Raw genomic sequence first — 72,089 nt, 5'->3', positions numbered from 1 at the left:
GGGAAAATCAACAGGTCTCCAAGGGCCCTTCGACACAATCTTTATTCACCATTGGCAAAAAAACAGCCTCTGCTGAAGTCTCCAACAAAACACATACGCTTAGCCCTTAAGCCCACGGTCTACAGTGCCTCAGACTGCTAGCTACTGCAATTAATGCCAACAGGAACAAAATACACCAATAAAATGCACTACTGTCTCTGGTTTTTCTGCCCTGACACATTCAGGGGAGAACCCCCGAGTCATTATTTTTGATGCAGGCTAGAGGGTTTTCTCTCTACACTGCCTAATACTGATTGTCAACCTACTTCACCTTAGCTCTGCTCAGACTATTACTTGTGCCAGGCACAGACTTTGATGTGTGTCTGTGGTATAGTAACAGCATAGCTAAGGAGACGGGAAATTGGAAATGGTAGCATATGGTAGCTTCCATATGTTAGCTCATTTGAAATGACTGTTTGAATACACAAGTAAACGGTACCTCAGTGCTTGCTTGAAAGGGAGAGGAATAGTGGTAGAGAAAGAGATGTGCTTCATCCCTGATTGCTGACAAACTTTCACAACTCGCATGCAATCTGGCTCCCGCCAGCCTGGGAATACTTCAACCTCTCTGTGATTCAGGAGGAATTATATATCCGCTGAAATAAATTCACACTTATCGTTCCTAAAAAAAATACAACGACTAGGTTTGCCCTGTTTGCCCGGGGTTGATTACATGCTGGTGGTTGATTCACTGACTTTCCCACAGAGGCCCGGCATTAATGAAATAAATGCCTTCTGACACTCATGGATTTTAAGGACACACACAGACTCTATTTTTGACAAGGGTGTTCCAGAATGACGCAAACACACACACAAACAAACACATGCACACACACACACACACACACACACACACACACACACACACACACACACACACACACACACACACACACACACACACACACACACACACACACACACACACACACACACACACACACACACACACACACGCACGCACAATGACAGAATGACAGGCGTGTGTGTAAACCCCATCTCAAACAATCTCGAGGCTTGCCTTCCCTTGTCCCAGCACCCTTGTGCCTCAGTGGACTGAAGGAGCGCTCTGGGAGACATGACACCTGTTCATCCTCCACTGCCTGAGGGCGTCCCTCAACATCCCCTCGTCAGCCTCTCACTCTCTCTCCACTCCACACCACTCACCACACAACTGCTTATTTCACCTGCTGTTTACTTAGTGTTTTGTCATGACGTTCCCACTTTTCCCTATGGATTAATTTGTGTTGGCCATTGTGTCTCAGTGTCATCTGTGGAACCATCTCGGAGAGCACATTGAAGTGCCTTTATTATGACAAGGGTTGGATTCATAGAAGGTGGTGTGTGTGTGTGTGTGTCCTGTGTCGCCTCCATATATGCACGTGTGTGTTCCAGTGTGTCGTGTGTGCCATTAAAAACCTGACAAAGGTGTTAATTATTATTATTATTGTTTTAAGTGCGTTAAAGTTTGATAGGCCAGAAGTTACCCTTGGCTGTCTGTCTGTAGGTATAGAGGGGTATTCTTCCACCCCCGCTGTGCGAACAAGGAGAAGGAGAAGTGCACACATTGATTCAGATGAAACATTTAATTACCCATGCAGTGGACCATCACTCAGGAAGTTAAGAGAGCCTTTCATGAACATCCCACAAATGGAGGTGTGGAGCTGGAATTCAATAGTTTCATTAATTCTGCTGACGCGACGGAGAGAAGCATCATAGCATTTAGAACCGAAACGGTTTGATGAAATGAATCCTCTCAGTGTTGTAAAGACAGCCATATAGACGAGAATGATGAAAAAAAAAGAGATGAACTTTATTGTAATTGTCGCTCAGGATATTCCATGCATGACTTTAACGTATTCTAGCAGGGCGTGTTGAAAACTGGTGCTTTGGGGGAAGACGTGCTGCTGGGATGAAAAGGTAGCCGTCGCAGTGCCGCGTTCATGCAGTGATTTATTTGGTGAGAGTTTGCCCCTGCCTAAATCAAAGGCAAAAACAGGGCTGGTGGTTTAAAGCTTTCCATTACATCACTATCAGATGAGAGGATGACACAAAATACATGATTTAAAGCTAAACTAAAATCAGATAAAGTACATGTTTAAAAAGCAAGTGTTGCCTGTCATGTTTGATCTTGCTCAAGTGTCAAAGAAAAATATGAGTAAATGTTGGAGAAATAAGCAAAAAGATGAATAAGCATTTTGCACAACATATCATTCTGTTGTTTGTTACTGTACACATCAAGGTAACTGAGGCATTTCCTGATGCAGAAAAAGCTAATATTTAGTGCATGGGTTTCAAAGTGAAAACATTGCTAAACATTACAAGGCAGCCCAAAACACCTGAGGATAAATCAACTTTTTTATCCATTCAAAAGGCACCGCAAGCAGAGAATAATTACCCACAATGCCCCTGTCAGAGGAGGTGCAGTTTGATACCAATGTCTGTCAAAAGATCACACACACACACACACACACACACACACACACACAAGCACACACACACACACACACACACACACACACACACACACACACAAACAGACTCAGCACACACATAAACAAAGCGAGCTCTGCAGTATTGAACACCTCACCGTAAACATGCAGTGTCACGCCGCAGTGGCTCCCGCGGGAGTCGATCTCTCTGACTCCATGTCTTTTACAGCAGTTAGGTCTCAGCGGAGAGGCCCAAAGTAAACTGTTTGGCCTCACTCTCAAACACGCGCCAGGCAACCTTTAAATTGATTGCTTTCAGCAAGTTCTGAGGAGTAAGCAGCTCTTGAGACTGGAAGACAGGAAGAAAAAAAACCATAAAGGCATGGCTTTTTAGATTTTCTTCCCCACAATACCGGAGCTAAAAATGCACTATTGCGTACAAAGGAAGTGCACAGTGTGCAAGATGTTGTTTAGGGCTTACTGTGGTTTCTCCTTTCCTGATGTTAAGGAAAGCGGTTGAGTCACTCTGCAACTGCAACAGAATGCCGTGAATTAGCATCCCTCTGAGTGACCTGTGTTTTGAAATGTGTGGTTTTGGCTTTTTTTTTTTCTAACTTTTACATTTTTCATATTCATATGAAAGCTAGAATGTAAACATAGCATTTACACTCAATCAGCACCCTGCTCTGCTTCCAACATTCACCCACACTCACACACACACACACACACATACACACACACACACACACACATAAACAGCATGTGCAGCAGAGGCCAGTGATGGAGTCTATGACTTGAGTCCCCTGTTCCAGCACATTTGGCGCTAATGGTTTTGGATGGCACATTTAGGGACAGCGCTGGCACAGTTTTCACTTATGCCTTTGTAACTATCGCAGCAAACAGAAAATCAAATTGCATCCCCGAGATCATCTGTTGCGCACAGGTTAATATATTGCCGGTAGATTATGATTCATTTGTCAGTTATTACGGTGTATCCCATCTGGTGTGGCAGGTGCCTGTGTGTCACACTCTTTTTGTGCAATAAGGTGATTATTTGAGATGTCGAAATGCCAAATTAATGCATGACCCACGCCAACGTTGGAATCCTGTAAAAAAGATGAACAATTCATTGATCACGTTTTCTTCCATTTAACTGCCTCCCCATATCTTTCACTCGCTGAAATGGACGGAGATGATTTTTGCATGATGAAATGTCTTTCAGATGAGACTTCAGATTTCTTTCAGGAAAAGAACAGCAAAGGGGAGCAGGATATTGCAGGCCCCAACACGAGCAATTATCATACGCTGTATAGCAAAGGCAAGTGTCAACATTTATATTAAAGATGAAAGCATATTAACGAGAGATGTTTCCTATAACTGGCGTTCTGATCCTGACCTCTGAGACCTAATGAAGATGGGGAACATGAGACAAGTGTTTGATCTCGCGCTTCACATGAACAGCCGTTGCTTAACTAAAACATCTCTTGCTCATCAAAGACAACTTTTACATACATTTCCCCCACTTCAAGGATGCACCATTATCGCTATGATATATCCGATGGTTCTATCATGAAGTTGCTCTTTTTCTATCTCTCTCTGTGTGTCTATCTAACACACACACACACACACACACACACACACACACACACACACACACACACACACACACACACACACACACACACACACACACACACACACACACACACAGAGTGTTAAGTATAGTATTAAGTACAGAGGGGTTAAAAATGGTTTCATTATTTTACTGTTATTATTTCATCTTGAGCAGAGAAGATGGAGAGACCAGCTCTACTAAACATTATAAGGCAATTCAAATGAGAACGGACATGTGCATTTATTAAAGTGACTTACGAGTGGGTGCATACATTCTGCTGCGTATGTACTACAATCTTTTGGAGATCAAAGTAATCAGGAAGGACATGGGGAAACATTTCTAGATCTTCCATATCCCATATTGGATTTCCAATACAGTGTTTTTTCACTGGAGATGATAAGTCTTCAGCTATGTTTCATAATAAGGTATGAATATCACATATCAGGCTTCATTTCAAATTTGCTGTGAAACTATCACAAAAATGTCATATTTCACACACTGTCAATACTGTTGGGATTTGCACACTACATCGGTTTGTTAAACACAATATTAACCTTACCTCGAGTTATAACAATGTGACAAGCAAGTCTATCAAAGTATAGCCATATCGAATAATCAGAATTTGATTCTCTAAATGACTTGAATGAACTTCATGACCTCATGAACAACACACCTGTCTATCGTAGGTATAGTGCAGCCGTACATTTAATTTGCCACATGAGCTCCAATACAAATCAACAGTTCTGAAAACAGAAACAGATACACAATAAACAATAAATGTAGCTGCATTGCTGATGCTTGCCTTTAGCTTGCTGTTTCTGCAAGGACAGTATTACCCTGGATGTGGCACTCCCCCCCCCAAAAAAAAAGCCCAGCTCTGCATTAAACATGCAGTAGGTGAGGCCATGTTCGGTTGTCAAATTGTCAGCACTGATGGCAACTCTGCAGAGGCTCTTGCCGCGTGGCTGTCTCTGTAGCTTAAACTAATGCAGTATCACCGTGACAGCGCCGGGGTGCCCGTCCCCCTGCCCAAAAAACACCACAGGTACCATGAACTTAAGCATTAACATTTCATGCGGCTATTTTCAGAGGACCCCAACTCTGTTTTTGTTTCTGTGTTTGTGTTGAAGAAGCATTGTTTAGATTGCAGTTACCTTGGAGTCTTCTGCTCAGACTGTAAAGATGTTTTGGATTTATGACTAAAAGGTTATGGGATGGGTAGCTTTTTGAACTCCTGAATTGCTCAAATGGTAGAACAATGAGTTTCTAATAAAAAAGGTGGAGTGTAGTTTTACTATGCGTATACATAGCACAGGGATCAGTTTTGCGAGAACTACAAAAAGGTCTGTTGTGTTGCCTGTGGTCAGATGAATTTTTCAAAACTCCTCACAACAGGCTGGGTTGTTGACTTGTATGACAAGGACACATTGGCCATCACAAATATCTCAATGAATCTTTACACAACTGTTCGGTGCAAACTGAGCTTGAACATTTAGAACTGAGCATTATTGAGCATGATCACCTTCAAATGAGTGAATTAAAATACCTGATATAAAAGAGTGGGATGCGTTAATGTGATTCTGACACTTTTGTATGGGAGAGCAAACGCAATCTTATATCCACAAGTGGCAGTTAGCTGAGCATAATGGTATATGGCTTTGCATGTTATAGGTTTATGACAATGACATGTTCACATGCATTAGGACTTCTGTTCTTCGTGAAGCTTCAAATTGCCATTAAACACTTGATTCTGCCCAGCAGAGAGGGTTGTACTATAAACTGTCACAGGATAGATGGAAAGGTCCAGTGGCATTAATATTGCTCATTAGACGTCTCATTAGATGTCTTGTTTGGCCCCTCATTTCAAATGTTGCTCACACTACTTTGATTTGTTCAGGTAGATAATTTCTATTAGCAATGATAATGTTCACAAACTAACATTGCCACGAAACATTTAATCTGAGTGGGTAAATGTATGTTTAATGTTGTGACATCTTGGAAAAGACTTTCATTCTTTCGTCCTAAAACAGAGGGATTCATTGCCCTTGAGCATTTATTGCCAATATATATTGTTGTGCTCTTACAAGGTGCCTCTACGATTGGCTTGAACCACATTTAGATTTTAGTGAAGAATATGCTTTTGGTCCTCATACAAACCTTAGTGAAGAATATGCTTTTGGTCCTCATACAAACCTTAGTGAAGAATATGCTTTTGGTCCTCATGCAAACCTTACTGAAGAGTTTTTTGTCTCTGGCTTCCCTTGTTTTCCAATATAATGTTCAAGGACACCATTTCTAAGCCTCAGGGCAGCGCATTTGGGATATGATGCTGTTGTACAACCCGTAAGGTTATAGTTTATTACTATTACAATGCTTGCAAAGCAAACCACTCTACTATTTCTTATTCTTATTAACCTGTGTACAAATTTCTGCTAATTATTCAGCTTGAACCACTTAATGTAGAAACCTCGTTTAAACGTTCTCGTGTAGGTCTTGTAAATTACACTTGTTGTTGTTATTGTTACTGTTGTTTTCATTTTTCTACACGTAACACTTTTTAAGACATCTAAGGAAAACTAGAATAGCATTTCCTGAAGGAAATGCCAGTGCATGCAAAGTAAACAAAAATAAAAGACTCAAAATCAATAGAAAGTAAAAGATTAAAACAGACAAAAGAGAAGGCCAGAAGGAGAGAGAGAGGTGTATAAAGACTGATAGATTGAGACATAGAGAGAGTCTTCTTCACCTGTCTAAATGTTCTAATCTTTTCCTTTATATTTATTTCAAATTTTCAATACTTTGCTTTACACGCACTGGTATTTCCTTCAGGAAATGCAAATGTGGTTATTTTTAGTTTTCATGTTTCTTCTAGTAGTTAGCAAATGGCCTTTGATGTATCCTGCCTTGTAGTATCATTGCATCACCAAACATGCAGTGCAAGTTTCCCCTGGCAACACTCAACTATACCTCTATCTACCCTATACATGTTTGGTGCGCCACAGTCCCCCACTGTAGCTGTAGCTGTAACTATGCATTTGTTTTTGAACCTGCTAGAGGTTCCGTACTGTATATTTGAGCAGGTCCCTGTGTCCATGAAAGCTCATCAGTCTAACCAGTAGTTTGAGATGGACAACAACAAAAACGTGTTTATCGTGTGACATTATGGCGGTGGGTAAGGAGATTTAATCAGCGCCAGAACTGTATGGAAACAGAATACCATCACCACAGAAAATTGTAAAGTGGGAGGTTGCTAAGCAACATGCAGATTCTTGAGATAAGCGCATGCAAAAAAAAATCAACAGAGAGAGAGAGCATGCCTGTGTTTACCACCCCGTCCACCCACACCGCCACCCCACCCCCCACCCACACCAAAAAGAAGGAGGGAAACTGTTCTGATGTAGAGTCCAGCCTCCGACGCTAAGATTATACCACTTCTTCAGAGAGGGGGATGTGATGAGGGGGATGTGATCTCTTATGCAATTTCATTGGGATCCCTCAGCTTTGTTATGAAGAAAGATGGGCGGTTCCAGCAAGTTCTGTGGCTCTTGAGAGGCATAAAAATGATGTTGAAATGAAATTGCATTGGCAGTCACAGTTCATCCTCTTAGCGTGTGACATAATGAGGGGAGGGGCAGGGTGTTGGCGAGTGGGCAAGGCACTGACTGGTTGTCTACTATTCTGGTTACAGTTATGAAAACTGCTCAATGTCTGAGCCTGAGGCAACAATATGGGTTTAATTCCTTTTCTTTTTAATACCTCACATTCATATGTTGTATGAAAACAGACGCTGTACACAAAGCTACCACAGAAGACGTGGATTACATTATCAGTCTGTGAGCTCCACGGGGACTGAACTTCATGCCCTTGACACTGCTGGCACCGTTTCAGCTACACTGGTTGAGCTACAGGAACTCCATGTCCTCCTCCTGGGACGAGCTGAAGTGAACGTAGGCTGCATGGCACTCCACTTCCCTCTGCCTTGCTCCGTGCAGGGGCCGACGCCGAGGTGGAAGGAGGGCTGGACGGCAGCCAGAGGAGGAGGCTCGTCTCAAAAGATGAAATATAGAAAGTAAGATAAGCATTCTGGTTAACTGGGGTCACGAGGGAGGGAGTCAATCCTCCATCACTTGCGGCCAGTGGCAGTGGCGACGCTGGCAGAAAGAGGAGGCTTCTTTGCCTGCGTCATCATGAGTCCCTGAGCGCAGACACACGGCCTATGCATTTGGCTGCAGATCTCTTTCGATCCTTTTCTCTTTCCCTTTTTCTTCTGTCTGTCTTTCTGGCTGAGCAACCCTGACTTCAGATATGACCCTTGAGACAAGGCCTGGAACACGCAGTAGGCTTTTCATTTATTCATCTGTGTCTTTTTGGTGTGTCTTGTGCAAGTGAGTTGAGTGGACACATGGTATCGACCTGGTCTGAAAGCCAACCATGTCACGTTTACAGAAAAGTACTGCAGTTTCAGACTCTGATTGCAGGGTATATGGACATTTTTGCTTCAAAACCAAAACCAAAACCACACACACATACAGAGATATACAAAGCATACTGGAGTGTGCAAAGGGGGTTGTGTGTTTCCGGAATGTTGCGTGTGATGTGATTCTCCCCATAATGCCTTCCGTCTGTGTGCTTAATGTTCCCTTTTCGAATGTACTTGTGTTTTCTAGCTTGTGCCTTTTTGAGTCTGTGCGCTATGCTTCTGGATTGTATACGATTCTCTGTTGTTAGCATATTTGCCCACCTCTGCCTCGTATGTTGTGTCCGCATAGAAGACTGTCTGTCTTCCCTGCCTTCTGTATTCGGTCCGTGAAAGGTTGCTTTCTGTATGTGGTTCATCAATAAACGGCAAGACGCCAAAGAGAAGCCTTCTTCCTGCTCCATCAGTACAATACCATTTCTTGTGCGGGGCTTCAACTGCATTTGAAACCGCTTCCTTTCAAAAACGAAGTGATGTAACACTCGTGGAATAGCTAGCCTGGTAGGCAGTTCAAGGTCTGGTACACTGCAGGTACAGTGCACAATGCCTAAAATATGTCAAGAATGAGATGAAAGGAATACATTAGGGCCGCTATGACAAACAGAAATCCCGAGAGTCTCCATCTAATTAGTTTTACATCATCTATGCATAAAGCTTCCCTGTTATTTTTGTGCTGTTTTGTCCTGCGGTGGTAATAGTAGGGTGACATGGACCAGAGTAACAGGCCAGAGTTCGTGAATCCAGTGTACTAAGGCCAAGTGTCATTCGAAGAGTCGTGCAAATTTAAAACGCTCATCACAGCTGAAAAATAATATAGGGGGGAAAAAGCCATCAAAGGATCAAAACATGGATAAATGGTGACAGCAGTATCAGCTACAACATCAGCTGCATAAAACTCACCTTTAACTCAACCAGCCCTCTCAAAGGCCTCTCCTCGGCTTTGATGCTTCTGACTTAGGCTCCACTGGTCTGTCTCCTCCCAGACAGCGCTGACTATTTTAGAGATTCAACAACACAGCCATCATGTGGCATGGCACTGTCGTCATATCTGTGTGGAGAGGTCTCATCGGAGTGTGGGTAAAACTCAACGAGTCAAAGTGCTGATGGTTGTCATCAGAGAGCCTTGTTTACATGTTACATGTACGTGTGTGTCTGTGCGTGTGTGTGTACTTGTGTGTATGCATATGGCTACGGCTGCATACTTTTTAAGAATTAATTATTCATACGCACAACAAACAATGCCTGCCCCTAAGGCAAGCACATTCAAAGCTGTAGGGTATTGTTTTTTTTTTTCTTTTGGAAAAGCAGATTTTTTTTAAATCAGCGTTTCCACTCTTATTAACAGCCCATTGTGGAGGAAAAAAAACTTGAAGAGCTGCCACAACAAAATGATCAGAGAATTAACTAAATTAGATATAGCTCTACTTAGAAAGTAAAAGGCACTCTTGGCAATGAAAGGCATATTAAAGCACCTTCATCATTGAGGAAAGCAAACACTGATGCATTTGTGCAGAGCTTCAGCTATTTGTAAGGTGCACTTAATGGCTTCCTGGGCGCTTTGTACTTTCGGGACATCCACTTGGCTTTCCATAACTACTAGATGGTTTAGAAACAAATCACACAGAACAAAACCAAAACAAATGGACATCAAGTCCTCACCATTAATATGCATTGCTTTGGCCAGCTCTGACACAGCTGACTTCTTCAAGCTAATCGTTTTGTGCAACATGCTCACAAAGCATTGATTATATTATATTGATTATGATTAAACAATACATTCAATATTTATATGGGGTTAGGAAAGCTGGAACAATTGACCCAAAACATGATTAATCAACAAGCCAAGCACCATGAAAAAACCCCACATACTTTAATATATCACATTATATATAATATATCAAATCGAACTTTATAATTGGCACTTTGAAAGACCCTGCAGAGGTGTTTTAGCAGATTGTAAAGTGTGCAGCAATTGGCCTCTAGGTTTTATTGCAGATACCTGGAAGTAGGGCAAGCAATACTGTTGTTTGTTTTGATTTGAAAATTGATGAGATGTTTGATAAAAAAAACAACTTTGATAACAAATTCTCATTGTTCTTCCATCGTAAGACTTAAAGTACTAGGTTGCCACTTGTTTCACCACAATTTTTAAACAGAGACTTAGTCATCTATTTGAAATGTATGTTTATGAAACAGTCTGCTTGGCCTGCCTTCCATAACAGGCAATGTCTCTGTTGCCAATAGTACTATGCCATGTTCTCAAGTTATTATCTATAGAAATCAAACATTCTGAGCGATGCCATGGAAATATTCTTAAAGAATGACAGAACAAATGCAATGACTAGGGTCGGTTGGCATTTAACAGCTCATTTAACAGTTGGAGGTCTTAAATAGAACAATGTGTCTTGTCACATTCTGTTATACAGTCAATGGAAATTTAAAATGGGTAGTCCAATCAGCTTGTAAGTAGTCTCGGCACAGTTCAGTGCATGTAGCACCTGTATACTACCGTATTTTCAAGAGTGGGTCTATTTCCCACTGCTGGGAAATTTAGTTTTTGTTCTTGTTGTCAATATGCCTTTAAAGCTCTGCAAGTATTTGTCCTAGAATCATATAAAGAACACCCCCAGAAACCTTTAATCTTCTACATATATGCCACTTGTGCATAAATGTTTTTAGTTAGAGGAAATATACAAAAACATCAAGGCATGTCAGACTACCTAAAAAAGTCTAACTGGCCTTGGTCCCCTATTACAGTATTTTATGTGATTTTATAATTTTATAAAAGAAACCTGTGTATTGACCACACCCCTGTATTAACTGCAGTTTATTCAACGTTACCTCATGCTATGTAGTTGTGGTGCGAGTGCTACTAGCCATTTAAAAGTTCTATGAAGTAGTGATGGGCATTTCAAGCAAAACTACCACACTTACAGCCCCTTCCCACACACACACACACACACACACACACACGTTGATCCCATGGTGCCCTAGTACCAGAAACGATAATCTTCTGACACGCTTGCAGTGGGAATCACAACCATTGAATTAACGTGTTTGAGGAGAGTAAGGGGGGGGGACTTTTCCCCTCTAAGCCCTTAAGCCATTGACGTCACATTATTTCTCTCAGGATTGTTTAATGTTTATGTGAAGCTATTTAACATCACCCGCAAGTGGTCGTGATCACTTTGAACCCACTACTGCCTTTTATTGCTGAGCTGATTCTGAGAAATTAAACTTTGCAGCAAACATATTTCCTGGTTGCTATGGTTGTCTATTTTGCTATGCTGGCTAACTAGCAAGCTTGCTAAGGAAACTTAATAATTCCATTTGTATGAAATGAAAGCTACCTATTTAGCTGATGTTGTAGTCTCTTCAATTTAAAATTATAATAGGAAAATCTACAAACCCTCGGGGTGCCTGTGCAGCTTCATATTAGCCTGTTTATACTCACATGTATCAACATGAATTCATCTCACGCTAGCAGCTACCAAATGTTAAGATGGTTCCCAAAGCTAGAGAAAGCTAGGTAAAAATCTACAATAGGTAAAAACCGACTTTGTGTAAAATAAAGTTCATATTGGACATATTAAATCAGTGGTAGAGTTAGTTAGGATAGTTCATAGCCAGGTTAACTGGCATGAGACCTCTCACACCTTTCGTGGAGGTTCACACTCCATAGCATCCTGTTAAATAGTCTGATGGGAATACACAACACCTGTTACTTTATCGTTATGGAAGACTGAAGGTGACTGAGTGTGAATGAAAATGTATTATCTATCCGACGTTGTTTTTACCTGATACATTAATGGGATTCATATGTGAAAGGGAGGGAGGGAGAGGGAGAGACCCATTCACACTTTACCTTAAGTTACTGTGCGTGTTACTAAAATAAAATGCATTCCCATGTTTAGGACACACCCGAGTATAAACCGCAGGGTTGCCGAAATTGTGCAAAAACAACGTATAAACCGTGGTTAATAGTCTGCAAATTACAGTACTGATGTAACACACTGACAGAAAGAGTTAATAAAAACATTTTCACTACATTCATGTCCTTTCATGTACAGTACATCTCCTGTGAATCGTCTCTTTACCTGGTATACAGTAATGTAATGCATATCTTTCTCCATCTCTGCTCTTGAAGGCCTCTTTATCACTGTGTTTATCATCAAGTTCCAAATGGTGTGGAGATAAGTGGGGCTCTCGCCAGGCAGTTCTCTAAACAGCCTTACAGCTGCAGTCTCACAGTGGTCTCAGCAGCCATCATATCATGGAAAGGGCAATAGATCACTGAAGTGGAAGGGTTATTTTGATGCATCTTCCCCAGTCTGTGTATTATGGCAATTATGGCATCACATCCCTGCTTTGCAATTCAAATGCCACCTTTACCTTGCTTGATTTTTCCATTTGTTTGAACAGTGGATCCTTGTACCCAACGCCATCTGGAGAAGCACAAAAATTTGCCCCAGGACTGAACTCCAGTCATTGAATTTGTTGAGGCACAGGACCCCACCGGCATTTACATTTGTTTCCATATGTCATCCACGGCTATTACCATCTGTATTATGAAGCAGAGATGACACTTGGACAAAATCTGGTGAATCACTTTAAAAAATGCGGCGTGTCAAGGTTGGGGAGAAGATTTATTCAAAGGCAGTGGCTCCGGAGAAATGAAATGAGCCCCCCGAGTCGAGTTTGATGTATGCAAACATAAGAGGAATCTCATCTAACCTTTTTCTTTGGAGCATGCAAGGGTGAGAGGCAACAGAGACTCGGGGAGAGGAGGAATCGAGGAAAGAGTGAGAAAGGAGTGATAGAGCGGACAAAGATATGAGGTAATCAAGCGTGAACGTAATTGGCGGAAAAAAAAAATTACAGCATGCAATCGGGGATTGCAAAGTAGCCTCGCCGGCTGAACGGCGAGGCATGGCAATCATCATTTGGCCTGAATAAGCGTGCCATGCTTTACGTTCCTCTCCTTTTGCTTTGGGCAGAACAGATCAATCACAATATAGTGAATGGATGCCCTCACTGAGCATACCGGGCATGTCGTGTATCGGAATCAACCCAATATGGCTGGAGACACTTGCATCCAGCACATGCTAAAGTACGTGGGGAAGTTGGCCGTGTTAGCTCTGTGAAGCTGCCGCCGCTCATATCTACCCAGGGCCAGATCAGCAAGGGTGCATAAGGGTGCACTGCACCCCTAAACTAAGACTGAGCACCCTCAATTAAAACGAATGTTGGACAATGGCATGTAGTGCACATACAAGTGTGCCTCCTCACAAATTTCTCATGCCCACATTTTTGTGTTTTTGTTCTGGATCGTGCCCTGTACCTGTCTTGCAGTCCACAAGGCATCTCACACATAGCACCTACAGGTGTAGAACACAGGAGGTGGGGCAAGTAAGGGTAGGCAAGATTCTGCATGCACCAATTAGTGGACAATATTAGTAGTAGTCAGTAGTCGACTACACAGGTGAAATATGACTACTCAAGCCCTAGGTGTGATGAGCACGTGGCGGGTGCAGCGAGTACGCTGAGAGAGACAGAGAAAGAGAGAGAGAGAGAGAGAGAGAGATAGTGAGAGAGAGAGAGTGTTGTGAAAACTTGGTCGGATCAGTGAGCGCTTTGCTGCAAGGATTGTCACCAGCGAAAACAAGACACAGTGGAGAGCATTTCATTAGCCACCGGCTTGAATGCAATCAATAACCTGCCTTTCCAATTACTCAGCGCCAAAGCTACAGGAAATTCCTCCTGTATTTAAACACTTTTGTATTGACCACTCTACTAGTCCCACAGAAAGTACACGCTGAGGACCAGCCTTCAGCCAACATTTGAATAGCTACTTGGTGGGGGGGCGCTGCAACCGTGTGCAGAATTGATGGCACACCTAGTGTAGTTGTCAATTTGTGGAATCATTTGTTGTGCTTTTTATAAAAAATAACATTCTTTGATATGAGTCTCTGCTTCTGAGATTGCCTTCTGAGATTGTTTCTCCCAGATTCGGCTGTGGACCAGTTGTATAATTAGAGCCACATACAGCGCTTTGTGAGTGAGTGAGTGTGAGTGTGAGTGTGTGAGTGTGTGAGTGTGTGAGTGTGTGAGTGTGTGAGTGTGTGTGTGTGTGTGTGTGTGAGTGAGTGTGAGTGTGAGTGTGTGAGTGTGTGTGAGTGTGTGAGTGTGTGTGTGTGTGAGAGTGTGTGTGTGTGAGAGTGTGTGAGTGTGTGTGTGTGTGAGAGAGTGTGTGAGTGTGTGTGTGTGTGTGTGTGTGTGAGTGAGTGAGTGTGTGTGTGTGTGTGTGTGCGCATTGGCATGTTTGAGTAATGGCATGATGGAGCAGTCTGTCATTTATAAGACTTTACCTGAACACACACCTGAAAACATATGGAAACACACACAGGCGAACACAGACATAGCCAGAGCGCAAAAGAGAGGTAGAGCGAGAGAAAGAAAGAGTGAGAGAGAGATGAAAGAAATGTTTGAATAAATAGAAGCATGTTATTTTCAGACGGCAAGTCAAAGATCGGCCTTATTTACAGGATCTTTCTGGGGAGAGGAGCGATAATGCAGCTTTACAGGTCCTCTGTGTGGACAGAGACAGAGTGGAGTGGGCAATCTCTCTTATCTCCACCACCCTAATCCAGTTGTGTGTGTGTGTGTGTGTGTGTGTATATGAAAGAGGGAGTGTGTTGCAACTGTGCTCTGTGTATGTGTGAGGGAATGCTTGGTGGTGGTGACAGGGTGGGTGTGCTGGAATTCTGCTGATTGTGTGTGTGCGTGTGCGTGTGTGTGTTATAAATAGCTCTGTTGTGGCCCGTGAGAAACGGGGTGGCGTTCTCTCTCAGGCCCACTCCTGCACTATTGAATAAATGTCATAATGCCCCCATGATGTCTTCCTATGCGGGGAGTCAGTGTTCGGCCTTCTGCTTTAGCTGTGTAATGAAATATGTCTGCGGTGATGTATGGCTGAGGGAGAAGCCCAAATCGAAAATTGAATCACACTAACTTAATTTGTGGTCAAGGCAATCAAATTACTTGTTTTGGCTAGAGTATTTCAGCGGCGCTGGCGATGAATTCATCTTCGTGGCAAACCTGTCAAGGTGGAAGCCGAGGGGGGAACAAACAGGCAGGGGGGGAGGGGACGGGAGAGGGCTGGGGCTGGGGAAGGATGGTTAGACAGAGGGAGGGGAGGGGGGTGAGGTGGTGGTTGGGGCGGGATGTGTGTGTGTGTGTGTGTGTGTGTGTGTGATGCCAATCCTAGAAAATTCACTGCCTTCATTGTGGCCTGGAGATGTGGTATGATCTGGGGGCTGTGGTTTGGGAGGGAGGGGTTGGGGGTGGTTAATGAGCGTCAATCAGAGTTAAATTAAGAAATGAATGCATCAGCTTGTAGCTGTTGTGGTGTAAACTGTGCTTGTGAGATTAAAACTGACAGTGCCTGGCATGCACACCCTGCTGGTAAATGAAAGGCAGTGGGAAGAGGAGCCATGACATCTTTTCCCTTGAGAAAGGCCTTCACACACACTCAGTTTGCTAAGGTGTCCTCCATTTCATCCAAATCACTTCTGACAAAGCAACATTTTTGCTTGCCAGTGCAGCCATTGTCCAAGCTGGATTTCAAATCTCAGAACCTCTCCATCAATCCGAGCAAAAACAGAGAAGATTGTGAGACTACATGGAATGTTGTTCATCGCTTCTTTAACTGACGAAGGGCTCCATGTCAAGCAGGCATTTTTAGGCCTTGAGGTTTGAATAGGAGTTCTTCAAAGCTGAATCACTGCTTTGAGTTGACGGCCAAAGAAAGCTCAAATAGCTGTGAAAGGAATCCCTCAACAGGGCATTACAAATAGAACCTTTAGAGGGGCTTTTGTGGACAAAGGCGCTCCACGGGTCGAAACGGCACCCCCCCCATAGAATGCACGGTCACTCCATCATGTGGCGTGGCACCTCTGGAATGACATTTTGATCACAGGAAATCAAAAGGCTTTTAATCTGACCGCTCCCCATTATTAGTCCCCCCCACCCCGCCCTGTTTCGCGATTTGCCCACTTTCTTGTTGGGCAGATAAATCATGGCAGGACACTAGCATGGGAGAGCCCAGGCAACAGCTGTATCAGCAAGATTACACCCCGGAATCATTATCTGCTTCACACTGAAATTCTGTATTTATACGGCCCCGCAATATTACTTTACTCATGTTCATTCAGCGGCACTAAATTAAAAGGAGAAAACCCCAAAACGTTGGCCTTGAAAAAGTTAAACAAGAGAAACAGCAAAAAAAAGGGGGACTGGATAAAGGCCGTGTACATTCCAGTTTTTCAATTTGGTCTGATTTCTTGCCGCACGCTGAATCCAATAAAGTGTGTGCTGTGTCAGTGGGAGCTTAAAGCTGTGGCAAGCAAACCTGAAAATACTGAAAAGAAAAATAGAGAGGGTGATAGAGAGAAAGGGTGACAGAGAGAGAGAGAGAGAGAGAGAGTAAGGAAGCGAGAGAGAGAGAGAGAGAGAGCGCAGGGGGAGAGGAGATGCTCTCCATTTATTTGCAATCTTCTCATCCCCTCTTGACGCATCTGCAGCATGTGGAAGGAAAATCAATCAGTATGACAGCCCCGCTCACCTTCCATATACTCTGCCTTACTTATGAGTGGCATATCATTTGTCTGCTGACACTTGACGGTGGCCACACACACACACACACACACACACACACACACACACACACACACACACACACACACCAGTGGTCTGGTATACTTCCTCCACCAACTCTTCCCTTCCTTCTATCCCCCCCCAACTCCATCCCTCTCGGCTTGCAGGTTAGTAAACCACAACCACCAAAATCTCCCTGCCAGAGAACAGTTTTGAGGACATTTGGCATAGTGACAGTGAAAGTGCACACACTGATGAGAACAGAGGGTTTAGATTTGTTTTCTCTCTCCTAAAGATTGTGCTAATTCGTATTGTTTTCGAATACCAATATTCTGACTCTTGACAGATATATCTGAAACTCTTGAGCATGTTCTGCAAAGCGCTCTCTAGCAGAGACGTGTTTGGATCTCCTCCAACAATCCCACACTACTTTGGCACTTTAACATCTTCATATAAAATCAAGTGCTGTTTCAACGGAGCCACTGAACCAGCCGGAGACTGCGTGGGAGAACGAGGCTCGTATTAACCAAAAGGAACACTGTAACTGTCCTTGTGAATTTTGTAGTCGAACAAAGAGATTCTAAGTGGAATGTTAGCAGTAAAAAAACCTTCAAACTATACGTCGCACTGAGGCTTGAGTAAAAGTGAAGTGTGTCATACCTTGCAGAAACGGCTGAGCGAGCAAGCAGCGCTTCTACCGAGTGAGGCAATTTCACAATACAAACATGCCACCCATATCATATCACGGCACGCAGTCAGAGGGTGCTGGCAGCATAAAGCACACCATGTCTTCAGTCAATACTAATAGCACTAATAACAACAGGTAAACTGACTGACAGACTTAGAACATGTAATGCTCCTTAACAACAACATCAATGCACACTACTGTTAACGGTGAAGTCTACATTCTCCACAGCTGTAAAAAATGTCGTTTTTGTTATGGATTTGCCCCCTCCCCAAAACATTTTGATATTGAAGGCGGCTCTGTGCCACAAGCATAAAGGATGTTTCAAATATTTAGCCTAGCAACCCATTTACATCTGTGACATCATGACATCATCTCTTTTGTTTGTTGAACCACTCAACGCAGGCTAATGGCATATCTCTCGCATGCTCTCGGGCTGGTTGTTACACGAGTGAAACAAAGCACGTTTTTTCTGCAGGTTCTCAGTTTCTGCAGCCAACATTTACCTATGGTTCATTAACTCAGGGGTTAATGTTGACTTCAGTAGAAAACCCCAGATAATGGACCCTTTCATATAGCGTGTTGATGGAAGAAGGAAACCAAGGGAGGGAGAGTGCAGTGCTCTATATTCATGACTAGAGTGGATACATACCTTACCAAATCCAGCTCATGCTGGGTTAGCTGTTATGCTGATAAGGGCTTTAACGTTTGCTTTTCGCTTGCACTTTCCCAACTTTTGTCACAACTCTGAAGTTATGCCTGCATTAATACCTCCGGTTTGTTTTGTGCAAGTGTCAGGTGGGACTGACAAGCGATATATTAAATTATTTCGTGAGCACCTCAGCAACAGTGTCACGTTGTTAGTGGTGCAAAAATAAGCCTCTTTTTTCAGCTTGACTGATGCCTGGCAGAAACCTATAAACGGCAGCGAAGCAAAAACAGCAGATAGCATCATTAGATTAGAGTCAGCCCAGTTCTCTTGTCAATCACACCTAATAATTGCTCCAATAAAGCAACCTGTCTTAATAATCTTGGTCTGCTATATCGAAAACACGCTTATCTACCAGACCTATGAAAAAAAAAAAGCTTTGGGTGCTTTAACTCAAAATAGCTGCAGGGAAAAAAAGGCCAGTTCAAAAGAGGTAAGAAAAAAAGGCAGTGAAGGAAAGAAAAAAATGTCCACCTATGTGAGGTAGAAAAGCATTGGCTCTTTCTGTATGCATTATTCAGCCTGCCAGCCCCCCCCCCCCCCCCCCGATAAGTTTGGAGCTTAAACACTTTTGCTGTTTTTAATTCAATCCGCTTTCTTTCCGACTCCATACACACACACATGTCCCTGAGGCCAACCTGTTCATAGAGGTGGAGAATTTCAACACTAAAGGTAAATAACACAAGGGCAAGCAGCTACCTACACCGTGTGCACTTCTAGATGTGCAGCTCCTCTCTCTACAGCTGCTGCTGCTCCTGCTGCTTATAGCCTCAGGCCCCAGGTGAAGGTCAATTGATGACAGTAAAGCTTTTAGCAGCCATCCCATCATCTGCCACCTCTGAGACAATACAGAGGGCACGCCAGAGACAGCGGGATGTCCTGAGAGAAGAAAAAAAAACAAGAGGATAAATCTTTTGCTGGCTGCCGAGAGAGAAAGAGGAAAAAGACAGAGCTCTTCTCTGAGAAATCCTCTTAAGAGCATTCAGTGGAAAAGAAGACGGACGGACAGTGCAAAGTCTTGTTGTTCTTTCAAGTCATCTTTTTTTTCTATTCCTCTAGTTCTTTTTCGCCTTCTCTTGCCAAGAGCCCTGGCCATGGGATCCTACTTGGTTTGAGGCTTTGGCCACACAAACACGTTTTCATTTTAAAACAGCGTTTTAAAACAAAAAAAACCTCTCCGTCCAGACCAATGTTTTACCCCTATATCAGAAATAAGCTCTGTCCATACCAACACACCTGAAGACAGAAGAACCCTTCCAGAACAGGGTCGCATGATAGGAGTGTGACGACCCTGGGAAGGATGCGTCGTGACTAATAAGACCCAGTCAGGAAGCGAATGCGGGTGTCTGCGTCATAGTTTCCAAAAGTCTCCGTTTCTGCCTGTCCACACTAAAACGCAACACTGGGGACAGCAGCTTTCCCAAAAGTCTGTTTTAGGGGCTAAAAATCTCTGAAGTAGTATGGACGCCAAGTGCCAAGGTATCAAAAGTGATGTGTTTTAAAAATAAAACGTATTAGTGTGGATGCAGCCTGAGAGAACACTTACCTTTCTTCCTACCACCCTTCCCCCTGTGTCATCCGAGTGGACTGTTGTGTTCACTCAAGACTTGGAGGCAGAGACTATTTGTTCTTCTCCTTCGACACGTCTTTGCATGTAAATGCTTTGAAAGTGCTCTCTGCTGAAAGCAACAATCAATATGTTTTTCTTTTTTTAAAAGTGGTTGCAGTGTTAAAAAGGAGATTTAATAAAAGGGCATTTCGTCTGTGTGTGATGTGTGTCTTGCTGTGTAGCTGTAAGTGGGATGACAGCAGTGTCCCTGCTCAGGGAATTGTCAAATTCAGGGGGCACTTTGAGGCAACAATTAGACAAATCATAGTCTACCACCTGCAGATAGGACTGTCTCTGTGTGTGTCTGTGTGTGTGTGTGTGTGTGTGCGCGCGCGCGTATGTGTCTGTGTGTGTGCATGTGTTTTTATGAAGAGCAAATGTAGCCAGAGGATATGTTCATGAAAGAGCCAGGGCTGTGGAAATATTTTTAGTTTCTGCGGATGGTCACATTTTTTCTCCTCTTTAATGAGGTGAATTCACTCATTACACATTTGGGCTTCTGACAGCTTCTTGGGGGCATTTCAAAAACAATCCCACACCAGCAGAAACGCTGCCGATTTAAACACAACAAGAACACACAAAAGAAAAAAACATATCAGACAACACATATTTCAAACAACATATCTTGTGTCAAGCCGATACAACATTTCACCTTGTAATATTTAGAGATCATTTTGTTTTAACGACGAAACAGGATCCCCTTGTGTTTTAACCATTTGTAGTAAGAGTATTAAGTAAAATTGTACACAGATTGATTTCATGAAATTTTTATTTCAGATTAGTGGTCTCCCCCCCCGTCTCCTGCCAATTGAACTCCATCGCCATATACTGCCGCACCGAACTCACTGCAGAGGTACACGCGCAATATGTCATTACTAACGCCTTGTTTGTCATGAGCCGTGCACACTGAACTACCCAATAACGCCCATCAACAGACACGACAAGCTCGGGGGCTGTGGCAGCAGGTCGTTCACCCGGCCGATTGCTTAACGAGTTCTAATTACTGACGACATTTCCACAGGGCCGCTGGGCGGTCAGCAGGCTGCACACATCAGTTAGGGTTGTGACCGTGCCTGTCTAAGTCTAATGTGACGGCCAGCTTCTCCGCCACACCTCTCACACGGGCAGGATTCTTCCCCGAGCGCTTGAACAGACACCCCAGCCGTATGAATGCAGCGTGTGGTAAAATGGCATCTCCTCGTGAGCTTTCCTGATGCAGTGCTCGAGGGGAGTTGTGAGGACAAGTGGGAGGTGCGGTTATTAAGATGTAGCTGGCCAAAGATAGTGCTGTTTGGAGATGCATTAAATCCTCCTGTGGGTTGTTGCCTCCCAATCAGAGACACTCCCCCCCCCCCCCCCCCCCCCCCCCCCCCCCCCCCCCCTACTGAAAAGAAATAGGCAGACAGATGCGCCACATTAAGAGTCTCAATTGTTTAATATAAACCAACAGTTAAATATACAGCAGATAACTGTAATCTTTCTTTTAAGGCTAAAACCAGCATTTACTACAGAAGCGTTGATTAAGCAGAAGAACCCATAGCAATGACTGGAGCATTTTGGCATATTTAACAGAACAGACAAAAACAAAAAAAAAAAAAAATATACAAAAGAAAGCGAACAGACAGAGAGGAAGCGAGCACACAGAACCAAAAGAGCGCGAACAACTAAGGAGACAAGCTCAAGGAGGTCCAATGATGAGTGTGCAATGAATGAAATTTCACGAGTTTCATCTGCATTTCAAGGTCTCGTGCAATCTCTCCGGAGAGCGGCAGCACCATTAGGAACGCAGCGTCTCTCACACAGAAACACACACACACACACACACACACACACACACACACACACACACACACACACACACACACACACACACACACACACACACACACACACACACACACACACACACACACACACACACACACACACACACACACACACACACACACACACACACACACACAACGCCAGAATGAAACTTGCACGCCAATGAATAATGCAGAGCTCAAAGCACCCGGCCAACTGGCAGCAGGGCAGAAGGCAGAAGTTGGACTTTAAAAATTCAGTGTACGGACGATCTTAAAATGGTGATAATTAACAAAAGCGTAATTAACAAAAAAGGAGGGGGGCCGGGGAACTAAATGAATTCCCCTCCACATGTAATGAGAGTGAGGTTAAATGAGAACATGTCTAAGAGCTGAAACAGGACTAAAATAGCACACAAACGAATGTAAAAGTGGAAAGAGGGGTAAACCCAGGACAAGTCAGAGGAAAGTGACAAATACCTTAAGACACCGGTGGACATGGCTATAAATAGGGACATGCGTACCTACAGTACAACTAGAAAGCTAAATGCCAGAGCTGTGGCATACAAAAGAAAAGCAGGTCAGTGTGAGTCCAAGCAGAAGAGAGAAAGCAAAGCCTCTGGTGAATCCGAATGATAACTGGGGACACTAACATATTGGATTTCAAAAACGCATCAGCGCAGGCTTTCTTCCTAATCCTCTATTCAGATGGAGAGGAGTGTGTATCATATCACAAACGCTATATCCAGGAGTGAAGGACCACTCTGTGTGTGTGTGTGTGTGTGTGTGTGTGTGTGTGTGTGTGTGTGTGTTAAAGCTCAGGCAGTAGCCCAAGCTGGGAGTCATGTTGATGGGAGTGTAGGCAGAACGCCTCTCTATTCCCCGCCTGAATAAGAGCGGAACCCGCGGATCACAATTTGGTTTCCCCAGGAAACTTCTCCATGGAGTGGTTATGAGAGATCTCCAACTCGGTTAGCCGTCATCACTGTGCTGGGAGTTAGAGCCCAAATTCACAATCTTCCCTCCGACGGGGCTAAATTTAGGTTAATGAAACAGGCAAACGAACTGGGCCAGGAGAGCCACATATTACTCTACAGGGCAACTTAATGCAGCAGATTAAAGAGAATATCCCTGATATGATTAAAAAACAGGATATGTGAAGAAATCAATTTCAGGGAAGGAATTATAATTTTTTTTTTATTCACCCAGTATTATGTTTCTTTCCCCTACCCCTCCAGCACCACCAAACCCTAGATTCGTCTCCTCATTATGTAATTATATTTGGCCAAAAATCACCAGATGGTTTTAAAACACCGTTTACTGGGTAGAGAGGGAAGAGAGTACCGGACTTAATTAGAGCACGCGATTAAGACCTGTAGTCAGATGACTCTCATTTCCTTGACGGCGTCGGACATTATCCTATTAGAGAGCCATTAGCAGAGGAGAGCGCGGCGCGAGACTGCCCCACCGGTGGGCCGAAGCCATGCCAAGCCATGCCAAGCCATGTCAGGTGTAATTCACAGAACACGCAGATCCAGCGCTGCGGTGCCAAGCCTGCGTCTAACTGCATGGGGAAGGAGGGGCTTGACTGAAATTTTCTGGCAGGTCTCTGGGAATAAAAATGCAATTGCAATCTATTAAAATGGGTGAAATGAGCAAGCGTGGGAACGCAGCGTTTCTAGGTATGAGGGGAGAACTTGCTAATGCCACATTTTCTTGTTACAGCCATCTCTGACACACACACACACACAGACACAGACACAGACACAGACACACACACACACACACACACACACTCTCTCTCTCTCTCTCTCTCTCCCCCCCACACACACACTCTCTCTCCCCCACACACACACAATTAAATATAGTTTGAGGGCGATGCTCCAGGTTCCGTTGGCTATTTCCATGCCACAGACCTGGTAATAAAAAAAATCACAGAGAGGCAAAATTGAAGTGTTGATGCAGCGACTCAAAAGCTGTTGTGTGTATGTACCCGGGTGTGTTGGATGCGTGTGTGTGTGTGTGTGTGTGTGCGATGCTTTTTGATAGCTCCAGTACCTCAGGCCTACATCGAGGGGAATCGAACACAATCAAATGTAATAAATCTTAAGTTTTTTTTCTTCTTCTTCTTTTAGATCTATATAACTTTCATTGCCTCCAGAGCGATGAAATGAAGAGTTGAGGCAGTCTGTTTTCCAGCCATCAAAGCTTTAAACTGGGCATGCCTTGTTTGCTCTACTTATCTGCAAATTCAGCCCTTTTTTCTTAAAAAAAGGATTCTCGTACATTGTTACATTTCATCAACTAAAATGAGAAAAAGAGGAGAAAAAAATGAACAAACAAATGAACAACACATTCTGAATGCCCCATGAAACAATCAATGCGTACCCGTGGTTGTCTCTCTCAGCCGTACCCATTCTGCTCCAGGGCTCGGTGGGGTCTACATGGGGTCAAACCTCCAATTACAGTAGTGACACGCTGCCAAAGGAAACTGCTAAGGCAACAGAAAAGGCAGTGAGTAGACGGACTAGAGCAGCCTTTGTTTTCCTCAAAACAGGTAAGACTACTGGCCATTTTCAAACCGAAGTATGCAATACTCCTTCATTCAGACCGGTCTACCATGCAGGTTGAAGCACAAAAGCAAGGTCTCAATAACTGGCATGTGCTGAAGGAGATTAATACTTTTGAACCGACTTCGTCAATGAGTCGGTGAGAGTGCATTAATCTAAGACTATGGGTAAGAAATACGCCCAGTACCGTCTTCACCACCCAAGCCCTATTCATAAACCAGTTCAATATCAGTGAAATCAGTAGCAAACGACTTCATCTCAGTCTTCTTCATTCCACACTGAGCCCCATCTCCTTCCATTGCTACCACAGATTTGCAGAGTAAGAAAAGTGCCACTCACTCTTGCGGCTAACACCCCCCCCGATAGTACATGAGACTTGTGCATTTTGTTGCATAACATCTCTATGCATTAATGCCGTGATTAAAAACAGTGATTGTTCACATGTTCACAGTCTGATTGTATAGAAACAAAACCAAAGTTGGGTTTTGTTTTTAGAGGAAACAAACAAACAAACAAACAAACAAACAAACAAACAGGAAAAAACCCAACAACAACTAAAAACAACAACAACAACAACAACAAACTAAGGGCAACCTTAAAGCCCTTCTGATTGGTCCAACAGTTCTGTATAGTTCTCTCCTACCCAGAGGGCCTCTATGGCAACGGTGCCTCCTCTGCTGACTTTCAGGATCATGAGCCCTACGCACTCATGGCGGGCTGAGATTGGTGTTCGACACACAGGGCGTGGAGCATTCATCATGAGAAACACAGAGCGGCCATGGTAATGACCATGGCAGCAGAAAAGAGCACGGGGCACACTGAGAACGCTATGATCAAATCCGTCGCGGTACCAAGGCACAATCGCCTCGCGCTGTCGTCTTCACTCCGACGATCGCTCGCTCGCTAACCCCTCCGCGTGGGGTCTTTCATCCGCCCCGTGAAGAAAGTCAATACTGCTGCTGCTGCTGCGGGGATGCTTGCTAAAGGCCGTCGGCCATCGCACCTTCATTCACACACGTTGGTGGGTGGCCGTTGGTCGTCGCGGTGGGGGGGTGGGGTGGGGGAGGGAGTATCGACAAGAGAGAACACTCTGCCCTCGTCTCCGCACTGCGCTGCTCTCCTGACGTTGACATGACAGATTCAGCTGCATTAAATTCACATGGGGCACATCTACGGGGGGAAGGGAAGGAGGGAGGGGGAAGATAGTACAGCTGACAGGAGTGTTGAGGTACCCCCTATGCCCCCTCTTTTACCCGTACCAGCTCTAGTTCGCTAACACATCAGTCAATTCTAAGGGTTTGTCAGTCAAAATAAAAAAAAAACTTCAAGCTTCCAGGTCCATGCCATTGTGCCACCGTATAGGGACTTATCTCCGGTAGTGATTGGGGGCATCCGCAAACATGTACTTGAGTCTGTAGGCTTCGGCCAGGAGCAGACCCACTTCCTCGTTGCCCCAGTGGATTGTAGGTAGGTTCTGGAGAAGCATGAGGAGACCCTGAAAAGAGAGATTTATTAAAAAAAAGAGGTTTGACTTTTTTGCAGATCGATTTTTGAGTTCATATAACCACACAGACGGCTCATTTATCCCTCTGAAACAATAGAATGTGATTTTCTGTGTTTTTGGAATAGCAGTTGTTGTTGTTTTTCTGGCTGGAGTCGAGTCACGTGTTAGGGAAACATGCACGCTCAAGCGTAGCCCTACCATGTTGTGTAATTGGGGGGGGGGGGGGGGGGGGGGGAGACTATGGAATGAGCACAGTTGCAAAGAGCTTTTTTAAATTAATACAGCCTTGTCATCTCCTGGGACATCATTAAAGACATGAGGATGTCAAAAACACCCCTGATTTTTTTTCCTCTGCACTGGTGCATATTCATTCTCCACTGAGATCAACAAGATATCTCTTAATGAGACAGCCTAATCTTAATGATCTTATTTGCTAATCAGATCTTACTATTGCTCTCTGAATATAATCTCTTTGTTCAAATTCAATTAGCCCCTTATTAAGTCAATATGTGGTGTAGGCCAATCAAGTAATAGTGAGGCGCTAACATTACATTAGCGACTTAAATCGTGCATCATCTCTCAACGATGGTAAAACTGGACGCACTGATGCATCTCGGAAAGGGATACTTTAGTGCTGTTTGTACAGCCCATTGCTCTAATCATCTTGGCTAAGACCTGATGAGGGTGCTAACGCTAACGTGATAGCAACACTTCTCCAGCTTCAGCTGTGAAATGGACCATATCATGACCTGGGGAGAGATGTGGTGAACAGGCAGCTGAGGGTTGGTGTGTTGGATGGTGGAATATATGAAGTGGGAAGTTTGTGTTCTTTTAAATGACTGCTTCTGCCCCCAAAAATGTAGTGTGCGGGACTCATGGTAATTACCTGCTCCAGTTTTCTCAAAAATAATTTAAAATCCTCGGGAAAATAAAACGAGGTGTAACAACAGAGAGAGTGACATGGCAAACACAGGGGATTCTTGAGTGGTGACACGCTTGAAAGGATGTGTGTGTGTGTGTGTGTGTGTGTGTGTGTGTGTGTGTGTCTTTCATATTCCTTCAGACCTCTACACACACACAGACACACACGGGTGCACACGCGCATGCGTGCAAACACACACACACACACACACACACACACACACACACACACACACACACACACACACACACAGGCGCGTACAGACACACGCGTACAGTCACACGTGCACACATGTCCGACACACTCTCAGCGCACCCTGAGGGTCAGGCCAAGAGCACAGCAGAAGCGAGGGAATGGAGTAAAACACCATGAAAGAGAGGGGAGCGCAGGCGAGGCGAAGAACAGAAATTTCTCATTTTGGACCCACTGAGGTGTGGAGAAGCAGTGGGCTGTGAAATTTGGTTACTCTGAGCCCGTTCAACTGGAGGGCCAATTATTCCAATTGCAACAAAGTGTCTGACGGGACCATGGTGCATTCAAATATTCTCTCTATCTCTCTCTCTCTCTCTCGCACACACACACACACACAGACACACTAGATGCGCACACATACTGCCATTCAAAAATAGCCGAAAAGGGTCGCTTACATTAAGCCGTATGCACACCCTCAGAGAGAGAGAGAGAGAGAGAGAGAGAGAGAGAGAGAGAGAGACACACACACAGACACACTCACACGGACACAGACAAATGCAGACACACACTAACAAGGTAGAGTCATACCTGGAAGTCTAGCATGGAGAGGATTTCTTTGCGCCACTTGATGAGGAAGGCAGCGCAGACGTACTGGTGAAAATGAGAGAATCCCTCTGACTCGGCCTGCAAACACACACACACACACAAACACACACACACACACAGCATACATACTTGTCAGAAGGGCCTGACCAAACTTAGCGCACACGTTATACTCTCTACTTCAGCAACCACCCACATAGCTTGTTATAGGCTTCTGACTTCGCTATAAAAAATGTAATCTGCAAACTTCACGCTTTGCTCAGTGTAGGGTATACTAAAGCTATTCTCCCATTACTGTCTCAACTCCCAAAATTCATGACGCAAGATGTTTTCAGTAAGAGAAAATTGTTGATTTTTTTTCCCCCTTCCTTGAAATCAACCAAAACCAGGCACATTTCACTGAGGCACTGTAATTGTATTGAATGACATGTCAATGCTGGAAAAGTATCCTGGCAGGGCAGCGTTTCACTCGCATTTGTGACTTAAAACAGATGTATGCGAACTGGAAAATGTATTTAGGAGCGCGTGAGCAAATAGAAAAGTATTACAAAATCCAGCCCAAATAAAAATGTTTTTTTTGCCGTTTAGAACTAACTACTACTTTATAATGGAGGTGTTCATACCGTTCCTACCATTTATACTCTTTATACAGTTTAAGTCAGGGATAATGGACGACATAGTGTTCGGGTAGCAGAAGATAATGCATGGTGGTAAGGCGGCCACTTTGAAGTGCATTCTTTTTTTCCCCCTGAATGCTGCGGAGTCCATTACCCTGCTGATCCTGTGGTTGCCACACTGGCATTAAATGTTCATTTGAGGACATCATTTTCACATTTTCGTCACTAAAACTGACTAGAACTACTTCTTTCCACAACACACTGAGTCTTTTTTTGCAGGACAAACTGCCGTTACTAGTTCTACATGAATGGTTGCTAAGCGAAAGCCCAGTCGTTAGTTCCATACCTCTCGTTGCCAAGCAAGCATATTCCAGCATTCTGTTGAGCATTAGCTTTGTAAAATTACGGTGGTCCTCAGCCAAAATGTAGTGTACTGCTACTGAAAGCTATTTCAGACATATGCATGTTGTTACTGTCTGTACTTCCTTGGTCAAATCATTTGAAACTGTCACAATGCAACAGTTCATAGTTGATATGCTAGTTGTTATATGGTACAAAAAACTGGAACCATTTCATAGGTGTGCAAATATATAAAAAAAGTTAATTGATGTTCTACAGAATGAGTCATAGAACCAAGCCGTGTTATGAAGCAGTTTATTACATAATTATTAAATATGGTTTGAAGCAGAAATAATTAAAAAGCCTAATGTACTTTTTGTATTCAAATAACTCAGATCTTTTTGGTTGTAAATGTGTCCTCGCATCCTTTTAAGGAAAAACTGATTATTTGATGAACTAAAGTTCTTCATGCACTCCTATATTTTTCACCTTAGGATGGACTTGACAACCACAATGATTTTGCTGTTGGTTGATTTGTTTCTACTTTGTTTGCAGGTGTTGCGAAGGCCACGGCCATTGATTTAATCCGGAGCAAAACATCTCTCTGTCTTTACCCTCATCACTGTCAATATCCGGCTACATGTAGGCAGTCCTTAAGGCCAACTGTAATCTGGATGTAAGATTAAACAAGCAAAAAAAACATCAAAACGGATAGTGGAAACAATATACACTTCACTACGGAACTGTTCAGAAACTCGATGACAAAGGTTCACCTTCCGGAACAAAAAGGGACCGCGTGATCTAGCAAATTACAGGTGACTGGAATCACAGAAAGCAAACTTGCATGGAAGCACAAAGCAAGCACATGCATTGTATTTTCTGACAGGACTAGCTGGTACATGACTTCCTGTATGCCTCGCATACCCTTTTATGTTCAGTCTGCACAATACATGAAGTGTACTTCCTTCGAGAGAGAGAGTTCACTTTTCCTGTATTCAGCCTGCTAGTGTATTTTTGCCTGCGCCTCCTAGGAGGAGAATTTCGTCAGAAGCAGCGTGCTATAAATAGGCTTGTTTTTTTTCCCTCAAGTGTTATGGGTTGTTTGTCCCCCTTAAAGCTATGTGTGAAATCTATGTCGAAACACAGCCCTCGCACGAGGGACAGGGAAGACAAACCCAAGGTGGGACAGAGAGAAGTAGAAGGAGAGTGTGATCGAGAGAGAAGGGAAGAAACAAGAGAGTGAGTGGGAGGGAAGGAGAGAGGGAGGGAGAGAGAGAGGAGGAGGAAGACGGAGGCGGCAGAGGATAGGGGACGTGAGGAAGAGGGGCTGAGTTACTGAAAGAGACAGGACTCCTGTGTGAGGATAGGGAATGTGAGGAAGAGGGGGTGAGTTACTGAAAGAGACAGGACTCCTGTGTGAGGATAGAGAATGTGAGGAAGAGGGGGTGAGTTACTGAAAGAGACAGGACTCCTGTGTGAGGATAGGGAACGTGAGGAAGAGGGTGTGAGTTACTGAAAGAGACAGGACTCCTGTGTGAGGATAGGGGACGTGAGGAAGAGGGGGTGAGTTACTGAAAGAGACAGGACTCCTGTGTGAGGATAGGGAACGTGAGGAAGAGGGGGTGAGTTACTGAAAGAGACAGGACTCCTGTGTGAGGATAGGGGACGTGAGGAAGAGGGGGTGAGTTACTGAAAGAGACAGGACTCCTGTGTGAGGATAGGGAACGTGAGGAAGAGGGGGTGAGTTACTGAAAGAGACAGGACTCCTGTGTGAAACTCGCTTCTTTTTTCCCCTTCTTCTCCCTTCCATCCCTCCTTCTACCCCTTTTGTTGAAGCGAGTCAGCGCATGTGTCTGCTCATTCATTTGCGTGTTCATTCCTCATCCAAAGACGGGGGGATGGGGGGGGTATAGGGACTTGGGGAAGGTTGCCTGCCTGCTTGCACTAATGGACTGGAAGTAAGACGTGGCCGTTTTATCGCTCCAGTTGGACATTAACATGACTTTTCTCTTTGTCTCCCAAACCCCTCTCATCTGCTTCTCTGTCTGGGCTGCTTTGTGGAGAGACTAATTGATCTTCAGGGGCAGGCTTTTGTGCTTTGGGCTTAATGCACCTTGAAAAGGAGAAGATGGACGGCCAGCGGAAGTCTGGACTAGATATGATCCGCTTTATAAATGCAAGGCGAGGAGGCAGAGGGGGAAAAAAAAATACAAAATTCCAGCTCTTCCATGAATAATAAACGATCAATTCCTTAATGACATAAAGAGGTATGACTCCCAATTTAAATATTTCATATGGATAAGCTTTGCGTGCCAAATCTGCATAAGCGCATGGATCAAATGGAGGGTGTATTTGCTGAATACACAATGAAAAAAAAGGAAGAAAAAAAAAAAAAACAGAGCATCCTTTCCCAAGAACAAACCATTACAAGACAAAAGTTATTCCTCTCTTGCCTCTGCTCTCTCTACCAGCCGCTCAGACAAAGCCATTCATCCGCGGCGCCTGTGAAAAAGGGACTGCGTCTGCGTTGATATTAAGCTCAGGCTGTGACATAATTAAGGTGATGTCTGCTCGCACACAAGAGGTGGCGTGGAGGGGAGGTCAGGAGTGGCGGCGCGACACCCATTAAGCTCGGAGGAACAGTTGCTCTTTTCTCTTCCCACCCCGGACTCAGGCGCTTCATTCATGCGCCGGCCCTTTCAGCTGAAAAACAAGGTGGGCCATTGCTGGCCTGTCTGGCTGGCCTCAGTGTGACCTCATAGCAAAGAGGGAAAGATGGAGGCTGGTGTTGGTGTTGGTGTTGGTGGGGGGAGGCGGGTGAATGGAGGGAGAGGAGACGAAGAGTGCCTAAGGATAAAAGATGGGGGGAGAGAAAGAGGGGGGGAGGAGGAGGAGGGAGGAATGGGAAAAGCAAAGGAACAGAAAGGCCTAACTGTAAATACTTGGAGGGTGTTGAGAGATGAAGAGGTGAGAGATGAGGAGAGCAGAGAGGGACGGACAGAGCAGACATGTGGAAGCGAGGGAAGAGAGGCGAGTGTGGTTACACACACCTCCTGCTCTGTCGGCTGCAATTATGTCTTTGTAGATGAGTGCAGCGGAGGTGATGCAGTCACAGTATTTACAGGCTATGGAGAGACTAGCCCACAGACACACAGACACACACACAGACACACACACACAGACACAGACACAGACACACATACACATACACACAGACACACAGGCTGGTTGTATACAAGTGCACATCCACACAATAGGCTGGACACTATTCTATTGTATCATCCTCGTAGCGGTCCCAGACGATCATGTTCCGAGTGGAACATTCCCGCCGAACTACACCAGACGCTTGGTGAAAAAAGCGGCAAAAAAAAAAAAAACTGAGTTATTTCTTTCTTTGCACAGTTCCGTTTGAATAATGAAAAAGAAACAAACAACCAGGAGATAAAAGAAACAAAACATATTGCCTTGGCTCGTGTCCACAAGCTCTTCTTCCCTGTATGAACAGGGCCAAGAATACAAGAAAAGAAGAAAAAAAAACACACAGAAAAAGAAAACAACCACTCCATTTTCTGAGGATTCATGCTGCAGAATCGCCATCATTGACTGCCCTATCGATCCTGTTATTTCAAATTACATAATGAAACCGACTTCCCCAGTCTTTTATGGGTGATGCTATTTGGTTGTTGGCAAGCCTTGTGCTGTCTGCAGTGTGAATGTAGCCCCAACAGTACAGTATTATCCTATTCTTCTGCAGATATGGCTGGTACATGGTGGTACAATGGGGCTGGTACAATGCACAATGTATTAGTACAATAGGCTTGTGCGATTCATTATGAACATCTCATGAAACGTTTTATGAGTACACAGCTCTCCAACGACATAACGGACCTGTAATTTGGAGAGGTTCACAGCAGCTACACGCAACATATGAATCACATGCAAAAGTACAGTTATCTAGATAGAAACGCTCTCCTACATAATACCTTCCCGCAAATATTCAGTCAGGTGTCGTCACTAGCTGGGTTTCCATCCAACTATTTAAATGCAAATTTTGACCATTAAAATAGGACATCATGAATGGAAACTATTTAAATTCGCATTAAATCTTCTAAGTCGAAATTGTGTGGATTAACTTCCGATTCGCATAGGGTGTAGTGCAACTAAGGTTGATGAAAATGGGTTTATTCGCATAAATTCGTGATTGTTGCAATTTTATTAGGTGTTTCCTTTAAAGTTGCTCTGACAATCGTACGTTTTGATCCCACAGCTGTTCACGACTCCTCCCTTGATTAGGAGTGTCCATTTTTAATTTGCATAACACAGTGGATGGAAATGCGCACAGACTAGCAGTTTCTTCAGCCACATTTTCATGAATGCGCTTAAAATATGCATACGAGTTGGATGGAAACCCATCTCATGATATAGCATTCCTGCATATGCAACTGATGATATTTGAGATAAGATACAACATCATACATAACACCAAAATAGGTTTCCTAACCAGATCTAACCCGGCTACAGTCTAAAATACCCTGCAGCATAGGTTAGCCAGAAATTTGATTTTAAACGACCCAGCTAGGAGTTGTTGTGTTTCCGGGGGAACATGGATGACCTCTCGTTAATAATTAACGGATCATTTTGAAACCACAACTCTGTTGTCGTGTGGACGACATCTAAGGCTGCAGCCCCTAATCAACCACATCTGATTTAGCACGCGCACCCTCCAGGAGGGCAAATGTGCATCAGACCCAGGTGTGTTCAATTACTGTAGCAACTCAATTCAGCTGCAGGGCAGATCCCCTGGAGTGGGTTCTCCTAAGCCCCTGCTGTAAGCAGCCCTGTCAACCCCCCCCCCTCACACACACACACACACACACACACACACACACACACACACACACACACACACACACACACACACACACACACACACACACACACACACACACACACACACACACACACACACACACACACACACACACACACACACACACACACACACACTACCCCCCAGTACCTGGTACGTGTCCCACAGGCGTATGGTGCAGCGCAGAGGCAGCTCCCTCATCAGGAGGTTGTTCATCCAGCGGAAGGCAAACTGCAGGTACTCCACCTCGCACTTCTGGAAGTGGTTGTGGATGTCCTCTGTGCAAGAGCCAACAGAGGAGAGACATTAATTTGGCTTGTTAGGTACCCCGGGTAGGTCGGTTTTAAAACCAGCCTCTCTCTTTTTGTAGTGGTCCTCAGGAGTGAGAGGGGGAGAGAGAGAGAGAGAGAGAGAGAGAGAGAGAGAGAGAGAGAGAGAGAGAGAGAGAGAGAGATGTGGCTAGCAGATAGAAAGACAGGAAAACAACCTGAAACAACCTAAAGCTGGAGGTAGATGGGGTCAAAGGGCCTACATCTGTGTTTTTTCCTTAACTCAAGGGCATCACACTAGACACAAACCAAATTATCCTGTGTGCCAATCCAGGATCTGACACCTGCAACCTTTTGGTTGCCTGTGTAGCACCCAAAGCACTGAGCTCAAACAAACGCGGGTCTGCACTGACTTACAGTGCAATGCAGGCAGACATCTTCTCAGTGTTTGGGCTCCCTGGGACTTAAACCCATGACTTTAGCATCGCTACAGTAGTGCCAAGATGTTATTGGCTGAGATACAAAAGGACAGACTGGAACACATCAGCTTGAAAATGGAGGAATTTAAGTCTGTGAAGTCTAAGGACTGTAAGGGTCATTCAAATATGTTTCCTAATTTATAACTTACACAAGTAAATACAATGCTCTTCACAAAAACATGCTAGATTCGGAAGGTCACTCAGCGTGTCTAAGAAACACAGAAACAGTGTTTCGTACACTTAACCTTTTCAACCAAATTTTACATGAATTACGTTCGGGGTGGATAAAAATGATAAATAACCAGTTACCGAACAACGTTACCGAACACCGTTAACTTGCGTTATTTTTGACTTGAAGATTACAGAGAGAGATACGGATTAAGACCTATTATCTCATTGAAACACCATCCTTGATTCCCACAGCTGCTAAGAGCAAACCTTTTTTTGCAGTTTTTCCAAATAATTGAAAGAAAAAAAAATGTCCCTGTTGTTTTTTCCAACAAGACAGAATTCCTGAATAATCTCTTAAGTACTAAGCCCATTTTCAGAACCCCAGCCCTAAAGCTTAGTCCATCTCATCTCTCTAGGATGTCATTGCGAAGGAGAACATGGCTCCCAGCTGACCACCCCCTCCACTCGGGTAAACATAAAAGAATAAAAGTCTAACCTCAGCGCCGTGGCTCGCATGAGAGGAAAGGCCTGCTGCTCATTTGGATCACCTGTTTAATTCTGCTTATAGGGTGCTTAGGGCAGGTCAATAATCCAGTCGAATTGAACTAAATGGATAAGGCCACAGACAAGAGAAAATGAGCCAAGCTTCGCTGGGCTGTTTAGGGTGGCTGAATAGATTTTTACAGGGGGGGAGGGAAAAAATCTTTGAAATCTCTCTCTTTTTATATTGTGCCTTTTGTTGTCGGCACAAATAAGATAGCTTTTTAGAATGCATGCCTATTGACTGGACTCTTGATGGGTATTGATAAAAGCCTTTGACTGTTCCAGACGAAAGCCTCGGAGGCCAGAGAAAGCGACTGCAGCCGGGACTGACGGGATGATAAGGGCATTGCGCATGGAGAGCGTCCGCCTTTATGAGCAGCAAGCGCTTGGCCGCGGGGGAGTTCCAGAGGAGGCCGAGCGCCCGGAATATTCTTTTTACACTGTTAACGCTCTCCCCGGATTGCCTCCATTTCAGGCATTTACTCGCGGCGATGTTTTAGAGAGACTGTATCATACACTGGTGATGGGGGGGGGGGGGGGAGGCACCTGCTGCACGCAAGCTTATTTTCACAAAATCACTCGAGAATCTGTGTCCCTCCCTCTACCCCACCTCGACCTCCATCTAAGCCAGTCACCTCTCCACTTACACCCTCCCTCCCTCACTCACTTTTTCTCTCCTTCACACCCTAATCGTTGAGAGTTATGGAAAAATCAATCGCAACAACACCACCACCACCCACCCCAATCCCATCCCCCATCCCGGCGGAGCGTGGAAGGAGGCCGTTTGTTTCGAGGTGGCGGCTGATTGATGGCCTGAAGACGGAGCCTCACACTGCGGCCCACTTTATGGCCGTGCCGTCCGTGGCCCCTCAGCAAATGATTACGCCAAACTCCATAAACAGCAGCCGTAATAGCCAGGTGCTAAATCACACAGGGCCAGGGGTGAGGTGGATGGACAGTTGGAGGGGAAGAGAGAGAGAGAGAGACAGAGAGAAGGGGGTGGAGGGAAAGAGGGAGGGAGGGAGAGATCTGAGACAGTGGAAGAATGGAGACCTTCCACTGGAGAGACTTCAGAGGAATGGATGAGGGCTTGGGGATGTGTGGAAGAAACTGAAGGTCATAACGATCTCCTCACTGAAAGTATCAGCTTTGGCAGTGCAGTTTTGACAAGTAAAATCAAGGCAATGCAAACAAATCCAAAAACATTATTCCAATTTGATGTTTTTCAAACTATCCAAGTTCCTCTATTCAAAGCAGTTCTTCCAAGTGATTGACAGCTATGCCATAAATGAGTCAGCAAAATGCCACAGGTACGACTGTTCTCAGACAGTGAAGTAGAATGCTTTTATCCAAATCAATTTGTATGGCTAGGTCTAACCAAGAGCACCAGAACTAACCAAGTGCAAAGAAGGCGGCTGCAAGTGTTCCGACCTTGTTTGGATATGCTGGAGCTAACTGACACGCAGTGCATCCAGCAGATTCGACTTGACCGTGAGGTCATCATCCACTACACATTCAAGCCACAGTAACCATCCAAATTTGGTCCTCATCCAAATATTTAGTGTTCTCTCTCTGGTTCATTTCAGAGGGTGGTTGGTATTGTGTCCTGTCTTTCTTAAAACTGTACTCAGAACAACACAACTAGGTCAGTGTTAAGCTTCTTAAGGGTAGAGAAGTAAAGGAATTAGTTGTATGCATGTTATGTGAGGTTACTGTCGCTTTCCTTATAAGATACATAAATTAGTTATAGGAAACCTTATATCTGCCTCCCATGCTTTAAGATATGTGCACCATACCCATTTATACCATACCTGCTATTTTTAAGTTATTTTTAATCATCGGTGGCAAAGGTGTTTGATTACTTGATTACTATTGAGTGTTTAATAACAAGCTACACAACATGATCTTAAATGAGACATGAAACATGCATTTCCCCCGCTCAATGGTGAGCTTTTTAATCATGAAACTCAACACCTTAAAACACATCTTTATAAATAGGCCTCCTCGCAAATGTGTAATTCGGTTAATTTAATTATTTGGTCATGCGATACAACATTTTTAATTTAAGGCTGTTCGTAAAATGTTTGAGACTTAGTGTGTAAGTCTTATTTATGATCAACACCAAGGAGGTTATGTTTTCACCCACGTTAGTTGGTTGTTTGGTTGGATTCTCTGTTAGCAGGACTACACAAAAACTGGCCCGATTTTCTTGAAACTTGGTGGAAAGGTGTAGCATGGGCCAAAGAAGAACTCATTATATTTTGGAGCAGATCCGACTCATGGGGCGCCAGCATGAATTTAGTTTTCAATTTCGCTAACATTGTCAGACACGGGCGCCTGCACAAATTTAGTTTCACTTTCGCTAACGTTATGTTGAGATATGGCATTTGGCCCTTGGCAGAGGTATGTGCTTTACTGAATGGCATTCTAGTGTTTTCCGTGGATTTTAATGACATTCACAAGGTTAATGAGAAAATCCATGTTCCACGTTTTCGTGACAGCCCAAATAAATGAGATTGTGGCTCAGTCTGCTTCTATTTCAAATAAATCATGTCTTTTTCAGGAGCCCGCCTTCATTCTGAAGTGCTGTGGGCGTGATCGGAGTAAGTAGAGGAGAATATGCATAACTGAAATATTCGTAACTGAGAATCGTGCCCTTTATGCTTAGTGCAGGGTGGCATAAATATATGACTACAAAATGTATTGGCCTAATAAAAGAAAACTGGGAGAAGGATATGGATGCAGATATAACTGAAGATCAATGGTCTAACATAGTTCAAAAAAATTCACTCCTCCTCTATTTGTGCAAGGCACAGTCTTATTCAGTTTAAGATTGTACATAGGCTTCATATGTCCAAGGTTAAACTATCTAAAATCTTCCCAGGAGTTAACCCTATCTGTGACAGGTGTAAGCAAGCACCTGACACTCTTTATCACACATTTTGGTCCTGTTCCAGTTTAACAGCATTCTGGTCCTCAATATTTGAGGTATACTCAGCAATCTCAGGTTTAACTATTGATTCCTGTCCCTTTCATTGGCCTTTTTGATGTACCGACAGACGATCTCCCTCTGCAAAAGCCACAATTCCTCCCTTTTAGCACGGCGACTCATTCTTTTAAATTGGAAGAGTGACCACCCCCCTTCCTTTGGCAGAAGGATCTGTGATGTCATGTTTTTTTCTTAAGATTGAAAAAATGAGATACACTATAAATTGATTAAAGGGGGAAATTTTATGTAGCATGGGCGTCCATTTATTTTATATGTAGAACAGATGACAATGCACCTTGGCTCTGAATAAGATGCTATGTACGACATTTACTTTATAGGTAACTAACCACTCTGGACCTTTTTTTTCTTTTCTTTCCTCCCTTGTTTTATTTTGTTGTGTTGTGTGTTTGTTTGCTTGTCCAAGTGTTATTGTGTCTACTGTCTTTGTGTTTGAAAATCTCAATAAAGATACATTGAATAATACAAAAAAAAAATTGTAATGGCCTTCTGGCCACTCTTATAACTTACATTAAGACCTAGCAATTGCATTGGCCACTGGCACACTGAATTATTACAATAGGGCCCATTATGCGCTATTACGCGCTTAAAAAAACGTTTACCGTATTTTCCGGACTATAAGCCGCTACTTTTTTCCCACGCTTTGAACCTCGCGGCTCAAACAACGATGCGGCTAATTTATGGATTATGATACCTGTGACTGTATACGGTGGCTTTGTGTTTACGGTGGCTTTGTGGAGCTAGGATGCTAGCATGGATGCAGCCGCATGGATGCTTAGCTCCACGCGATTTCTCAGTATCTCTCAATAACTTAACTAATGTCAAAATAACCACAGTCTACCAGCGTAGACAGAACACAACTCAAAACACTTTAGAAAATAAAATAAAAGTTTACAACAATACAAATCCAGTCTTCAAGTTCTTTAGCTCACTGGTTTCAAACTAGCGTCTGTCTTCAATCTAACGTTCTAGCTTCTGATTGACTCTTGCGACTGTGCGCTCTTAAAGCAACAGTGCACTTATCTAACTGGCAAAACTAACTATTGTATTAGTTTTGATATTCATTTTAGCCTGTGTAAAGTTAATTTGTTTCAATGTTGCGGTAGGCACCTGCGGCTTATAGACATGTGCGGCTTATTTATGTTAAAAATAATTATTTTTAAAAAATTCAGTGCGTGAGGCTTATATTCAGGTGCGCTCAATAGTCCGGAAATTACGGTATATCATGTGCATCTGGCTATTACAGTGCATCTGGCTATTACAGTCTAAATTTCTGGGGTTCCATCACTTTTTCGGAGCTGCTCATTCAAACCATGTATATTTTTATACCAGCTACTGGTTACCTTTAGAGAAAATGATGGATATTAGGAGAAATGGTGGAAGAATTTCTGCTGCAGAGATCTCAATACCAGGTATTATTGAAATAGCGGCTGAAAAGGCATTGAATACCAATCTGAGCTTGTACCCACGACATGGTGAACAGAATGTGCTTTAACCCAAAGTCTTAACATCTCTGTTTTTTTAAACTCGGAACGACAAAACATCATACTGTTGATTTACAGAGTAAATAGAATACAATAAAAATAAAGACAGTAATGTTTGGTTTATACCTCTATCATAGTATTGAATTACAAGTTTCTAAACTCATGGTATGCACACATCCCAGTCTTCCAAAAGGGACCCGGATATTAGGGTTTTTAGCTATGCTCGACCACTTTTAGCAACCCAACACTAACACTCCCACCTTAACGCTACACTCGCAAAAAAGAAACACGACCCGTTGAGAAGCAATAGAGAGCATGCAATCAATGAGCCTCTTCAGTCAGAGAGCCTGGTAGTTAAATGCATCTGGATTTCTTTCTATTCGCTTGGAAAGAACAGAGAAAATGGAGGATTGGCAGTGAATCTCACCATCGATTCTGCTGACCAGCTCCTCCAGGGCCTTCACTTTGATCTGAATGCCAGGCTGTGCGAACGTATAGTTATCCTGCAGGGAAGGGGAAAGATACAGAGAGAGAGAGAGAGAGCGGGAGAGAAAGAGAGAAAGGGGTGGGAGAGCGGAAGAAAGGGTTAGAGAGAGAGAGAGAGAGAGATGAGTTATAAGGAGACAAAAGAATGGGAGTAAGACAAAAGTGGGGGTAATACATAGAGAAAAAGGGATGGCGTATGCGACCAAAGGAAAGAAGGGTAGAAAGAAAGAGCAAGAGAGAGAAGGACGGAAAAAAAAGAGACACATATGAAAAGACAGATACACAAAAGAATACGCAGTTCTCTGCTGGACATCATGCATTTCAATCAATTTGTGCACCTCCTTATAATAATCTCCACTGATAGCCTGTATATTGGGCTGCAGGAGGTGCATCCAAATACCCAGCCAAGCACACAGGCGGTGAGGGGGGGGCTCAGAGATTACACTGTCTGGAATCTGGGCCCCAATGAAAACTGGCATTGTAATTCATGACTGCAAGCAAGGCTGAAGGTGTGGAGCTTTGGGTTTATGTGGGTGGGTGTATATGCTAGAGTTCTTCTGTGTGTGTGAGTGTCTTTGTGTGCGTCTTTGTGCGCCACTGCATGTGGAGAGTGAGTTTGTGTGTGTGTGTGTGTGTGTGTGTGTGTGTGTGTGTGGGTGAGTGTACGGGCCACACACACACAAGCACAACCTGTTCAAAAGAGGCATCGCTATCTGATGGCATAAAAGCCAAAGTGTTGCATCATGATAAATGGTGTCATTCCCAAATATAGCCTGGGTGCCTCTTCAGATCATGGAATCATTCTAATCATTCTAATTATTCTTTTTAATCCACTCCAAAACTTACAGGGGGGTGCAAGCTAATGAGAGGCAGTGCAACTACTGAGAGACTGATGCTGGCAGGAACACTCTTCTCTGGCTCTCTCTTTTCTCTGTCTGTTCTCTCTCTCCCCCCTACTACTCCCTATAACACTCCCATCACTCCGTCTTCATCGCTCAAGCTGCAGGTCAGTTTTTGGCAAGTTGTTGCTGTTTACTTGGCCAGGGCAGCCATTTTTTTTTCCGTGTTTGTGTGGGGAGTGTGTGTGTGTGTGTGTGTGTGTGCCAGCCACATGTCCCAGGTGACCTTCGGTGCTTGGCACCTCCCGATGACGTCCGCTAACTACTAGGGCTATACGGTCCCACCGAAAAAAGAAAAAAAAACACTGGCGCTGCCCTGGTCAACACTACCCCCAACCCCCACCGTAAGGCTAGCGTGGCCCAAGCCCTCTCTCCCCTGCCGGGGGCTTCTTGACTGCTTTGTTGTGGGTGCTTTGGCTGGCTACTGGTCCAGGGCTGAGCCAGGCTTCCGCGGAGGAGGGGGTGGGTGGGTGGGGGGCTATATAAAAGCTGTCTGCTCTGTAATCTACGGTTGAGCAGCGTCTCACTGTTCTGGACAATAACTTGTGACAATGGGGAGTTGTGTAAGCCCAGCCAGAGATACCAGCAGCGTGGGCCAGGCCTGGAAAGCCTGGAGGATCTCTGGGAGAGCGAGAAAAAAAGAGGAGGGAGCATACACACACACGGGTACACATGCATGCAAAGAGACACCCACACATGCACCAAAGACAGACACACACACAAAAAAACACACAAACACAGACAGACAGACAGACAGACAGACACAGAGACAGACACACTCACCTGTATGCCGTCCAGAAGCTTGCTCATGCACCAGAAGCTGTCTGCTTCGATATTCCGTTGAGTGTCCAGTGACAGGCCAGACATCTCAAAATTTTCCACATCCTCCTCTAAAGAAACAACACACACACACACACACACACACACACACACACACACACACACACACACACACAAACACACAAACACACAAACACACAAACAAAAGAAAACAAGGGCAGCCTGTGAGTCACAATCCCATCTGAGGGGCAGAGATAAGCAGACAAACAGATCAGAACCAGCCTTCCTTTTAATTCCTCTTTTATGTGTTTCAGTGTTGAAAAAAAAAACGCATTCCAATGTAGATCTATATCGACATAGATTGCGTTATTGTTGGTGTATGGATACAGATATCTGCAGATCCACAGATACAGAACAGATTGAAGTGTAGACACAGATCTCTATAGATACGTATGCAGATTCCGACTCGGCCAGTGGAGAAACTGACATACACAGAGACAGACGAAACAGAGATGGAACTGCACTGAAGCTCGAGACAGACGGACAGTTGGACAAATCGGACACCCCCCATCCAGAAACACATAGACTGCCCGTAGCCAGCCGCGGCGGCGGTGGCTGTGTTCCTGCGGCTCCTTCTCCAGCAGACAGAAAGGACACTCGGGTGTACTGTGCTCTCCCCGCGCGCATACACAATAGAAGGCCATGAGATCATTAAACGCCGTGGCGGGGCCTTTATTTGCAGGATTTATCATGTCTCCCCCTGCTCTCCCTCTCTCATTTTGTTTCCCCTCTCTCTCTCTCTCCCTCATTCTCTCTCTCAGTCGTTTTTATTCTCACTCCCTCTCCCGGGCTTTCCCTTGTGGCCCTGACCTTTAGACGCTCTCTAAACAGCCGAGTTAAACTGCTCTCATACAAAAATTAAGCTGCAGAGATGAGCAGTTATGAGAGCTCTGTGGGTGGATGCGCACACACACACACACACACACACACACACACACTCCTGCATTAACACACACACACACACACCAATGTGTGCACATTTTTTGTCAGTACTAATTTTCTTTAAGTGTATATGCACACAAGCACGCACGTACACCGGTACACACACACACACACACACACAGAGATACGCACGCACACACACACACACACACACACACACACACACACACACAGAAGAAAAGACATACAAATACATCCACACAGACAAAAACAAAAACGCTCACACCGATACAAACACCATCACAGGCTTGCACATTTAAATACACCCCACGCTCCAACACTCCCATTCCAACTAACACATCCCACAGATGGCAATATGTACACCACACAGAAATGGACACACACACACACACACACTGAGAAAAATGCCAACACAAGCAGTCAAAATGCTCACCTGAGCTGAAACACACACACACAGACACACACACACACACACACACACACACACACACACACACACACACACACACACACACCGCACACACACACACACAACCACCTAACAGTGCAGTCCAGTGCTTCAGTGGTAAAGAATATGATCCAGTGACGATGAAGAGGCTTGTGCTGAGGGGCAATAATGCCTAAGTGCCGAAAGAGTTTAATAAAGGTTAGGCCAGGGGAAGGTCAGGGATTAACCCCTAGTCAAACAGGCCAATATCCACATGTGGTACACATCCCACACAGGACAGAGAGAAAGAGAGAGAGAGGTAGATCGATAGATAGATAGATAGATAGATAGAGAGAGAGGGAGAGGGAGAGAGAGAGAGGGAAAGAGAGACAAGACAGAGAGTAACGGAAGGAGAGAAAGAGGGAGAATTGGGGGAGAGGAAGGGAGAGAGGGGGAGGGAGAGGAACAGAGGGGAGTGAGTGATGGAGAGAGAGAGGGAGTAAACGGAGTAAGAGAGATGCCTCTCTGGGGTTGGAAGCTTGCCAGTAAGGCTGGGTCTTGACAGGAGGAGAAAGAACGAGGACAGACTGGGGAGAAGTGTGGAGAGGGGTGAAGGAGAGTGAGCCCTGCAAAAGTAGAAGTCAAACGGCAGCCAGGAAGCTCAGGAAAAAAAAAAAACGATGGAAGGAGAACGAGGGAGGGAGAGTGAGTGAGTGAGGGAGTGAGTTTCTTGCGTTTCAGCCTCTAGGTCTGAGGATAGAAGTGGTCAGCCTCTGCATTGCAGCATCGTGAGTGTTTTTTTTATTTGCTCGCTCTCTCTCTCTTCCTCTCCCTGCTTTGATGTGCAGCTGTATAGGTGCTTGGCTCTGAGATGGAGGGCAGATGGAGAGAAGTTCCAACACCTCAACAGATTAATAAAAAAATTAAAAAAAACATCACCACATAAGTAAACGGGTAGAATCTTTTAGCATGTGAGGCTATACTCCAACCCAACCCAACACTGTGTGCTAAGCAGATGCTCAGGTTTTGCTGCAGTACGTTTTTTTCCTCTTTTCAATAAAAAAAAAAAAAAAAACAACAACAACAACAACAACCACCCTGTTTTACTTCAATTTAGCATTTAGTCGGGACAATTTTCCACTCCACTCTCGAGCCCTGCTCAGTGCAGCGGCAGGGACACAGTTTAATACCGTTCGGTGGAAAAGCTGCTATAAAAAGCCTCTTGCCGGCCGGGGGAGAAAATCCTGTTTGTGGGCATAAAGCGGCCCCTCTCCACACTCCTGCGGGGCCCGAGCCTGCACGGGGCTCCGCATTGTCAGGGCCAAACGCTCGCTGGTTCCGCTCCGCCATCACACACAAGGCCAGCAGGTTCACCCCTTCTTTTTAACGCTCGGTAAACAGACCCTGGGCTAAACTGCTCAAGCCCAAAATAAGCTGGGGGGTTTTGGGGGTGGTAGATGGTGAGGGGGTACAGTCATGTTTTCCCCGCAGTTCTAGTCTTCTAACGCATTAATACAATTTTTGTTGTAGAGAGTGTATTTCAGGGATTATTTACAGATGTCCTAGCATCCATTACAAGCAGGAGCGGAAGAGAGGACATGCAGGCCTTAATTGTGGGGTTCGAGAGACACACAGATACACACACAGACACACACAAACAATCACACACACACACACACGGTCCTAGAGGGGCTAAGTGAGTTGATGTGGCCTTTGGGAGAGAACTCCTGGCCACTGCACTTCACAAATCCTCTGCTCATCAATAGCTGTGCTTCACACCAAAGGCCACAATGACTACAGCGCCTGCGGCCCTGCTTTGATATCGAACTGGCCCGAGATCGCCAATGTCTCCTCCCTTCTCCCCTCCCTCCTCCTCCTCCTCTTCCTGTGTCTACTGCCCTCTCTCCCTCCTTTCTTCACTTTCACCCTCACTCTCCTGCCTCTTTCTCACTTTCTTCACCCTTTTTTTTCCTCTCTTTCTCACTCACTCCCTCACTTATTTGCTCGCTCTCTTTCTTTCTGTTGATCTCTCTAAGGAGAAAAAAGAACAAAGATTTGGAGGCCATGATAACCACTCAGGCGTGCAGAAACAGATTGAGGGAGAAACTGAGGGAGAGAGGAGGAGGGGATGAAGGGAGGGAAAGAGGAGGGGGGGGTGAAGGGAGAGAAGAGGGAGGGAAAAAAAAAACAGAAAAAGAGGGGGCAGAAGTCAGAAAGGGAATTGGGGTATAGAGAAAAAGGAGAGAGAGAGAGAGAGAGAGAGAGAGAGAGAGAGAGAGTGAGCACGAGAGAGAGAGAGAGAGAGAGGATTGAGAGGAACCGAAGCATATAGGACTAAAAACAGAGTGGAAAAAAAGAGTCCAGCCCATCACAGCGAGGGGTAAGACAGAATTGGACATTCCCTCTACGAATCAACTCCGCATCACACTCAGGTAGTGAAGACTGGGGAGGTGTTCTGGCACCAAGCCACTCATAAATAAATGCAACAGCCAGGTCTGTGCCAATTATTTGAACAACAAATAAAAGCAAAAGGAAAAACACACACACACACACACACACGGCTCAGCTGGAGTTGATACACACACAAAAAAAAACAGGTTCTGTCTGCATCCTGTTATCAGTGGAAGCGAATGCCTTCAGCTAATGCCTTCCAGGAATGAACTTCTAAGAACAAAGTTAACTTTTAAGCATCCACAAATTAGCTTTATTAACAACCAGATGTCAACGGCATGTGTGGTCTATTCATGTCAATCCACAAACAAACGTAAACGATCCCGCTTGATATAGATCCTTAGACATGGTCAATAACCATCCAAATACTCTAGAAACACCTGGAGGCATTGCGGTTTCCAGCATACTGGCTGTAGGAGCTAATGCCTTCAGCTAATGTTTGGGGAGAGCAAACAACCACAGACACAATCTATAAATATCCAGAGACATGACCTACAAACATCCAGAGACAAGCTCCATCAACATCCATAGACCAGACTGTATAAACATCCACAGACCTGACCTATAAACACTCACAGATATGATTTACAAACATCCAGAGGTATGACCTTTTAACATCCACAGAGGTGACCTTTAAAACATTCATAGCTTTGCTCTGCAAACATTTACAGACAAGATTTATAAATACCCACAGCCCTGCTCAATGAACATCCACAGACATGGGATATGCACATCCACTGACATCCAACAATATGACCTTCATATATAGAACATGATGCCTATAGAACTGCTCTATAGATATCCAAATACACGGTGTCAATAAATTAAAATGTAATATTGCTATATTATCTTACCCCCAATAGCCAGGTAGAGGGACTGTAATCACTCTATATAATTATAGTTTACATAAGAGACATAATTAAATTATATTTGGTTGGGGAGGAATGATGGGTGGTAAGGGATAGCGAGGTGTTGGGTGGGCTGATGATTGCGTGGGAGAGGTGCTAAAGGCTCTGTGGATGTTATCGTGATCGTGAGTGGCGGTGGCGATGGTAAATGCGCCAGTGCTGGTGTCTCTGTGGAGCCGTGATCATGGACGCTGGGGCCCATCGATCAGTGGCTGAGCTCCTCATTGCTGCGCCATCACAACCCTCCACAAACAGTTAAATCCCTGGGATCAATGGAGCCCCATTCAACCTGAGTGATTGGCCCTTATACATCCTCACACATCCATACATATAATCACACACTCTCACACACACACACACACACACACACACACACACACACACACACACACACTCACTCACTCACTCAAACACACACTTACTCAAACACAAACACACACACACACACACACACACACACACACACACACACACACACACACACAAACATGCAAACGTACACACTTTCTCCCTCATTCAATGTCAATGGGAGGATGCACACATATACACACATACACCTAGTTAGTGTCTAAGGGAACACATGTGTGCATACGTACCAACACACACACTCTTTCATAACATCACTGATGAAGGCACACACTTGAACACGCACAACAAACATGAATGTAAACACATGTACTTATCTGTAAATGCTCATATACCCACAATAACACACCCACCCTCCCACCCACCCACCCACCCACACACACACAAACAAATTAAAGTGAGAATGTGCAGAGCACAGCAGAGCAGGGAGTTGGGCATCAGTATGAAAAATCTGCTTTTCAATAATGAGCTTCAGAGGGAGGAGAAAAAGGAGGAGAGAGAGAGATGAATGAGTGAAAGAGATCAAGAGGGAGAGAGTAAAAGACAGAGAGAGAGAGAGAGAGAGAGAGAGAGAGAGTGTGTGTGTGTGTAAGAGAGGGAGTGTGAGTGAACGTGTGTGTGTGAGAGAGAGAGAGAGAGAGAGAGAGAGAGAGAGAGAGAGAGAGAGAGAGAGAGTGGGTAAGTCAGTACACAAACAAGAGGACAAGTGAGAGAGAGGGAAAAAAAAGGAAGAGGAGAGGCAACAAGGGAATTAAAACCAGAAAGAAAATAGAAACAGATGGAGGGGCGAAGAGAAAGAATACAGAGAGAGGAAAAAAAAAAGAAAGAAAAGAGAAGAGAGAGAAAGGAGGCTGGATCGATCGCTGCTCGCAGGTAATCTGAGGGTTGTGTCCCCGCGTGTAAACTGGTGACATTGCAGGAGTGGCACCCCGAGGGAAGGGATCAATTGTCCGCCTTTGTTCCCCTATAATCCTTAACTATCTCTAAGTAATTAACCTTCAGACTAAATAAGCACAGAGTGAGAGGGAATAGCAATGAGGGGCTGAACCTCATCATAGGCCTTCCCTTACACACCTCTCTCTCTCTCTCTCTCTCTCTCTCTCTCTCTTTCTCTCTCTCTCTCTCTTTCTGCTGTCATTCTCACTCTCTCTCTCTCTCCATTAACACTGCTCTATTGTTTCTCTGTCTCCCACAGACACACACACAAACACACACACACATTCACCAGATGAGATTTCTGTGCCTTGACCTTATGGGCTACTGGACGTGTGTGTGTGTGTGGGTGGGTGTACTGCGCAAGTGAGTGAACAGGTCATGCATCTGTGTAAGTTGTATGTTTGTGTGTGTGTAAGATGTATGTCAATCTGTGTGTGTGTAAGACGTATGTATATCTGTGTGTGTGTGTGTGTGTGTGTGTACCAGCCCAAGGCCCCAGAGCTCATACCACCACGTCAAGCTGACAACGCAGAGCTCACCCTCTCCCTCTCCTCTGAGCTGCAAAACGGCAACCCGACACGCTGCTTTTCAAGAAAATCTCTGTCTGAGAAAAACTCATCCCTACAGAGCAGAGCATCAATCAATCACTCACTCACTCACACTCTCAGCCCGACTCCCGTCATGTCATGCAAACTGATGTTTTGCGAGCGCGGACAAGCATTTAATATGCCCCTCGAAAGCTGCCGCTACGAGAGAGAGAACCGGATGATGAAACTGATGAAGCCAAGAGACGAGAAGGAGGTGAGACGACAGGACAGGGGTGCTGGTGGTAACTGATGACATTTCTTGGCTGAGGGTGGGGGTGGGGGGGGGGTTATTAGACATGAGATGGACATGGCAGTTTGTCCAGCCAGTGACCGGGGGGGCGTGCACTCACCCACAAACTCCGACAGGAACACAACGAAGAAGGGGGTGACCAAGTCGTTGATGCCCTGCACGTAACCACTTGCAGGATGACGTATGGCCCAGATGAACAAGATCCTCTCGAACACCTGCAAACACAACGACACACACACACACAGCATGCTAAAGCAAACAACGTCCTCCACTGAAGATCTTTTCATGCTGTATTTGTTTCATCAAGCCCTTCCCCTACCCCACCCCCCACCAGTAACTTCACTGTGAAGGGCACATAGGATGCTGCCTGGAAAATTTTGCAAACATCAGGCATCTGAAAAAAAAAGAAAAAAGAAAGGAAAAAAAAAAATATTCCTTGCTGCCCTCCCACTGCATTCCAACTGGGACCGCTTTGATGTCGGAAAACATGAATATGCTGCAGCAAAATAAAACCCTGTTTACTTAGGCAGATGCTTGTTGTCTGGAACACACACTCAGTCATTAGAGCCGCTGTTTTCATCTATGGCATCTCCTTACACAGCCAGCACAAGACAGTGGCTCTGCATGCATACGCATGGCCACCAAACTGACCCAACGACGACGACAATAACAACAACAACAACAACAACAACATGGGCATTGTTAGTGCATTGAGCTCAGTGGTGAAAGGACCCAGTCATGTTGCTATGGTGCGTCTCTCAAAATATGGGCAGCGTTGGAGCTATGGAGGAGTATTTGAGATTTTCTTTTGCTTTCAGCGGGGGGGGACGGAGGAGGTGGGGTTATGGGCAGCCATTGGCTCTCCACACAGTCACAGCACTCTCTGCTGGTGTGAGGTGTACCGACATGCAGCAAGAACAGTAGCAGTGGTGGCGCTGACGAGAGCTGCAGCAGCAGACAAGGTGCACCTTTCATCTCCAATGATTACACTTTACGCTCATGTAATATGCAAAGCGCTATATACATAATGCAGGGGAGCGTGGTTCTTTGCCATTTTTTTTTTTTCAGATTGAGAGCTGCTACAACAGTCGGAAAAACAAGCGCGACAAGGACAAGACCCCTGAGGGACTCTGACAGCTCCGGCTTTACTGAGAGAGAGAGTGTGTGTGTGTGTGTGTGTGTGTGTGTGTGTGTGTATTTAGATGTGCGTGTATGTTTATTTCTTACAGGGCCAGTAACACAATGCCTCTGGCATTGCCACAGCTGAAGGGGAAAAAAAAAACACAAAAACAAAACCAAAGAGCCTCTTCAAGGAGTCAAAGCTACATTGTGAGTGGTTTGTTGACAAACCCAACCCCCTTGTCTGAATGTGGGGTTCAGACGGCCCAGGGGGAGAGGCACAACATGGCGCCGCCGAGGAAGGGGAACACTGAGCTCTACCCACTGACTGCAGCCTCAGCAGAAGACAGGCAGACAGCTGACTCTCAGCTCCACGGCAACCATTAGACCACTTGGCCCCCGGAGCAAAGACAACACTTACTGGAGTACTGGTGATGCATTAACAGGGATCCTCGTTGGAACTTCAATACTAATGTCGACGTGTAAACTGAATGTAAAGAGCGTTTCTTTTTCTTCCATCAAGTGGCAATAATGTTCTGTACATTTGCATCTACCGTGATATGATTCGATTTGCTATGCAGCTCTAGCAAATGCACATCATCGCTCCAGGCTGTGAATAAACAGCCATGCTCCATTCAGTAGGTTGCTGAACACCGAAGGTGTTTATTCTCTAGGCCTACATGAAAACAAAATGCACACAATAGTCAGACTTAAAATTATCGTTTTATTGAGTACTCATTTTTTTTTTTTACGGATCTGATTTGATATCGATTTGTACAATGTTTGCATTTAACTTCTAGGCTACTATGCTTTTTTTCCGGTTTTGTCGATTCATTTCTGCGATGATTCAACATAATCTGTCATATTAAACACAATTCTGTCTCTACCAGTCCTCCCCATGTTTTGCCCCTCTCTTGGTAAACTTGTGCAAACTGCAAACACCTTGCATCCATTTTTTTCACTGCTACATAAACTATACCCATGTGTGCCTCAGATAAAAAAATGATGTGGTATACGAGCCTTTGACCTTTTCTTTAGTGGTTTTCACGAGTTGTTTCTAGTGAGTCTGCATTTGTAAATCATGTTTTGTCCTGTATATCCTCTTTCCTTAAACTTTAACAATGGGGTTAAGAACAATAAGATGAGGGTTATGGGAACACAATTTACTCATGGAAACATGATTTACAGATGATCAAGAGGACATGGTTACCGTGCAGGGATGTACACCCACCAGAGATTGCTAAGCATTTGTCTGACTGTCCCGCCTTCTAACATGGAACAGTGCCAACATTTCCACCAGAGGGTGGGGGTGTCTGGTTACACTACTTTAGATATTTTAAACATATATTGAAATGGGACTGGACTGGACTGGACTGGACTGAATTGAATTGAATTGCTAATTTGGGAATCTGAATCAAATTGAATCGGGGCATCTGTCCCAATACCCAGCCCTATCAGAGACAGAGTGTTGCTAGTGCCTTTCAAAACAGGCAGGGGCAACATTGACACTTACTAAAATCTCTGGCCTTAATATCTTCATATCAGTCGTAGTGCATGAACAGCCACATTCACTAGTTTGACAGGAATTTTTCCAATGTATTATACAGCACAGATCAAGCTTAAAAATTTGTCAAGGAAAGGGCCGACTGGTGTTTGACCTCGTGACCTTGGCAGTCCGTAGCCCCGCTAGCAGTGTGCAGGAGCTAATGCTGCAGTCGTGACCTTGAGAAATCATTCGAAGAAAGGGAGAAGCTCACAAACAGAAAGTGAGAGCTGCCATGCCACGGATGATGAAGTCAAATCTACCCAGGAGACGTGGCAGAGATCGAGGCTGAGGATTAGCATGCAGAGGTGGTGTGAAGGAGGAGAGCAAAAACAGAAGAGGATGAGGAGGAGGAGGAGGAGGAGAAGAGAGGAAATAAGAGAAGAGAGAGAAGAAAGGAGGACAAGTTACCAAAGTATGAAGGTGAGGAGGAAAACAGGGAGCAGGTTGAGGAAAATTGAAGAGATGAGCGGAGGTGGAGAAAAAGATGAGAAGGCAGATGGAGGAGGAAGGACAGGACAAAAAGAATGAAAAGGAGACAGGTGTGACTCAAGGTGGAGAGGAGGAGAGTGTGTAGCGGAGGGGAGGAGAGGACAAAAAGGGCAGGCTAGAGGGGGGGGGGGGGAAAACGGGGTAGAGAAGACATGCTGCATAGAGGACAGATTAGGCTAAGAGGCAGTGCATAGAAAGAAAGGAGAGAAACGGTGGATGAAAAGAAGAGGAGAAAGAGAGAAAAAGGTGGAGGGGGCAGGAACAGTGGCCTGGGCATGGCCAGACGGACACTCACCTCTTGCACCAGGGCCTGCTGGAAGAGCGGGATTAGTGGGTTTGTCCTTGGAATATCGATGTGGATCTGGAAAAGAGGCAGCAGCGGCACAAACACACCATTACCTTTCGCCCACAAATCCCAAACAGATATGTTTCCTGGCAAACCTTAAGGGCCGCTGATCAATACAAAAACCATGAGCATAGAATTGAGTTATGAACCTTTACGCTTACAGGTAATGCGAGAGATCCATCAAAGACTGAACCAGTCTTTATTGATCCCCTGTTTTCATAACAAGCCATACATGAACCACGGCTTCCTCATAAAAATAGCCATTCCATACAGTCAGGCTGAAACAACCGAGGCCGTGCTCATTTAGCCCCTCATTCCCTACCTTGTCCTTTCTCTCTCTCTCTCTCTCTCTCTCTCTCTCTCTCTGTCTGTCGTTTATTAGCTCTCTCTCTCGCTCATTCCTCAATCACATTTCTTTTTATGATCTCAATTATCTTCCTCCCTTCTGCTCCCTCTCTCATCACCATTTTCAGTCTCCGGTCCCTCTTCCTCTCTCTTCATTTCCCCAGAGCAAGGTTGACGGGCACGGTAGATGCAGTGCAGCTTGTAGTCTGCTGTTTGTGTGCAGTGGCGTCTGGAGGTTGGAGGGGGACTGGGGGGGCTGCGATGGTGCCCTTTGCAGGCCCAGATCACATTAGAGGGGCATTAGAGTGCTGCTCCAGACTGGCGGGGGCCAGTTCTGTGCCTGACCAGGGCTGTTCTGCCCTCACAGAAATACGGGCTCATATCCGTCAGGAGTGGAGAAGGGGGGGGGGAATCATCTCAAAGGAGGCAAGGGGGGGGGGGGGTGAAGTTGGGGGCAACAGGAAACAGATCGGTGAGGAAACAGCAAAGAGCTATCGAGGCTCCCTGGTCTTGCGTCATTAACTGGAGTTTCACAGCCTGTAAGCGTATCGATCGCAGCCAGGCTCATTTATAACACAATGAGAGGAGAAGAGGACGGGGAAAGAAAATGGAGAGGACGTTTCACTTTATTGGGGCTTTCTCAATCAGTGTCAGTTAGATTCACGCTTCAGCTAATGCGCTTCGCTTCCACCAAAGTCCTTACACGCAAGTCTCGCCGCTCGGCAGCCATCTTGCCAACACCTCCAAAGCAGCTATTTCGAGAAACAAGATCAGGATCCTATCTAAACTAATGAGAAGAGATGCGCAACTCCAGATTGGATGGTCAAACAGACATTTAAAGAACATCACGTGAATCCACATTTAAATCTGACAAACGGTATGAATACATTTTTTTCCCAACCACTCCATTAATGCTAAAAAAAAAGACTTTATTCTTTTTGTTGACCTGCCGACTGCGTATGCACCAAATTTTGTGGTGCAGCTATTGCTATGGTAACGGTGGAAATAAACCGAACGTTTAGGTGTGGCGTCGGTTATGCCGTTTTGCAACAACGTGATTGGCTCTGTATAATACAGGGCAGCACTTACAGTTAGAAATCCGCCATATTCAGCATCACGGATTCCCCCCTTGATTTCCCATTAATCTTTCCGTCAGTGATTTGTCTTCTCCCTTTCTTCTGCTTTCCTATGTTGCTACCCAGTATGGGGTCTCGGACAGAGAATGAAGCCCCACATAACCCTGTACAAGGGAGGTGTTGCCCTCTTCCTTTCCCAAAAAATCATGTGAACAAGCTCCCCATCCTTCACATGCCCTAAATATTTCAAAGTTTGCAGGATGCCAACCCACCCTCACACACTCACACACACAGACACTCACACACTCTCACACACCATCACACACACACTCAGACACACACACACAAAGAAAAAACAGTATTCTGACAAAAGGAGATGAATAATTAAACATCCCCTGTTTTAAAGGAAAGAAAAAGAGAGCAGTCAAAATGTCAACAAGGCTGCAAGCTCTCCCGCTGCGGATGTGAACTGTGACCCCCAGGTGGAGTGGTGGCCGCTGCGCTCAGAAGGGCTGCGCTCCGCACTGAATGAGAAAGCAGCTCCGGCGACTCCCCTGGCTGAGGCCGAGCGCTGAGGCAGGAGGGACAGACTCCATTAAAAACTTAAGACTCGACCTCCAAACATGCCAGCGGCATTAGATAGAGAGAGAGAGAGGGAGGGGGAGAGGGAGGGGGGGAGACAAAAAGAGAGAGAGAGGGATGAGAGACAAAAAGAGAGAGAGAGAGAAGGGGGGTGAGAGACAAAAAGAGAGAGAGAGGGATGAGACAAAAAGAGAGAGAGAGAGAGAGAGAAGACAGTGAGAGAATGAGATGAGAGCGAAACAGATGAGTGAGAACACTGGTAGAACAGGAGAGGGGAACAGATGGGAGATAGAAGCTTCTAGAACGTTTTCAGAGGCAGCTAAGACAGTGAGGAGACCATGGCATATGACAGTCTTGTTGGAGCTTTTCCTTCTTCTTTTCATTTGCACTGGTTTGGAAACAGGGCAGGTAATCTTCATTAATTGCTCTTATATAATTATTCAAGCGGACATATCCGTCCAGCTATAATAACTCATCCACTGACAGCACTGAGCAAACTGTCTGCTCCAATCTGTTGCGTAATTATTTCTCTTTCACCGCAAGGATTATCAGCTATGGGTGGGTGTTGGTTCAACTTAAAATACTAGGCCAGCTAATTGTCAAGATTTGAGTGAGAGTGCTTCCAAGCACACACACACACACACACACACACACACACACACACACACACACACACACACACACACACACACACACACACACACACACACACACACACACACACACACACACACACACACACACACACACACACACACACACACACACACGTAGAGCAACTCTAGGGATGTGCGTCACCTGGGTAGAGTGTCTCAGAGTTTGTGTGCGTGTGTGTGTGTGTGTGTGTGTGTCTTACTCTCTGCAGTATGTCAAAGGTGCCTGTCTGTGAGTGGTAGTGCTGCTTGAGGAACCCAGATCTTTCAGGTGTCCCTCCCTATAGGTGTTTATGTTGTGCTTGTACGTGTGTCTTTACTTGTCTATTGGTTTCTCTGTGACATGTGTATGTATATATTTGCCTGTATATCTCTATCTGTCTTTGGTGTATGTTACGTGTAGTTCCAGTGGGCATGTGGGTGTGTTTGTCTGTCTGTCAGTGGTGTGTGGGTGTTTCTTGTATATAATATATATTGAGTATGTATACATATGTTCAGTATGTTCTGTGTGGCTATAGTGTGTGTGTGTGTGTGTGTGTGTGTGTGTGTGTGTGTGTGTGTGTGTGTGTGTGTACCTGTCTGTAGGTGTCTCTGTGGTGCTCGTCTGTGCGAGAGTGGTAGTATTGCTCGATGAAGCCAAAGTACTCGTCCCTCTTCCGTTGAAGCACCTGTTCTCTGCGCTCCATGTTGGCAGGGAGGTAACCCTGGAGACGGGCACAGAAAGGACACAGTTCCACCCCGGATTAGGCCAACATGTTAACACATACACAAACACTCACAAAAAACACACCCAATCACACACTCCCTCGTACAAAACAGATTCCCCCTTCCTCCACACCCTCTTTCCCACACATACACAGATGGATCTGTGTATGTGACTCTCTCTCTCTCTCTCACTCACACACACACACACACACAGTATTTCTGCAACTAGTATCTCCTTCATCCATTACATTTGTATTCATTTTTAAATAATAATAATAATAATAATAATATAGTCACAATAATAAACCTAATCTATGGAAGTGCTGTGCCTTCCGCATACTCCTCGCACCCACTCACCCATGTAAATTATGCCAGACTGTGCCGGCGCTGTTGTCTGCCCAAAAATGCAGCTGGCACATGAGAGAAATCTCTCTCCTGGCATGGACTCATATCGCCCCCCCAAACTCACACACTTGTTTATTTCATAATCTTTTCATTTTGGCCTCCTTCTCTTCACAACAAAAATGTACATGAGCCTGTGTGAAGGTTAAGAAATGTTTCTGGGCACTCGATCCATACAATCCTATGTTTTCAACACCACACGTGTCCAGTCCAAGCTTGCTAATGCTAAATGCTATGGGAACGGTAAGGCATAAAATGATTACTGATCCCCTCAGACAGGCAGATAAGTTGTTAGTGGAATGTCAAGTAAAACTCTTTCACATATCCTACATTAGTGCATCTCTAAACAGGAGGCAGATGGGCTCTGTGTGTCTAAATGTGCCAGTGCTCTGTATATAGATTACCATACTGTGGACACAGGGCTGTAATGTGTTCATTAATTCATTTATTCATTCAGTGTCAGACACCCAGGCTGTGCTAGCTGTGCTACAGAGAGTAACTACAAATCCTCTGTGTGGGTGTGGGATAAACAGATCTATCTGCTGAGTGCTGTACCTCGTGGAATTTTTTAATCTATTTGTCCCAGGAACCTCTCTGATCTGTAGGCCAAATGTTTCAACATGGCCTATACACTATGAGCCTGTCGGGTGTGTCACGCTGAGCCGGCACCACCCACACCTGGTGATACTGACACTGAGGTGTGCTGGTTTAGTCTATCGGTCTGGTCCTACCTCTCTCTCTCTCTCTCTCTCTCTTCTCTCTCTCTCTCTTTCAGTCTTACCTCAGCTCTCATAATCTCCTAGCTCTAATGTCTTTTTCTCTCTGTCTCTCTGTCTCTCTCTTCCTCCCTCTCTCTCTCCCTCCCTCTCTCTCCCCAGCATGCACTGAGGTCAGGCGCCCCTGCCCAAAGCCAACCTGGCGTTTCCATTGGCCTGCTGCTCTGCTGAATCATGTCCTCTGCGACTTCCTGCCCCGCCTGCCCTGTGGCTGCTGTGGAGTCTGATAAGACCCACCCCGGTGCCAGCTCACACCCGCCTATCAACTCTGCCAGCGGCACTTTTAACCCCCAGAAGGTCAGGCTAGATTCAGTAAATTTTTCAATTAAAGTTTTAACACGCTTTTTTTTGTTTTTTTTAGCAACTTTAAACAGTGGTTCAAAAGTTTAGGTACAATAATATGTATTTTGTATGCATGTCATAATTTCTCTCAAATTCATCAAATAATCATACTGTGAAAAATAGTTTTTTACTTGTGCTGGAATTTTTAATTTTCAACTTATCTCCATATTATATTACGTCTTATTGTTCTTGGAATTTAAAAGTTTGGTAACAAAAACAAAACAAAAAAAAACATCAATTTCATATTTCCGTTAACAAACGCACGAGTGGACATCTATTACATCTCTTTTGATGGAAGTCCATATCTTCTACCATGTACTTTCAAATGGCAGGGCTTGCCTCAAAATAAAGGAATTATACTTGGACCTGGGTAGAATTTTGTTTACATTGGGTTTTCTGCTGCATGGTGCATATCTCCTCCCTCAAAGCCACAGGTAATGTTGAAGTCTTTAGTGTGTGAATAGAACAACTAATGGAGGGGTGGGTGTTCAAAAGGCTGCCTCTACCAGTGGCATTCCGCTGTGCACCCCATTGTGCAGGCCACTCACAAGACTTGGGGACCACAGAGAGGTCACCCAGTCGGGTATTCCCAGAGTTCTGAGGGGGCGCATGCACAGGGGAAAATGACTGGCAGTTTCAAGCCCCAAGCCGGTTTCAAGGTTCCCCTCATCAACCCTATATAAGTCCGACCCACCTATAGCCAGTTGTTGGTTAAGAGAAGTTGGAGGAGCATCACCATCGGGATTTGCGTTGGACGGTTCATGATTGTCCTTTTCTATTCACGATAGTTCTAGCCGTGCATCGTTAAGATAAAACCACGGATTCATGGTTCAATGTTCATCCTTTACACGGATCATTGTATCACTGTTCATCATATCATGGTTCAATTCCTGTCAATCTTTTACATGGATAATTCTATCACGGTTCAACAGTCATTTCATGTCCATCCTGCCATTCATGTCTTGAGAGTGTGTGTGTGTGCTAATAAATCCATCATCATTGGGACTTTCCTTGACATCCATCATTGTTCTCACCAGACAAACCTGTGGCGATTGGCACCTATTCAATCAACTAGTGTACATATCCTTTTTGGGATTCAATCACATATCCCCCTATTTTATAGGTGGGAGTTGAAGGTGTCCTACTGGTGCTGTGACAGAGATGAACATACCTGAACATTTAACTTATTTTAGGTACTTTTCAACAAGATTCTAATTTCAGTGTACTAATTGAAAGGAAAAGCCTTTAAGGTTTATGGCTATTTAGGGTTTATGTTTACGTTATTACCACGCTGGTGTGATAATGTGGTGTGAAGATTGGATTCGAAGTTGCAAACGAAATGAATCTAATTTCTCTCTGCTTCGGCAAGAATGCCACGGGCTCGAAGGGGTTAAGGCCATAACACATTTAAGGGGGATGTGGGAGTTGGGGAGGGTGCCTTGGTGACCATGTTTTTGATGGGCATGTGGCTAATAAACTCTGACAAATGGAGCTTTTGGGGAAACAAGTGCATCAACACTGGGCATGTTCCAGATGGTGCCCCCACCTCTGGTATTCCCGAATGGTGGAGTTATTTTAAAGTGGATGTCAGTGAGTTGAAAGGGGCTATTTCCAGCGCCCGGGCTGCTTGGGGCTGAGGGAGCAAAATAGGGCATAGCCGGTGGGGTGCTCACCGATAGCAGCCTCCAGGTGATTGGCCGCACCTCCCGGGGGATCCCCGACCAGCTGTGTGTTCGAAGCTCCTCTGCAGAGGGAATATACACACAGATAAAACATGAGGGGAAATAAACCCACACACACACACACATAAATCCATTTCTACATACATGCCGTCAACCATAAACATCAGGGAAATCTGATAACACACACACACACACACACCCCTGTATGCAGCTGTGCATGAAGCAAACACATGGGAAAAATGAAGTGTGCACGCACGCCCGCTACAGGCACACATTGAAGACACATACATACAGTGGGGAAAATAAGTATTTGAACCCCTGCCGATTTCGCAAGTTTGGCCACTTGCAAAGAAATGTGTGATCTATAATTGTAATGGTAGGTGTATTTTAACAGTGAGAAATAGAATATCAACAAACAAATCCAGAAAACTGCATTTTATAACATTTATGACTTTATTTGTATTTGATGCAGAAAATAAGTATTTGAACCCCCAAGCAAACCGCAAGAATTCTGGCTCCCAATGACCAGTTATGTGCCCAAGAAGCACACAGATTAGTCCTCATTAGGCCTAACAAGGTACACCTGATCTCAACTGGTGACGTGTATAAACGAAACCTGTCCAAAGAATCATACTTCACACCTTCAACCTCACCACCATGGGCAAGACCAAAGAGTTGACCAAGGACGTCAGAGATAAGATTGTAGACCTACACAAGGCTGGAATGGGTTACAAAACCATCGGCAAGCAGCTTGGTGAGAAGCAGACAACTATTGGTGCGATTATTCGTAAATGGAAGCAACACCAAACAACTGTCCCTCGCTCTAGGTCTGGGGCTCCATGCAAGATATCCCCTCGTGCGGTATCGGTGATCATCAGAAAGGTGCAGAATAACCCCAGAACTATACAGGGGGAGCTTGTGAATGATCTCAAGGCAGCTGGGACCACAGTCACCAAGAAAACCATTGGCAACACACTACGCCGTAATGGTTTGAAGTACTGCAGAACTCGCAAGGTCCCCCTGCTCAAGGAAGCACATGTACAGGGCCGTCTAAAGTTTGCCAATGAACACTTGAATGATTCTAAGGAGGATTGGGAGACAGGATGTGGTCAGATGAGACCAAAATCAAGCTCTTTGGCATCAACTCGACTTGCCGCGTTTGGAGGGGGAAGAATGCTGAACATGACACCATCCCCACCGTCAAGCATGGCAGTGGAAACATTATGCTTTGGGGCTGTTTCTCTGCCAAGGGTACAGGACGACTCCACTGCATCGAGGGGACTATGGATGGGGCCATGTAATGTGGAATATTGGGCTTGAACCTCATTCCCTCATTCCCTCCCATTGAAAACGTAACCTTAAGGATTTGGAGAGGATCTGCAAAGAGGAGTGGACCAAATTCCCTCCTGAGATGTGTGTAAACCTGGTGACCAACTACAAGAAAAGTCTGACGCCTGTGCTTGCCAACAAGGGTTATTCCACCAAGTACTAAGTCATGTTTTGCTAGGGGTTCAAATACTTATTTTCTGCATCAAATGCAAATTAAGTCATACATGTTATAAAATGCAGTTTTCTGGATTTTTTTGTTGATATTCTGTTTCTCACTGTTAAAATACACCTACTATTACAATTATAGATCACACATTTCTTTGCAAGTGGCCAAACTTGCGAAATCGGCAGAGGTTCAAATACTTATTTTTCCCACTGTACATAAATACACCCACACACATATGGGTGAAAACCCAAGAGAAATAGAGAGCACACACACAACCTCCTCAGGCCCAGCCCACCACACGTGTCACCTAAGCACACACACACATACATTCTTCTTCAGTAGTGCAAACAACAAATGTGGTCTATATGGATACACATCATATCTATCAAGCTGTTCCAATCTAACCTGTCACTGTTCTTCCCCTCTGCCAAGTAAACACAGATATGATGACTTGGCCGTGTTCTACACACTACATTGTCCAACTACAAACACACGACCCATCATGTGGGCCGTAGCCATTGGAGGCATCAGACTAGTGATTCCCCACTCTAACAGCATTTATGATTCTTTAGCTCCCCCACATGGTCTACAGAGCACATCAAATGTTACACACAATACACAACCCAGGCTTTCTGTGTGTGTGTGTGTGTGTGTGTGTGTGTGTGTATTTTTACGTGTGTGTGTGTGTGTATATGCCTGCCCATGTGGGCATTCACGTGTGTGTCAGAGTGCCTAGGCATGCATTTACGTGTGTACGCACTCACGCACATATTGTGTATGTGTGTGCGTTTTCAATTATCCCCCAATTTCAAACATTCATTTCCTAAGGTTTCTCTGGCAGGCAGCGGTGGATGGCACAGAGGTACCTGATGAAAGCGTTTGATTACACCCAGCGTGGACGCGTAATTGCCACGGCCCCCACACGATATCTACAGAGATTATTATCCATTAAGATCGGGCCCGGGGATATGCGGGCCAGTCGATGACTTTCATTACGTCCCCGCTCATATCAAGATGGGGGCTGATAGGGAACATCCCGCACCCAGCACGCTGCAGTCGACTGCGCCACTTACGTGGGTTTAAAGCTGTTAAAATGAAGCTTTTTTAATATTCTCTTTTCCTTTTTTGAAAGAGCCTGTTTCTGTGTTATTGTGTGTGTGTGTGTGGGTGGGTGTGTGTGGGGATAGTAGTGGTTCCATTCTGTACATTCTGCATTCAAACGACGACCTACATGGCACTGATTCACTTGACTAGACCACGCAGTCTGCCGACGGCATCTGTTCTGTCACTCACGGAAGGGAGTTTGTGTCCGATGACAAAACCTAAAAGCCGCACGCCTCGATCTCAATTCCAACTCGAGTAGGAGCTTTTTTGTTGGTGTGACCATTACAGCTGCCATGCTTTGTTGAACAAATGCGTGTGAAGAAAAGGGAAGGAACAAAAAAAAAAAAAAAAAAAAAATCACACACAAAACTTGTTCTGGCGGCTGACAAGCTCGTAGGTGTGCGCGAAAGCGCCTCGTCAGAATCCGTCTCTGGAAGCCCAGAGAACAGAAGGTGCCCTCAGCATGAGACTGGAAGAGTGTGTGGGGAGAACACACAGAGAGAGAGAGAGAGAGAGAGAGACAGAGAGAGACACAGAGAGAGAGAGAGAGTGAGTGAGTGACTCAGACAGACAGGCAGAAAGCGACAGATACAGAGAGATAACACATCATACAGAAAGAAAGAAAGACAGCCAGCCAGAGAGAGGGAGCGAGAGTGAGAGAAGGAGCGGAAGTGAAAGGGGGGGGGAGAGACAGAGAGAGAGCTGTCAGTTAGATCCCAGCCAGTACTGTGAAAGTGATGAGGGAGGCGGAGAGAGATGAGTGCGACAGAGAGCCAAAGTGCAAAGTGGGAACAACACTGCCAGATTCACTTCAGAGAGAGGAAGAGGAGCAGAGGGGTGCTGAGGGAGGACACACAGAAACCGGGGGGGGGGGGGGGGGGCTGAGTGTGAATGAGAGGGGTAAAGAGATTCCAAAAGGAATGGGGGATAACACTTGACAGTGGGCCTTCTTGGTGCCTCTGCCCTGTCTAGCACTGGGAGGATTCTGGGGCCTGGGCCTGGGCAGAGAGTATGTGAGTGTAGAGAGAGACGGGGGGGGGGGGGGGGGATGAGAGACACAGAGAGAGAAACAGGCAGAAACAGAAAAACAGAGCTAACAAAAATAACAGAGGGACTGAAAAAAGCAGGAGCGAAAGACAGCCATGGAAAAGGGGAAGGAAACGAGAAAGATATCGTGACAGATATACAGAGACTGAGAGAAAGAGAGAGAGAGAGAGAGAGAGAGAGAGAGAGAGAGAGAGAGAGAGAGAGAGAGAGAGAGAGAGATTGTAAGAGACAGAAACATTGATAGATAGAGAACAGGGTATTTCCAGCACAGTCACCTGTGTCTAGAGAGTGGGCTTGTGTGTGGTTATGCTAAGACCACTTCTGCAGGTTAAAGCTATTAGCTAACAGGTATACAATGTATTGGCATGCTCAGTGTTCACATACGCTTACATACACACTTACACACATGTAGAGAGATACAGGGAAGTGTGAGGGAGAGTGTTCCCTGCTAACAGGTAACCCACCTAGGTCGGTGTTGGGGCTGGCCAGAAGTTGCCGGAACTTATCCAGACGGGTCTTCTCCCGTATGGTCATGGGCGGCGCACCAGAGGAGTTCTGGTCAGAGATGCGTGCCACCAGAGGGACTATGGGCCGTACCGGCAGAGACTGCTGCTTCTGCAGGCTGGAGCGAACTAAGAGATGCGGGTGGGCAATAGGAGAAGAGACAGGGGATGTGAGACAAACACACACACAAACAAACACACAAACACAAACACACACACACTCGTTCAGAAGTTTCGTGCAGCCGTCCTGCTGCATTGCATACTGACGAAATCTAGAAAAAGCAAGAGGCTACAAAAAGTATCGGGTGTGGACAGATCATGAATTCATCAGCTAGCCCTGTGGGCTAGTGAGCCCACCTCCGCGCCCGAGTAGTCAGGTCGCTCAGAGTCTCTGTGCAGTTTATGGCCAACATAAACTTTATGAGTAAGAGGCTCTGCCTAGGGGACAGGCCCATAACAGGGCTGGATAAATCATACATTCATAAGCTAGTCTAACCCCCCTACGGCCAGAGGGATGCTCCTGTGTCCTTGTTCACCTCCCAGCTTGAGGCTGGTTGCAACAGCTGAACGGCGCGCTCATGAGTATGATTGTACTGACCTCAAATCTGTACCGTTCTGATTTATGCAACGTTCATCCACAAGGTAGCTGATTAAAAACACCTGCCATACTTGATAGTCTGCTTTGCCAGGCTAGTGGTCTGGCCACCATTGAAATCACTCTTGCGTACTTAACACAACATAATTCTCAACCATGATATTATAGTTAAGGCAGGGTGGCCGGGTCAAATGGTTTAAACACATTTACATTTACTCAGGAATAATAGCACCTGGTGGTGGCAGTTTCTGCAGTGCCTTTCAGTAGATTTTCACTACTTAGATTTATCACAGCTATATTTCACCAAATCATTTTTGATTGATTTGTTCCGTCTTCATTTTTGATTTGTTGCAATCTTTGATATGGTCATGTGTAGTGGACTGAGATATTGATAAGCATGAGATGAATGTCTAAGAACTCTGACCCAAACAGTAAAAACATGTTTGCTGAGGTGACTAATAAATCCTAGCCAAACATGAAATGAGAGCATAAAGAAGAAACCGTCTGTGTAAGCCTCATCACCAGGCAGACTAGACCAAACACTGTAAAGGGAGTAAAACAGACAGTTAACCCGGCAACTCATTGGTCGGCGACTTGGATCATAAAAAGGGGCATTTTCGATCAACTCTGAAAGACATGAAGACACCAAACCCCATGGCTAACACATCGTAAAACACCATAATAATGTGATTTTAAGATGGATAAGTTTAGAGTGTGTTATATTCGGAGTGTAGTTTGTGCCCTCTGCAGGTTAACCATGGAATTGCGTTTCAGTGCAGAGGCTAAAAACCAAAGAGGGCATGGTGGGATAGCCTTGCATACCTGAAGAGGTGTTTAGCTGGGCCTCACTATTGGACCTCACCACCCTCCCATTGGTCGACCTGTCGTCACTCATCTGTTGGTCATGACACGGCTCGCTCCTGAGTGGCCCCAGCGTATCTGAGGGGTGGGACTCAGAGTCACTGTCAGGTTGGGTGGGGAGAAAGGTGGGGACTGTGGGTCGAGAGTGGGGCACGGGGGCAGGAGGTGCAGCGCCCATGAGGAGGTCTTCATCCTCCTCGTCATCGATATCCCAGGCGTCGTTGGTGCTCCGTGCAAACTCGAGGAAGCTTGAGGCCTTCTTGGATTTGACATTCTGAGTGCTGTTCGACTTTGGAGTGTCTTTGAGAAACCTGTGGTGACAGACCAAATCACAAAGTCATAAATGAGAGGGAGAAAATGACAGCCGGACAATCGCCGATGCCGACAGAAGCCAAATTAAATCTCTTTCACCGAGGAGAAAATTGGTTCACGAGACAAGAAAATCACAGTGGGAGCAATACCAAAACAAAACAAAACAAAAAAAGAGATACATTTCAAGCATGAAAGCAATTCACCTTGTTTACAAAAAAAACACACTCACAGTCCAAATGATGAACAAGGCGGTGAAGAGACTTTGACAAAAATACTAATTAAAAACACACACACATTGACTTTATCCACATGATGCATCCGATACAAGCATAAGTACTTTGCCAGCGTAACACAAACTTTGTAAGTAAGGATAAAGTAGAGCAAAATGATTGGACAGAGAGTTAAAAATGAGAAAAACAGGGATGGGGACAGTGAGAGGTGAGGTCTTCATGCAGTCCAATCCCAGGCAGCACTTACGCTCGGGGGATCCGCGGATCCAAAGGAGGGTGCTGAGCGCCATATACAGGCTGTAGACTGACAGACAGAAAAAGAGATAAGGAGAGGTGAGAGGAAAGAAGTGCGTGATGGGGGGGGGTGCAGAGAGAATGTAACAGTGCGTGTGTGTGTGAGTGTGTGTGTGTGACAGAGATAGTGCGTGTCAAACAGAGGGAGAGGGAGAAAGAACAGAAAACTGGTGTACTCAGTGTTAGGAAAGCAACAGGAGGTCCACACCCAAAAGGTACCTACAGAAGCACTTTCCCTTGTCTAGCAGTCTGTTCAAGGGCTGGGTTCAAAAACGTACAAAACTTCAGAATGGTACTGTCACACAAATTAGGAAAAGGGTTGAACACTTGATTAGACAGAGAGAAGACAGTCTGTTGTCCTGATGATAACAGACTGCTATTTTTATTCAGCAAGAAGGCCTACAGATCACTGGGCATTTTTGTTTTGGAGTTGTTTGTACAATTTAACCATGTTAAAATGTGCGACTAATTGTTATTTTAGACCACTGAATGTGTTACTGGTACAAAGAAAATACGTATGCTACGTCTTAAGCGCATAGCCTGGTCCATCCTATTGCAGAAGGTGCCATAAGGCTAACACGCACGGTCAGAATAAAGACTCCCACCTTGCAACCCTATCTAAATTCAAAACGCCAAGTGAATTGATGGTAAAGCATTCTGACTATATTTTTCACATGCCCATACCAACACACACAATAATGATTTAATTTAGTCTAATTTGATTCCATTTTATCAACACCAATCAACACTGGACTAATTGTTCATTAGTGATTTAACCAAACACTTTGTCACAGAAGTGCTCTACACAACTAAGCCAAAAACTAAAGTTAACCAAATCCTGGATGTTAAGTGTATTTGGTTCATCTAATACCGAAATGATGACAAAAGAAAAATAGGGTGTGCACAACTGTGCCCCACCCCTGCCCCATCACACCAGACCAGCTGAGCCAGATTAAAGGAGATGACATCATCATCATCATCATCTCATGTTACACAGCCACACCCTTGCATCACCGTCACAACACAGTCTTACACAACCCAGAATCCATTTGGAAAAAAAAATACAAAATTAAGCCACAATTAAGTCCTTGGCTATCTTATTGAGTCTATCGTATGTGTTTTAATTCAAGGGAGATTCTAGGGGTGTGGAAAAAAAGAGCTTGACCATCAGAAGTTGTGGGAATCTGAAACAAAAGACTTAACTGATAATTGTACTTATCCAGTATCCACAACAGGTGTCCCACCATTTTTGTAAATTCAAGTCCTTTTAAACTGATTTGGCATTTTGTTCAAGGTCACACAACATTATTTACCTTGGCAACTCTGTTATCGCGCACTTGAGGTGTTTAAACTACACAACGCAAACATCCATCCAGACCTTCTTAATGTCTTGATACGAGATGATCCAGCGCCGTGGCAGTTTGAGAAAGTTACCACAGACTGAGGTCTTTTATTCAGATTTTTGTGTAAGATCCTACAGACAATTCAAGCACTCTCCAGGGCTTCTGTTAATTTCACTGCCTTTCAAGTCCTTGAAATTTGTTCATCTCTAATTCAAGTAGGCTACATTCCATAGTTCCCAAAGCATGTGGGAACCCTGGTCTGATTGTTATTCTTCCAAAACAGTGGATTGGTATTATTAAAGATTGTTATTCTTTCAACAGTGTTGAGAGGCCTTGGGATGGGCTCAGGCTGGTTCCACTATAAAGCACTTCAGTGGTCAGTATAATGGATGAACAATATCAAAGGCTTCTTTATTTAATAGGCTATCAAAGAACTATCTGGACAGGTTAAATTATTGTACCACAATTACAGCATTACACATGTAGGAGAATGACAAGAAAAAAGGAACTAGACACAAACTGACAGAGCGTTGTACAATATTTCAACAAAGTACAATATTGCACAAATAGTTCAACAATAATGTACGATCAAAGCATAAATAACTACAAAACTGAATGTAAACACAAAGAAAGATTACAATGCAACTTCATGAGCCGGTTTCTTTCATGTTGGGGGACAACAATCACGTAGGGCCTAGGGCATTAAACAGGTTTCAGAGTAACAGTCTGAAAAAAAGGCATTCATTCTAACCAAAAATACAAGTAACCCAATTTAGATAGGTTTCATGTCCACACTGGGGAGACAGGAGGCCATGGCCAGTTGCCTGATCTGTGCATTGTGACTTAGCTCTGTTGTTTCCTGTTTATATTACAAACTAAGCACTACAACATGAATGGTGCTGCCCACAAAGCAAAATGTGCAGATATCTATACCCTTGATTCAATTTTCATGATATCCTAGAAAGGCTACAGGCTATGTGTAAAGTGGTCGATTCACATTCCCAAAGTTGGTACAACTGGTCTGGCTTTGGGTTCGCAGTGGATTGCGAAATCACCCAATCATTCAAAACCACACATCTTGCTTTGTCATTCAAAAGTGCTTCATCATTGTGGTCACGTTTCAAAAGTTAGCGACATTGCGAAAGAAAAGCAAAATTCTTCAATGACAAGATTGCCCGTGTTGTGATAACCTAGCTTCCGTCATGCATCTAGGCAATGACATTTAGCTTATGCTGCCATTGTTTGGAACGGAACCATTTAGTTCCAAGAATACAAAGAGCACATTTGGCGGTGTAGGAAAGAAAACTTTCCCCAAAAATCTGTCTTGTGACGCTATCTTATTATGTTATAACCGATTTTTCACAGAGAGGGGGGAAGTAAAGACATCCCAGACCTCGGTAAGGTGAACTGACCTCAAGTGACAGACTGTCTGACGCTTGAGTCACTGATATCGACCTGTTAACATATGGTCATCACATCCTCATTATCATAGAAGGCCATAGACCACAACTAAGAACTACAATGTCACCAAATAACTCCCTGACATTGTACATGTTTGACCCTATCTTGTGACACTGGTGAAAACAAAACATAAAGACACAAGGTAAAAAAGTATTCCAATTAGCAATGGTATAGCTGAAATGCTAGCAACTACACTGCTATCATTTTGTAACTAGCAGAGATAGCATGGGTTGCACACAACGGAAGAAGTTAGGGACTAATAAGATTGGGTTTGCCCACTATATGAATGTTCAAGTGGTACATTTCATGAAAAGATTAGTACCCACCTCCCCGGCACCTTCGTGTTTCGCTTCCAAAAATGTATTCTGCTGTCGGTAGCCATACCGAAAATACTGTCTCCCCCTTCAGTGTGACACAAGACTCGGGACAACGTCGATGGTTAGCATTGGAAAACCAACTAAATGTATTACTATCGATAACATAGGGCAACTTTGTCCTTAACGTTTACAAATGTCTGAAATTTTATGTGATAAAGTATGCGATAATATTTACTCAGAGCCTTAGAAGCGCATAAAATAGTGAACAGGAGGTCGCCATCTTGAACATCAGAAACCGGGATATGTGATTGGTGGAAATCCTTAACAGGTGCAAAGAATGGAGCCAATGGGAGACCATATGTGAAGGCCAAGGGCAGAACCGTTGTTTTTTCTTTGAAGTTGACATCATAACGTCCACAGGTGTTTGTATCAGGCAGCAAACGTTGTATCTGTTGACAGTACAATGGCAAATTGATAAAATGTTGCCTTTTGCCAGGCTTGGAAAATCCTGCGCGACAACGTTTTGAGCACGTGGCCTACTGAAACTTATCTAAAATGTCAAAGAAAAAACTTTATGTAGTTTGTAGGTGTAATTTCATCTCACACCTCGCAGTCTTGTCAAAGGCGGGTCCTCAAATCATAATAATTTGTATAGTACTACCAACAAGACCCCAGGATATATCAGTTTCTACATGAAATTATATACATTAATTGTATTACTTATTATGATTTTACTGTATTTGGAGGAAGTAGGCTACTAACGTGGGTTTTGGGACCAAACAAAGGTTCAAAGGCATAAAAGTATATCTTGGTATAAATCAGGAGGAATCAAAATCACAATTTCCTTGAAATGCGAGAGAGATAGACACAGAGAGATCCCTAGATTAATGTGGGGGACATTTTGGTTTACTCAGTTTAAATAACAAGGAGCTACTGACAGCTGGAACTGACCTAATTCTTTCTGAGGAACACTGATAGGATAAAATGAAAAGGCACACAGAGAAAATTAGTTTGTGTTGTGGGATGCTAGATGTGTTTCAGTTGTAGGGTTATCAGTACAACAGCAGAGGGCAGCATACACTTATATATAAAACAAGGTTTTGCAGCAAGGTATTGCTGGCCGGGTTGTCTGACTCCCTCCTTTTCCCTCACTCTGTATACATCTTACATGTAACAACATTGCTTACTTGTGGACAGAAACACATATCGACAGAAGGAAGACATTTTGTAGGTGTAAAATTGTGTGTGTGGTTTTTTTGGGGGGGGGCGGGGTGGGGGGTGGGGGGTGGGGGTTGCTGTTCATAACCTTCTGAATGCCACACAGAGCAAGGATTCCCTTGCGAATGTGAAAAGTGTGAATGCGAAATAAATCTCTGAGAGTGCTTGATTTTTTCTGGGTTTAAATGGTCCCTGTGTGTCAGTTCATAACTGTGGTAATAACATCTGTCATGCACACGCTCTGTGCTGATATTGGTTGTAAACGAACGATTTTTGCATGAAACAGGTACGTGAAAAATTGTTTCATTGTTTCAGAAAACACCATCAGGATTTGGTAACCTTTTCTCGTAATTCTTTTATATTGTAGTTTACAGTCTATTTGTGTTACATCCTGTGGCCTAACCTATTACAGGGTATTGTTATACCCTGTTATGTGTACCACCAGTGTACAGACATTCAGGAACTCAGGACATTACTCAGCGCAAAGGCTGTTTTGACCATATTAACAGAGTTGTTTTTGTATCATGGTGTTACATGGACACATTTAACCGGAATGTTCTTTTAATAGCTGACACAAGAGATTCCTACCTGGGGCGTCTTCCTGGCGTGTGCTAGTCGGCATTATTTTGCCACTGATGGTCGAAGCAAACAAAGGGACCAAGGGCAGATAGGCCGTGCCCTTGAGTGTGACTCTCCTCTGCCTCCCTGGAATGTTCCTTTCCCTTTCCTGACTATTCCCCTTTGAGGCTGGTGTTTTTGTTTTTCTGTCGTGTGTGTGTGTGTGTGAGTGCCCGGCAGTTTGAGTGAGGGCGCCTACACACTGCTATTGATCTCCATGTGCCAGACACATTCCTGGTCTTTCAGAGGTTATCTGGCAAACACACCGGTCACTGAGTTACTGGTTTTGTCAGCACCAAGCACACTCTAACAGGAACTACTCCTTGTGCTGGCTCTGCACCTATTTCCTGCTCATTGGCTAGTTTGTCCACTTTCTTGGGAAATTGGGGTTTTGCATAAGTGATGAGAAGAATTACTGTTTAAACTTGAAACATTGAACATTAAGTGAATAGGCAGGGATTCCATCTGTTGTTTTTACTAGGTGTGTTTTCTGTGGCTATTTTCATAACAACACTAGGCTAATTTTGGCTAATTGTTCCAGCCTGGATTGAATCACAAAGCTAAAAGAAGACTTCTTTGTAGATATTTTTAGCTGGAGTAGACGTAGGAGTCACACTGTCTGTGCGATATTGTCTTTCCTGCTCATAGTTTTTCACAACAATGGGAAAGTCATTAAGTCTAATTTCACCAGAACCTTTTTTTACAGTCTTGTAATTTCTGAAAATCCCCTTAATGTAATGGCCGATATGTCGAAAATAAAACCCAAATGAAAAGCTGATGGTTTGAGCTGGTCTGTGTAATCCAGTATGATGCCAATGAAAAACCGCATGGCATGTAAGTGGCAGTAAATAATGGTTTTTCGGCATTCACTTATCGGGAGCTAAGCCCCCCTGTGGGTTAGCTTTCCTCAGGAGGGCTGCCTGGCCTGTGACGGGGACTGTGGCTCCGCTAGAGGCTTAGGGCTGGAGCACTAATGCTGGCCAGGCCTATGCCATTGGAGCTGAGCCTGCTCTGGTTACACAAGCGTCCCGGTTTGGAGCGGCTGCGCCGGCAGACGGGAGAAGGGAGCGATGGGTCAGCGAGGATACAGAGGAAGTAGGTCATGTGCATGGAGGAAGTGGGTCAGGGCACACTGCACGGAACAGGATGGCAGTGGACTTCAGTGGTAGGAAACTGCAGCACACACACACACACGCCACTCAATACAACTTACACACAAGTGTATAGCAGACCCCCTTCCTGCAGACACACCAATGAGAGTACCACTGTGTTGAGGAGACAGGACAGAGAACTTGGCAGTTGTACATTCATCCAACTGTTAAACCCAATTTTGTGAGAATTCATTGCCCAGAAAATTGAGTTCTTGTTTTTTCCCCCACGTACAATGCCTCCATGTGTTCTGTCTGCATTATCTGATTGTTTGAGGTTTCGCTAGGGCCATTGAAATTTCCTGGAGTGTTCACTGATTTGAGTTTGTCTGTGTGTGTTCTGTTTGTCTTAGGTAATTGTTGAATTATACACACTACTACATTTTAGACAGTTTCTAAGATTTGAGAATTTGATATTAAATATTTGAGAATCCTTACAGCACTAATAGGCTGCAGCTGCACCCACACAACCGCAAACACATACTCTCACCCTCACTCACATACTCACTCTCTCCCTCCCTCGACTGCACATTCCAAGCTTGCCTCTATCATCAAGCCTTCAGAGACTCTGCCTTTGTGATGAGCAATGTCCAAATTCCAGGTGGATGATGTTTGGTTCAATGTTTGGTTCATGTTTTTTTGTAATATTTACGTCCTAGTGAATTATATTCCGACACTCTGTCTGTCTCTCTCTCTCTCTATCACACACACACACACACACACACACACACACACACACACACACACACACACACACACACACACACACACACACAGCCCTGATATGAAGACCATGCTCGCATGTTGACATGTGAGTTGTGAGTGCTTAGT

The 72,089-nt window shown here is 44.6% G+C and overlaps 1 protein-coding gene across 2 annotated transcripts; it reads right to left on the bottom strand.

Annotated features, from left to right (window-relative positions):
- Positions 1–25,605: 25,605 nt before the first annotated feature.
- On the bottom strand, positions 25,606–68,681 carry tbc1d22b (TBC1 domain family, member 22B). Of its 2 annotated transcripts, XM_031565879.2 has the most exons (13): positions 68,284–68,681; positions 65,107–65,163; positions 64,279–64,628; positions 62,823–62,990; positions 58,704–58,774; positions 55,381–55,509; positions 52,099–52,164; positions 48,750–48,864; positions 41,765–41,871; positions 40,024–40,099; positions 33,794–33,921; positions 27,803–27,898; positions 25,606–26,091 (listed from the first exon to the last, which is right to left on the bottom strand). In XM_031565879.2, exons 1-13 carry the CDS (start codon positions 68,337–68,339, stop codon positions 25,963–25,965), a joined length of 1,548 nt encoding a protein of 515 aa, XP_031421739.1. In that variant the 5' UTR covers positions 68,340–68,681; the 3' UTR covers positions 25,606–25,962. The 2 variants fall into 2 exon arrangements, with proteins under 2 accessions (XP_031421739.1, XP_012671155.2); XM_012815701.3 differs by lacking the exon at positions 65,107–65,163 and having other exon boundaries at positions 68,284–68,674.
- Between the last annotated feature and the right edge of the window lie 3,408 nt (positions 68,682–72,089).

Source organism: Clupea harengus, chromosome 4 (genome assembly GCF_900700415.2).
Source record: "Clupea harengus chromosome 4, Ch_v2.0.2, whole genome shotgun sequence".
NCBI lineage: Eukaryota > Metazoa > Chordata > Actinopteri > Clupeiformes > Clupeidae > Clupea > Clupea harengus.
The sequence above is the reverse complement of the archived record's forward strand: the minus strand, read 5'-3'. Positions and strand labels throughout refer to the sequence as shown.

What these genes read in the sequence shown, in the direction of transcription:
- tbc1d22b (XM_031565879.2), bottom strand. Translation starts at nt 68,339, where the DNA reads ATGGCTACCGACAGCAGAATACATTTTTGGAAGCGAAACACGAAGGTG. An exon ending in CAGCCCCAACACCGACCTAG is followed by an intron (nt 58,775 to 62,822) that starts GTGGGTTACCTG and finishes TTCCCTCTGCAG; the next exon opens with AGGAGCTTCGAACACACAGC. An exon ending in GCTGGTCAGCAGAATCGATG is followed by an intron (nt 33,922 to 40,023) that starts GTGAGATTCACT and finishes GCTCTTGCACAG; the next exon opens with AGGACATCCACAACCACTTC.